This window comes from Corylus avellana, chromosome 3 (genome assembly GCF_965113065.1).
Source record: "Corylus avellana chromosome 3, dhCorAvel1.hap1.2, whole genome shotgun sequence".
Taxonomy (NCBI): Eukaryota; Viridiplantae; Streptophyta; class Magnoliopsida; order Fagales; family Betulaceae; genus Corylus; species Corylus avellana.
Window position 1 is genome coordinate 4,692,540 of NC_142492.1, and position 57,064 is coordinate 4,749,603.

At 33.8% G+C, this 57,064-nt stretch overlaps 6 protein-coding genes across 7 annotated transcripts; 2 read left to right on the forward strand and 4 right to left on the reverse strand.

Annotated features, from left to right (window-relative positions):
- The first annotated feature begins 17,152 nt into the window (after window positions 1-17,152).
- Window positions 17,153-19,836, forward strand: LOC132174727 (protein RICE SALT SENSITIVE 3). 2 transcript variants are annotated; one of them, XM_059586378.2, is made up of 7 exons: window positions 17,153-17,654; window positions 17,771-17,821; window positions 18,076-18,204; window positions 18,355-18,460; window positions 18,661-18,702; window positions 18,799-18,855; window positions 18,953-19,836. In XM_059586378.2, exons 1-7 carry the CDS (start codon window positions 17,524-17,526, stop codon window positions 19,685-19,687), a joined length of 1,251 nt encoding a protein of 416 aa, XP_059442361.2. In that variant the 5' UTR covers window positions 17,153-17,523; the 3' UTR covers window positions 19,688-19,836. The 2 variants fall into 2 exon arrangements, with proteins under 2 accessions (XP_059442361.2, XP_088370733.1); XM_088514607.1 differs by lacking the exons at window positions 17,153-17,654; window positions 17,771-17,821 and having other exon boundaries at window positions 18,117-18,215.
- Window positions 19,837-22,080: 2,244 nt separating this feature from the next.
- Window positions 22,081-23,533, reverse strand: LOC132176418 (uncharacterized). Its single transcript, XM_059588610.2, has 2 exons — window positions 23,095-23,533; window positions 22,081-22,597 (listed from the first exon to the last, which is right to left on the reverse strand). Exons 1-2 carry the CDS (start codon window positions 23,507-23,509, stop codon window positions 22,329-22,331), a joined length of 684 nt encoding a protein of 227 aa, XP_059444593.2. The 5' UTR covers window positions 23,510-23,533; the 3' UTR covers window positions 22,081-22,328.
- Window positions 23,534-30,577: 7,044 nt separating this feature from the next.
- On the forward strand, window positions 30,578-36,398 carry LOC132175965 (Protein phosphatase 2C family protein). The gene is made up of 5 exons (XM_059588067.2): window positions 30,578-30,836; window positions 34,064-34,312; window positions 34,408-34,684; window positions 35,052-35,206; window positions 36,037-36,398. Exons 1-5 carry the CDS (start codon window positions 30,804-30,806, stop codon window positions 36,172-36,174), a joined length of 852 nt encoding a protein of 283 aa, XP_059444050.1. The 5' UTR covers window positions 30,578-30,803; the 3' UTR covers window positions 36,175-36,398.
- An 849-nt stretch (window positions 36,399-37,247) lies between these two features.
- Window positions 37,248-39,516, reverse strand: LOC132174955 (squamosa promoter-binding-like protein 4). The gene is made up of 2 exons (XM_059586726.2): window positions 38,952-39,516; window positions 37,248-37,758 (listed from the first exon to the last, which is right to left on the reverse strand). The coding sequence occupies exons 1-2, from the start codon at window positions 39,431-39,433 to the stop codon at window positions 37,545-37,547; spliced, it is 696 nt and encodes a 231-aa protein (XP_059442709.2). The 5' UTR covers window positions 39,434-39,516; the 3' UTR covers window positions 37,248-37,544.
- A 9,071-nt stretch (window positions 39,517-48,587) lies between these two features.
- On the reverse strand, window positions 48,588-49,425 carry LOC132176679 (uncharacterized). The gene is made up of 2 exons (XM_059588953.2): window positions 49,304-49,425; window positions 48,588-49,049 (listed from the first exon to the last, which is right to left on the reverse strand). The coding sequence occupies exons 1-2, from the start codon at window positions 49,409-49,411 to the stop codon at window positions 48,705-48,707; spliced, it is 453 nt and encodes a 150-aa protein (XP_059444936.2). The 5' UTR covers window positions 49,412-49,425; the 3' UTR covers window positions 48,588-48,704.
- A 2,617-nt stretch (window positions 49,426-52,042) lies between these two features.
- PSKR2 (phytosylfokine-alpha receptor 2) lies at window positions 52,043-56,618 on the reverse strand. The gene has a single exon (XM_059586757.2). It carries the CDS (start codon window positions 55,469-55,471, stop codon window positions 52,310-52,312), a length of 3,162 nt encoding a protein of 1,053 aa, XP_059442740.1. The 5' UTR covers window positions 55,472-56,618; the 3' UTR covers window positions 52,043-52,309.
- Window positions 56,619-57,064: the final 446 nt, after the last annotated feature.

Sequence of the window (57,064 nt, forward strand, 5' to 3'; positions counted from 1 at the left end):
AATTATAAAACATATAAAATAAATGGAGGCCACCCCTTTTGCCAAAAAAGGGTTTCACCCTTGACCAACGATTGTGAGCAGTTCGGTCCCCTCTAAATCTACTAAGATGCCACCCCCCAATGATTATGAGGCAGTTTGGCAACCTTCAAATGGACAAGAGTAGTTTGTATCACACCGTAATCCCATAAAGGAACCAAGGCAGTGATTATGTGCTCTCAATTGAGCAGTATAAGATTTATAAACTCATTAGTAACTCCAATAAATGAAAATAAAATTCTTTTAATACTTCAAAAGAGTTTTAACTAAGCTATTAATCCATGACACTTTAAAAAAATAAAAATAAAAATAAAACTTAACCATTGTGAGTGAAAACTCTTTATTAATTACTTTGTGTCACCATACACTTATTTTAAAGGGTTAATAACTTTTTTGGTACCTAAGTTTTAATGTTTTTATTTTTTCCTCCCTAGGTTTTAAAAAAGACAAATCTAGTACCTCAGATTTTGAAAAAGACCGAATCACCACTTCCAATTTGAAAAATTCTATGGCGAGCCAGCCGCCTTCAGTTTGACCTTAGGGGTGGCTCAAGGCCAGGGGTGGCCGAACCACCCACTAGGGATGGTTCGGCCACCGTGGCCCTTAGCCACCCCCAGACCGGCCTTGGGGATGGCTGACTAAGGTCAAACTAAGGGTGGTCGGCCACTCCCATAGAATTTTTCAAACTATAAGTTGTGATTCGGTCTTTTCTAAAATGTGAAGTACTAGTTTTGTCATGTTTTAAAACTTAGGAGGAAATTAAAAAACCTCATGATCAAAACTCAGGTACTCAAAAAGTTATTAACCCTATTTTAAAATATTGTCAAGACTCGCTTTGGTTACTAATTACCTTGACTTTCTACATTATTATGATTTATATCAATTGAAAAATGGGGTGAGTTTGGAAAATTAATGAATACATAAAAATGAAATAAGATAACTCTAATTTTTTCAAAAGTTTATGAAATTCTTTCATAGTGTTAAATTGTCAGTTGTCCTAAAAGCTTAAACTAATAAGAAGAGGTAAATTTAATCACTTAATCATTACTTTAACACTCCCCCTCATGTGTGAGCTCAAACTCCCTTCTAATAACTGAGACCCAACAAGTGAAATATTTAATTTAAATGAAGAGTGAATTGACGAAGTTAAGATTCGATCCAAAGACCTTTGGCTTTGATACCAAGTTAAATTACCAGTTATCCCAAAAGGTTAAGCTAATCATTACTAGCACATAGCAAAAAATCTTACTTATTTTACTTTTTTTAGAATTTCAAAAGTTTTTCTTATTTGATCATAAACATAAAAATTTACTTTTCAAAATAATTATCATTAAGCTACGTCTTTTCACTTGCTATGTGGTCTTACATACTATTACACCCCATGTGTAAAGGTTGTGCGATCACCGGGGATCCTGACTCAAGTTGTTATATCTCAAAGATAGAACGAAAAATTTCCAAGAACGAGTATCATGAAAGCATAGCATAAGATAAAGCAAACATAGTATATACCACTTACACATACACGATCAATGGGGGGAGTGTCATTGTATAATTTGGTCAAACACTTGAGAGTAATCAGCTTGAGAATCGACTGGCTCCAAAGGCCTAGAACATTTGTCAACTCATTACTTGTTCTATGTTACTATTAATACATTTTATTCCACTCAATTTATAATTACGCTATAATATTTATTTTGATTAATCAAAACTCTCAATGACATCTTATAATTGTATTTGACCCCTTCACGAAATAATCCGTAATCAAATTAAAGTTATAAATCATTTGTTACTTTAATTTACTATTTGTTAATCATTAAGTACCCAATTTAATTTATTGATTATTCTTATACTACTCTAAAGCTCTGTAGATACTTGAGTCAAGATACATAAATCTTACTATAAACTCAAGCTCTAAATGTATAAAAGTAATAATTTAGCGCTTAAATATCTTTTTAAGAAAAATTACAATATATATATATATTGGAATATTAATATAGATGTGGATAATGAAAGTAGATTTCATAATTGGAGTAGGCCAGGGTACACATCACACGTACAAGCCCATCAAAATCTCCACACAAACTATCTTAGAAAGAGGCCCATAAGATCACCACCCATAACAAGAGGGGTTAATCAGAGAGTTACATATTAACTAATAAAAATTTCTTATAAACTATATTATTGTAGGAAACTTTCTTCAAATATTAGTCCCTAATGATTTTTGCATAAGGAATTTCCAATTATGGAATGCATTTGTATGTATATGTAGATGCTGCTGGCAACTTGTTCTCGAGCAGTGGTGGTTTGATTCATGGCCATGGGAAGATCTCTATAGACTATAGCATATATATATATATAGAGAGAGAGAGCTCTAGGTTATATTGGTGACAAAATGAGTTGAAAAAAGTGGATTTAAGGCCTTCAAAGCATCAAAGGAGCAGATTTAACTCCTCTTTTCTTTTCTTTTTTCACTTTTGCAATTTTTTTTTTTTTTAAAAAAAGAAAAATTTTAAAACTCTCAATTTAGTGTATTAAAATTTAAAAAATTTGCAACATTACTTATTCGTTGAAATTTTCTGTTAAATCCTAACAGAGGAGTGATAAATTTCCAAAATACCTATGTATTTCGAAAAGAAAAATAATTGTAATTTAAAGGTAATTGCCATTTTACCTTCTAATTTAACCCAAAATCTTAATGGGAAACGTGAGATTGCAAATTTTGTAAGTTTGATACACTAAATTATGAGTTTTTAAACTTTGAAAGAGAAATTGTAAAAGCAATAAAAATTTGCTTGAGATTATGCAAGAAGAAATAGATTCAAGTCACGTTTGTGTTGAGAGCACAACAAACAAGTGACAACGGGGATGTTTGGCAAACCATTTTGCCTTTGTTATTGTAGCTGACGTGGATTGATGTAGTATAAAGTTTTAAATTTTTTTGTATTGAAAAATGAAAAAGTTTTGTCTTGTATTCATTTTTTTTTATTTGAATAGTAATAAAAAAAGTAAATAATGTGATATAAAAAGTAAAAAAAGTAAAAATATTTTTATGTTAATTTTTTTTTGGGAAAAGAAAGCGTGAAGGGAGGGAAATGAATTGTCAAATGGTGCCAACATTGGAGCAACATGGAAAAATCGCTTATAGTGCTTTGACAAAATACAGAGATTGGGAAATGAAGGGTTTTTGTTGCTTATGATCCATCAACTAACGTTTTGTTTCTGTTTGGGCTTTGTTGTTGGGGTGTCCCTCCCTTTATTGTTGTTTGATTCTATGTAACCCATCAATGACTGGGCTTTTATTAGAACTTAAATCTTGTTGTGAATGTGTTTGCTTTCCTACCCATCTACGTAGTTTTTTAATTAATATTTATAATCAATTCCATGAAGGTTGTTATCAAGACAAATGTACATTTGAAATATACATACAGATGAGGATAGATGTGGCTTCTAATTAATTCACAAGTTAAGAAGATTTTTAAGAAATGAGAAAAAAAAAAGAAAAAATTATGGGTTTAGGTAACGATAATTGCCCTATCTATTTATTTGTTGTTAGAATATACATAAAATGATTAAATTTACACATTTTTATCAACTTATACCTTTTAAATAAGTAATAATTTAATATAGTCTCATTGTCATAAGTTCAAACCATTCCACAATTCATCCCTCATTTATTTTAAATATTTCATGTGTTTGGGCTTTACTTTTTGAGATGGAATTTGAGCCAATTCATAGAGGAAGTATAATGTAAATTAGGAAAAAATGCAAAATTAGTTCATGTGGTTTACCTAGTTTGCAATTAGCTCCATGTGGTATCAAACTGAACTCAGAAGTCCTCGAAGTATGTCAAAAAAAATAATTATTCTCTACAATCAAATTATGTCCATTGACTTGACATATTAATTATGATAGTGTGACATGCAAGTTAGAGCCAATAAAATTATAACACATGTCTTATTTAAATCAGTGTCATACTAAAAGAATTTGTTAAATCAGTAGACAAAATTTTACTGTGTAGAGTAAATTATTTTTTTAACATATCTCACGAATCTCTAGGTTCATTTTTATGTCACATGGAGTTCAAATTCTGACTCCACAATTCTCCATCATTTAAGTTAAATATTTTACATGTTTGACTTTACTTGTTCATTTTGATGTGATTTGATTAAGGGACAGGACTAGTACACGTACACATATTACCTAAAAAAAATAATACACTTCTATATATTTACGGTATTAGATCTGGCACACTGATTGGATACGAAAATTAGGTGGGAAAATCAAGTCTAACCCAGGCTTAAAGTAGCTTTTGGTATGCATTGCATGAAATAGTACTACGCCATTACCAAATTTTTTATTGAGAGATGGTACCTAATTGATGTAGAGTTTATTTACTGGCATTCATAATATTTTTATGTGGATTTTATTTATTGGTATACGTAATTTTTTTTTTTTAATTAATAGTTTTGATTATCTCCGATAAATGAATTTCACAACAATTTGGTACCCATCTCTTAATAAAAAAAATTGGTTTCTCATATGAATTAATGTATCTCAACCATGAGTGCAGAGAGAGCATAGCAAAGTGGGAGGGGGGGATGGAGTTACGACTCTCTCCTTCCTGCCCCCTTTCTCCTTCCCGCTCCTTTTTTCCACCTCCATCGTAGATCGATTAGAGCATGTGTGTCAATGGTCCTTGGAATGCATTCTAGCTGAGCGTGAAGGTGTGTTGGGTTTTTATTATTGTATTTTCATTGTTTTTAAATAATAATGTATTCTCTATAAATCTACTTTTAGTATCGATCTATGAGGTGAAGTTTTATTCGTTTTCTTAGGTTTTGTTTTAACGAATCCTTAAGAATAGCGGAATTAGTTTCCAGTCGGTCTTTTGTTTTCTTATTGTTCATTTTCTGAGAGCAAATCAGACACCGATGACGGAGGAATTATCAGGCATAAATAAGAATTGTCACTATAGCAGAGGCAACGAAGGGGATTGCGATTAATAAAGCACTAGTAGTAGAGATTAAAAAAAAACAAAAAAGCGAGTGAATCAATGACCTGGTTGTGGATATAGACGTGATTTGTCGGAATTTGCTGTATATCTGAAACTGATTGGGACAATAACTTTTCGTAGATATTGTTTTACAATAGCCCGAGAGTGTCATAGATAATGTTTGAGTTGTGAAGATTTCAAATTGTATCTTTATCAATATAAGGAATATTTTAACCCATTTAATTATTATATCAATCATGAAAAGATAATTTGTTTAAAAAAACAAAAAAAAAAAGTATCTCAACCATGACAAAAAGTATTATTGGTTATTTTGTTATGCATTTATTAGTTTTTTAATCATATTTTTCTCTATGACCTGATAGATTCAATTATTATTTTAATAGCAAGTACTGGTCTAAACTGGATATCTGTTCTGATTTCCATTTGTTAAGATCATTGTGGACTTATGAACACAACTAATGAATTAATTTAAGAGATAATTAGTTTTTGTTTAAGATCTGTCCACCTCTCGCTTTAATTTTTTATTAATATCCAATTTTAATATTCTCGGCTCGATTAAGTTGACATCTGTTTTAATATGTAATTTAAAGTATGTTTGGCCCCATGATTTTGCAAGCTTAGCGAGTGTTTTTAAATAAAATCACAAAAATTTCCCGTTTTCATGTATTAAAACCATTAAACCAAAACAAACCCTTAGGCCCCGTTTGGTTTGTGGAATAGACCCTTGGATTGGACTAGCTAACACTAAGTATAGCTAGTCATTTGTTTGGTAACACTCTATTATTGAGAATAGCCTATTCCCATGGGACTTATAATCTCATACATACAGGGTTAGCTAAGCCACTAAAAAATGAGTGGCTTAGCTAATCATTTCCTGTGGGATTAAATTAATTGTGTAAATTATCACAAAAAACCCCCACTTGTGGGATTAAATTTCGTTCTCTCTCTCTCTCTCTCTCTCTCTCTATATATATATATATCCGTTTCTTTTTTTCTTTTTCTTTTTTTCTGTCTTTATATTTCGTTCTCTCTCTTTTTCTATTTCTTTTTCTATTTCTTTTTCTATTTTATCTCTGATTCTTTTTGTACAGTTTTTCTGCAAGTGCAAACGAAATTTTTTTTTCTCTATGCCGTCTCCCTTCTCTGTACCGTTTCTCAGTTTTTTTTTTTTTTTTTTTAATTATGTTTTTGGATTTTTTTTTGATTCTTTGTACTGTTTCTCTCTGATTTTCTTTTCTTCGTTTCTCTGTTTTTTTATTTATGTACCTTTTTTTTTATCATTATGTTTCTCAGTTTTTTTTTTCTTTGACGGAGAAACATAATTTACAAGGTTTTTATAAAATACAAATATATAATCTGTTTTTTTTATTTCTTTTGATTCTCTGTACATTCTCTAACTATATTTTTTTGATTTCAAGATTGAGTTTGATTTTGTTTTCCCCAACTATATATATTTTTTTATATAAATAATTTTGTAGCATAATTGAAAAAAAAAAAAAAAAAAAAGGCTACATACCTGACATAATTAAAAACAAAAAATAAAAAGAAATTATAGTAAAGTTGTTTATGTTTTTTTTTTTTTAAAAAAAAAAGAATGAAAGTTCTTAATAATATAAATTGTATTTGTATTATAAGGTATTTTAGGAAATTTGATCACAATATGATTTCATTCACCAACATATTGCATTGTACCAAACGAAGGAATAGGATTATCAAGTCTATTCCAGCGTTACAATCAAACAAAAGAATAAGAATAACTAATCTATTACACATTCTTCTATTCTCAGTAGTAGCTAATCTTTTTCCAATGAACTAGACATTCCGCGAATCAAACGAGGCCTTAGTCTTAGGAACGGAGTAAATTAGTTGGGGGAGCCCAAGCTAACCAAAAGTCCTAATTATTCAATTTGTGTCTTGGAAAGGGGAAGGAAAAATGATAAAAGAGGGTTAAAGGAAAGAAAGGGGGAGATAAAAGAAAATTAATCATACTATCACCTCAGAATTATAAGACATTTATAAGATAAAAGTATGGTATATAACATTATTCTGGATATTATATTTGTTTGAATAGGAAAAATAAAGTGATAAAAAAAAACAAAAGTCAACAAAATTTTGTTGACCATAGTGGTATGATGGTGATGAAATAAAATAAAGAGAAAATTTCAATTTAGACTCTTGAACTACTACACATTTTGAGATAACTCTCAATTTAACCCTTTGAACTTTCAATTTGATTCAATTGACCCCACTCCGTCAGATTCAATGTTAATCTCTAATAAAAATGACTAAGAAGACCAAATTACCCTATAATTTTGTGTGTGTGTGTGTATTTTTTTAATTTTTAGGGTTTAGGTTTTTTTTTTTTTTAAAAAAAAAAAAATTGAAATTAAAGGTAAATTTAGAATTTTATAAAAAAGTCAAGAGTATAAATGTCATTTTATTACTTTTAATGTTTAAAATCTGACAGAGTTGATATATTACATCAAATTGAAAGTTTATGAAATAAAATTTTGAATTTTTAAAATTTGAAATAGTCTTTTCAAAATATATAGTAGTTCAACAGCCTTAAATAAAATTTTCTTAAAATAAAATAAAAAAGCTTAATATTGTAATATTGTAGGCATACAAGTGACTTTTTATATATTATCTGTTTGGAATATTACTTCAGTCCCGACAAACCAATCGCACGCAGCATGTTCAACTTCATCAATAATTCCCGGAATCTACTGCGCTTCATTTGACTATTTTATAAAGGCTGACGTTGGCTCAATAATTCCCACAATCCACTGCCTCTAATATGAGCTTCCCCCATCGTACCCTGAGCAGCTTCAAATCGTTTTTGGCCCTAGGATCCTCCACGGTGTTTTTCTTTTAAGCCAGAAAAAAGAAAAAAGAAAAAAGGGCAGTGGGGTGATTATAGTAACAATTTTATTGGAGCGTAATTAAAATAAGATTTGTCTGCCGTAACTAATAATAAGAGAGGTCTAGACAATAAAAATTGTAAACGCTCTATAAAATTTGATTGAATCATAGTTTTCTTAAAGTATTGATTAAGTGCTTAAATTTATCTATTTTTATCAGCTTAAACTTTTAAAATAACTGATAGTTTAACATGGTATGAGAGCCAAAGTTCTTGTGATCGAATCTCGACTACGCAATTTATCCAATTTAAATTAAATATTCAATATGTTATGTCTCACCTATTAAAAGAGAGTTTGAGTCCATACATAAAATAAAGCGTTAAAGTATTAATTAAATGATTAAATTTACTTCTTTTTATTAACTTAAACTTTTGAGATATCTTTATTATTGTTTTGCGTAAAAAAGAAAAAGAAAAACCAGTAATCAGCTCCATTTCACCCTTTTAAAGTCATTCACGGGAATTACTTTTATTCATATTCCTCACAAATGCTTTGGTAATCGGCAACAAAAAGTAATGAATAATTGACGGCATAACTGCCTCTATAATTTTTTTTTTTTTTAAAAAAAAAGGTTACAGGCTTGCTTAAGGTAAAAGTATTTTTAATCTTGTTCGAGATGTTAAATTATTATTTATTTTAAAAGATTAAGCCGATAAAAATGATAAAATTTTAACTATTATAGTATTTGAATTCTTTTTCTCACATGTTAATAAAAAATGATAAATTTAATTATTTAATTAGTACAGTACTTAAAAAGTGTATAAGTTTTAAACTATTCCTTAACAAATGTGAAATATTTAATTAAAATAAAAAATAAATTATAAAATTAGAGTTTGAATTGAAGATCTATCACTTATTTTCAAAATTTAAACAATAAAAAATAATAAATTTAATTAATACTTTGACAACCAAGACAATCATGCAGCACCAACCAAAACTACAATTTCTCACACAATCCAATCTATTGACATGACTTTTCTTGGAACCCACAAATTTCCAACGAGTTTCATGAGGATGAGAATTGTGTCTTGATTGAGACCATCAAACACCCAAATCTTCTAAGATTTCATACGATCCGAAGGAACTTTTTATTTTATTTTTTCAAATCCTTTCACCATCACCATTTAAAAAAAAAAAAAAAAAACTCTTAATTCGTCAAGCAAGCGAAAAAATCTCAAAGTTGAACTATGCAACATAGTGATGATCTTAAGGACCAAAACGACATATCCAATTCGTATTTCATACGTTGAAGTAATATTGAAAAGGATTTGGAAACAGTTAACTTCGATAGAAGCCAAAGTTTTTATATAAAATGTTTTGTGTATTTAATTAATTTGCATATAGATAAGACAAAACATTGCCTCATAATTAATGTTATAATATAAGGTAGCTTCCTTGGAGACCATGAACTTCCCCAATCTCAACCTTTGAAGGGTCATCGGACCTGACATAATGTTCATTTAACCACCGACAATATATAGACCACGGTGGTCTGCAGTGACAAGTTTATTTGAAAGCTACATTTGCTTGACTGAAGGTGTGTTTGAGATTGCGATTTTGTAAAAATAATTTATATTTTTAAAAGATATTGCAGAACGTAAGGCGTTTATGTCAAAAAAATAAAAATAAAAATATAAGGCGTTTGGTATTGCGATTTAAAAGACACTTAATATAAAATAGAAAAAGAATATTCTGTGATTTTTATAAGCAGGTTAGGGTATGCTTATTTGAAAAGGCACAAATTTAAACCAAAATCACAATTTCGCATAACAAATATTTAATAAAAATGTTTTTTTTTTACATATTTTACCAAACACCTTTACAATTTTAAAAACTCAATTTTTAAAATTGCACTCATTAAAACCGCAATTTCAAACAGACCCTGAAGTTGATCAACTTGCTTGATAAGCTTGGAATTTTGTTGTCGTTTTTGTTCACCCTATATAATACCCCCTTAATTCCTTAGTTCATGAGCTTCACTATGAACTTGTAATGCATGTGCTGATGTGCATGCTTTCATCTAGGGTTGGTTATTGACTGCTTCATGTCGAAATTGGATGGTTTTCGAGTTCCGACCTTAGGAGGGTCGATCGGAATCAGAAAATGGATTCGAGCCAAGCCAAATTTTGTCGAATTCTGCACATAGTTGAAAATCTTGGGTCGATTTAGCTTTTGAGTTTACCATTGGGGTGGCCCATGCCTCTTCTCCAACCCTAGATGAAAAACAGTAGTCCCACTTTTAACAAGAGTTAAAAGTTTACTCTTGTAAATGTTCATTAATTAAACCATGCATGATGTAACACGATGCCATAATAATCCTAATAATTATTGAATTTTTTATGTGAATTATATATATATATATATGTGTGTGTGTGTGTGTGTGTAATTTTCAATTATGAGTTATAAAAAGTTTTGGTTTAAGCTTAGGCCATCAAAAACTACTTTTGAGCTTTGAAATAATTACAGTAAGAGAAAGTTTATAAGCCGAAAGAATATTACTTCTTACAGGTATGATAATGTCAGTACTAAAACTGAGAATAAATTATGTTTTAATTACAACCTAGTGGGAGACTGTTACAGTGTAGGTAGTAATATATAAGAGATTTCTGTTAAATTAATTACAATTATTAATAAACATGTGTGACGTCGTTATTACTTTTCATACAATGCCTCTTCAATTCGGTGAAAATTTATTTCTTTCCAAGTACTGTGCCTTTCCTGTGAAAAGTTATTGCTTTTGATCAGACTGTGAGTCTTCAATTGAATTAAAACTTTAAAAAAGTTGTTATACTGATCTTCATAAGTGTCGAGTCACTTCAAAATTTATAAATAAATAAGGACTCTAAATTCCTACATATTTCTCACTCAATTTTTTCCCTAGCTCTTACTTTTGTTTTACAGGCCACAAGTGAAATCGTAGGAATTCTTATATTCTAAGTGATTCATGTTAATTAACTGCGTACCACTTTTCTAAAGGTTTAAACCAATAAGAAATAATAAATCTAATCATTTTTATAACGACGTTTCAGCATAGTCAAAGTTGTATCATGCCGTGTTTATGTATATATACATATAGAGAGAGAGAGATGTTGCTTTGTGTTTGGTTTTGGATTCTGGTTTCTCTCGATCAATATATGGTTGTGTATGGTGAGGGAGGGGGTCCACTTGTCTGTTTCAAATTGTGTCTCCCGCTGCTGAACCAGGGTGGATCCTTTGACAAACTCTTGGTAGCTATAGAGACAAGAGACATGCATGAATATATTGGCGATCAAAGTAGAAATATAGATAGGTGTTTGTTTGAATTTGTCGGCTGTCGACTGGTTTAGTCGGTGGAGCCCTGCATTTAAGGCCGTGATATATAGTGGTTCAACCAACCTTTATACATCTTTCATCTCTCCCACATAAACACCCTCATCCATCTATATGTATATGCATTGTCAAAAAGACAAGTATGTTTCCCACACGGCAATATTTGTTCTAAGTTGAAATATTTGTCTTATTCCTTAAAAAAAAACAAGTTAATATTGCAATAAGAATTGTTTTTTTGGTATAAAATATCACTCATGAATCCAATCTTACGCCATAAAAGTCGTTGCTAATATTAAAAAATTATTTACTATTAACGACAACAAAAAGGCGGTCACTAATAACCTGCAGAGATGAATCATAGGAAGGTATTAGCGACGTTGACAAACACTACTTAATTTGCGTCATCTCATATATTGTATAATTAATATAAAATTTAAAATTGACAACATACTTTTGCAACTTATAACATTCTCCGCAGTTACTGTAGCAATCCACGTGATTTATTATAATCATAAAATAACAATTTAGTACGTAGGTATTTCATTTTTCTTGCTATACATATGCACCGAAAAAGAAACACTGCAACCACTCTTTCAAGGAAAAATTCAAATGATGTCCCTCAAGTCATGCATGGATGTCTCCCACAGAAGCTGCTTAGTATTCATTGTATCGGAACTGCTCCGACGCACGCACGCATGGATTCTTCTTGGCAGCTGCTAAAAAGGACAAAGATCCAACGTCAAACTCAAATTTTTTAAAAAGGTGGCGTGTAAAAAGGGGCAGGAAAATTTTGCCAATTTTAACAATTTGTTGAATAGTCTGCCAGGACTTGATACTTCCAAGTGACTTCCTTAATTTGTTTGACACAAATAATGTCGGTATAATTGTTTTTTTTTTTTTTTTTTTTAGATGTCCGTATAATTGAGTAATACAATTCAAAGAGAATGAGAGTCTGGTGGAGTCTCATCGTCGGGAAGAAGAGAACGAGGAAGAGAAGAGTCACACGTCAAACAAAAGTTGTGTTATTATTGATCAATTTTGTCTTCATTGTTGTACAATATTTCACATAAATAGACTCGGTGACTACACCTAACCCTAATTTGACTGGTTTTGAACCAGGCCTATTTACTAAATTACAAAATAACACAGCTCTTAAAATTTAACTAAAATACAAAATTAAATACTAATAACCTAATTAATTAATAAAACCTATATAAAACTAAGGACCTAATTGAAGGATTGTTTCCCAAAATAAAAGAAGTTATGGGTAAGTCTTGAACCTTAAATTTGCATTAAGCATATATAACAAATTCTTCATATATAATGTACATGTCCATTATAAACTAGCTTCTATTTTTTTTTTGTTTTTTTTTTTTTCTAAAATAGAAAAAATATAATTTTTTAGCTAGAATTAATTAAGAGCAATTTGTTTAGAGCATTCCAAATGGAATAGCCAAATTGTATTTTTTTTAATCTAAAATGGCTAATTAGATTTGTAAAAAACCTCTCATATTGGATTAGCCAAACAAAATGCAAAATAGATATTTTATTAGATTAGCAAAAAAAAAATGCTACATGTAGCACATTTTTCTCAGAAGCCATTTCTTTTTTTTATTATTATTATTTCTCTCACATGTTTTCTCTTTCCCAAAATTTTCTCCTCTTATTTCTCTTCCACATCTCTCTTTTTCCAACATTTTTTCCTACTATTTCTCTCTCCATATCTCTTTTTTTTTTTTTTTTTTTTCCAAAAGTTGAAAAATATGATATTTAGAAAAAGTACAATCCTTATAAAAAAATAAAAAATAAAAATATTTAAATGATACATATAAAAATATAACTAATTAGATGTAGAGATATTTAAAAATTTATTAACTAAATTAGATAAAGTAAGTTTTAATGAGTCATTTTGCATAAAAATTTGCCTCCTTCATTAAGAATGCTCTTAGCGGGATGATCTAGAAAAAAAATGAAGACAATAAGAATATCTTCTGTTTTAGGTTGGCAATAGAAAAATCCAAGTATAAAAAAAAAAAATTGATATTTTTGATTTGCACTCTCTCCTTGGCACTTGATGCTGTGCACTAATTCCAAACCTACTTTATATATATTTTAGCATTCAATCTTCTAATTTATTTTATTTGTTTGTAAAATATTTAGTGACAATACTTATTGGACCTTAGTTTTAAATTAAATTCAAGTACAATTGTATCTGTCCTATAATTTAAAAATAAATTGCACCCACTTCAAAAAAAAAAAGACTCAGAAAAACAACTTAATCATGAAAAAAAAAAAAAAAGATTCTAAAAATAAATATAATTTAGTAAAAAGTAAAAATATAATTAATGTATCCCTCCTTTTCGTATTAAAATATTTTTTCTACTAAAATATTACTTGATTCCACGTGAAGATTTCTTTTAATGTCCAAAAGACCTCAAGTACAATTTAACTGGATTTTCGATTTTTTTTTCTTTTTTTCAGCAGGCACTCAACAAAAATTCAAATGGTTTTAGAGCTATAAATATATATTATTGTAATTAAAACTTTTAAAATTTAACTTAAAATCAAAACCAAACTCCCTACAAACCAATACCCAATTAAAAAGTTCAGTCTTTGAGGTTTTTTTTTTTTTTTTTTTTTGAATAAAATTGTAACTTATATTATTTAATGGATAGAGCAAGGTCTTCGACCAAAATTACATCACGGATATAGTAAAAAATGACATCTTTTCATGTATGATTTATGACTTGGTGGATAGCCACTTTCGCCAAATTGTGAGATGCATTATTAGCATCTCGTGACACATGGCAACATCTCTATTGCAGAATAAATTGTAGAAGCATCTTCATATCATCAATAAGATATCCATTACGGCTCCAATTATGCTCCTTCGAGTTCACCGTAGTCACTACTTGAAGCACATCTCCTTCAAAAATGATGATTTGTCCTTCCAACTCATAACACAAACTGACTGCAACACATGTTGTCATTATCTTCCCCGCTAGTAGCTCAATCAAACCATATTTAGTGAGACTTCGTGCCACAATTATAGCACCTCTTGAATCCCTGACTACCACACCAACAACAATCCTCCCATTACGTTTGTCAAGGGCTATGTTCCAATTAGCTTTTACACAACTAACCGGAGGTGCATACCATCTATTGAATTCAAATATATATATGTGTTAGTAATTTTTTTAACCGTTGAAATTTAATTTTTACATTTAATAATAATAATTTTTTTAAAAAAATTATTATTTTTACCACAATTATAAGGGCCGTTAGTTTTATTGCATAAAACGATGAGGGCGTTAGAGTTAGGTCGAGGATTTGAGAGTGGGCCCCACAAAGATACGGTCATGGGTTCGGAGCGAGGCCTGGGCCGGTCAATGCGGAGGAGAGGGAGCCCGATGCGTACGTTTGTAGACTTCAACACCGCCAGTACCACGCGCGTTACGATCCGCGCGTCGTCCTCGAACCAAAGATTCTGAATTTGGACCAACATTGACCGTACGATTTGGACGCGCGAATGAAGACGCGTGAATTGGGGGCGGAGGGTGTCGACGTAGTGCCCCGCAATTCGTGCCCTCAGCTTTCTTTATGAGAAACGATGCACCGACTCACTGCCATGGCACGTGCTCACGTGACGCCTTAATATCACTATTCTTTTAACTCTCTGTTTAAATACAATAACCACCTGCTTTGGTCTAAATGGGCAAATGATTAGAGCACTCTGTTTAGATTTGACTAAGACAGCAACCTTTGTTCGGTGAAAAGACCGTTCAGTACATGCATGGAGGATTCATAAGGTTGTTTGATGTTTTTCGTTTTAGCTGCAAAATGAATAAAATGATTTTTGAATCTAATAAAGTACTTGCATGTCATGACCATGCTATGTATTTGCTTTTCTACCACACTTTACACCCGTTGACGTGACATGTGACATGAACAGAAAGAAAATGGAAAGTTTTGCATTTTTTTACCAGACATTCAACTTATGTTAAGTTAGTCGGTGTAAAAAAAAACAGTTAATGACAATAATTGACATTGTCACTGATGATTTTCTAATCAAAGTTAAAAAATATTTTCGGTGTACACCAAACAGCTCTAATATTATTTTCAAGTTCTCAACTAAACAATGAAAAATTACCCTCTCTTTTTTTTTTTTTTTTTTTAAGTAATTTTTGATCGAAAACATTTTTTTCACCTAAGTCATTTTACGTCGAAATAAACATAACTTTAAAATTCATTACTTTCAAGTTTTATTTGAAGAGCTAAATATTCTATAGTTTTCCTTCTCTAAAACCCAAAATAATTAAGATATATTTTATTAGAGAAATATTATGGTTTCTCTTAGTGTTTTCTAGATCTTATGTAAATATATTTCTTAAAAAAAAAAAAATACAGCAAAAAACTTACCCTACTAGTACCTCGTATTTTTTTTAGAAAACAATATTAATGTAAGACCGGAAGAACCGTAACATTGCTCAATTTAAGTAATAATTATACTAAAATTAATTAGAAGGACAATTTTGGTTTTGGGGTTTCCTTAATATGCAAGACAGGTTAAGCAAATAAGAAAAGGAGGGAGGAAAGGGGAGTGCCCCCAAATGATTCGGATTTCCTCTTTTAATTAGAATAGTAGGAAATTTATGATGATTACTCAAAGTTCGTCCTTTCAAACTGACATAATAACAATATGATAATCCATTACAATATTAATCCAAATCTAACAATCAGAATCCCACCCTAAATCTTTTGACTGGGAAAGATTCTGTGACATGCCAATTGTCTTAGTTATCCTCCACCTTGTGCCATTACCAATATGAGGATCCAAGGGGTTGTTTGGCAAGTTTTTACAGTGACCCATGTTTGTTTAGCCGCCACAAACGACGAAATAGTCTTGAATCAATGCTTTACCTTCCATGATATTACATGGACATAACCCTCAAAAGCTATGAAAAAAAGTCATGCCTTTACTGGGTTTGGCAATTGAAATCAGTCACTATGCTTGTCCCCTTGCTGGAGGTTGCCAAATCTAATTTGATCTCTGCTTCACACACTTTTCACCCTAGTTTACTGTTATGGGTACATGTTCTTCTTTCAACTCTTACTCATCTCTTGTCAAATTCTTTTTTAAATTCACCTGCATGTAGATTTAATGGTAAATTTTTTTAAAAAATATGAATGAAGTTGGACGAGAGATGGACCGAAGAAGAAAAATTAGCATTTCTCGTGTTCTTATAAAGTGTTTTTTATTTTAAACTTTCGAGTTTAAGCTCGCACCAAATATAAGTAGCTCCATTTTGTTTTAAAAACAACCTTTTACTTGATTTCTTCTAGCAGAGTTCATGATACATTCCCCAGTGAAAAATGCAACAAAGATGCATTCCATACACTCACAAAGGCAATCAGCCAAACTTCATGGTACATACAACTTTTGCAGAGTGCTTTTGAAACTAAATCAATGCCTAGCCCAAGCTACCATTTGCAGAGTTCTGCAGAAAAGATTGAAATCTACAGTAATAAGTTGTTGAAATTACTAATAATTTAGACGGTTAATATGAACAAACCTCTCACATTATTTATCCAAATTATTCGCTCACAATTTCAGCAGATAATAAGGCTGCAGACCTTACCTTTCGGAACAACCAAACCTGACACTGCACCCAAGCATAAGTCAGACAGAGGGTAAAAATGTGATTTGGCTATTACAAACTACAGCCTTTTTTTTTTTTTTGTTTTTTTTTTTCTTCCTTGTCTTCCCACACTTTCACTGTTGACTGTTGTGCTTTGTAAGAGACACAGAAAGCAGATAAAAGCTGTCCCCACGGTTTTTCATGGTTTAATGCTTACAACATTCATCTCTCACACACTTTATCTCTCTCTAACTTTTTACCTCCCCCTCGTTCAAGGTCACCGAACCTGTTCACTTGGGACAAACAAAAGGGATTAGTAGAGAGAGAGAGAGACAGAGGAGAGCCAACCAAAAAAAAAAATAGCAGAGAGAGAGATGAAAGGGTATTCTCTGTGGTGGTTAAGCATCGTGGAGTTGCAAAAGAAGATAAAAATTGAGTTGAGTTAGAAGTTAGCAGTAGCAGTGTTTCAGAGGTTGAGAGGGGGTGGAAGAGAGGAAACTCAAAAGGGTTTAAGTGTGTGAACTGTGAAGTGAAACAAGAAAATAAAAGGAAAAGGCATATATATTAGAGAGAGAAAGAAAGAGAAAGAGAAAGAGAGTGAGAGATGGTGGGCTCAGGAGCATCAGATAGGAGCAAAGAAGCTGTTGGGATGATGGCCCTTCATGAGGCCCTCAGAAGCGTCTGTCTCAACACAGAATGGACTTACTCTGTCTTCTGGACCATCCGTCCTCGCCCGTATCTCTCTCTCTCTCTGTCTCTTTGATTCTCTCTGTCTCTCTCTCTTTCTAACTTTGTATTCTGCTTTGATTTGAGCTGCTTCCTTAAATGGGTCTCTATCCCTTTAATTGCAGAAGAGTCAGAGGTGGTAATGGTTGCAAGGTTGGAGACGACAACGGCAGCTTGTAAGTAACAGACAAAGTAGAAGTCTCAAACACTCTCTTCTTCTTTTCTGACCTTTGCTCTGCAGCGAGGCAGATCATTTCTTGTAAAAAACAGAGTGAATTCGGTTTCTGGGAGATGGGTTTTTTTTATTTTCTATTTTTATTTTCTGATTGATAATTGAAGATGGGTGTTCGCTAATTTGTCATTTGCGTGGTATGTGTTTTAGTAATTATCCAAATTGATGTGATTTTTTTGTCTGTCAAATTTTGTGAAGAATGTTGATGTGGGAAGATGGATTCTGTCGAGGAAGAGTTGGGGATTGTCTTGAAGAGATTGATGGTGAAGATCCTGTCAGAAGAGCCTTCAGCAAGATGTCAATTCAGTTATATAATTATGGAGAAGGGTGGGTACTGGGTAGGTGTTTTTGTTGTTGTTGTGGTTTCAATTCTCTCTCTCTCCCCCTCCCCTCTCTCTAATCTTCTGGTGACATAGAAAGTAGCTAGATTTTCAGAGGTGAATATGGGGTCTGATATGGGTAAAATGGTTTGAACAGGTTGATGGGGAAGGTGGCATCTGATAAGTGTCATAAATGGGTATTCAAAGAACCAACAGAATGTGAACCAAACATATCCAACTACTGGCAGAGTTCTTTTGATGCTGTATGCCATAAAACGCACATACATTTTTTTTTTTTTTTTTCTTTTTCTGTCTGCTTAGAAGTTTGTGACTCATATTTTACTTCAATCTAAAGTATCAGATTCCATCTATTATCAGTTATATTTTGGTCTTTCTATTCGTTAGATAGTACCATGTTAATGATTGATGGTAAGCTTGCTATATTTGGTGTTATTGAATGCAGCTTCCTTCTGAATGGACTGATCAGTTTGAGTCAGGAATCCAGGTCAGAATAGAAACAGTCATTTCACTGTTGCTAGTCTATTATGTTATTTCTTTTCCCCTGTTTTTTTTTGACTTTTTTTGCTCCTTATTTGACCAGACAATAGCTGTAATTCAAGCTGGCCATGGCCTTCTACAGTTGGGTTCTTGCAAGATTGTGAGTTTTTTTTGGTTTTTGAGGTTATGATTATTTACTTGGTTGATTTCCTAGCAGTAACTGTTTGATTGAACTGATAGATAATGTGTAATAACAGATACCTGAGGACTTGCATTTTGTGCTTAGAATGAGGCATACATTTGAATCTCTAGGCTACCAGTCTGGTTTCTACCTCTCCCAGCTCTTTTCTTCAACCAGAAACACTTCCTCTTCTTCTTCACTCCCTTCAAAGCAATCCCCGATTCCAATACGCCCGCCTGCTCCGGTCTTTAACTGGGGCCAAAGGCAACTTCCATCTGCAACGTCTATGCTTTCTTCACCCAATTTCCCAAACTCTGCCAGGCTTGGATTCCCACAAGCTAAAGATGAGACCCATATGTTCCTCCTACCTCATTCGTCCGAAACCCGACTCGAAGACATGGTGGCCGGAGAGCATGAAAACGACATCAAGTGGCCGAATGGGCTGTCATTCTTCAATGCTCTCACTGGACGTACTGATGACGCCAAGCTGTTGTTTAACGCGGAGAGCTTAGGAAACAAACCTGCAGACCAGAATCACCACCCTCTAAACCCTAATTCGGATGCGTCAAACATGCATAATGGTGGTGGAGCAAACCCTAATGACTTCTTGAGCTTGGACAGCTGCCATCCAGACAGTGCAAGAAAGCTTGAAAACAAATTTAAGAGGAGCTTTACTTTGCCTGCTAGAATGACTTCATCCTCTTCTTCAACATCTGTTGATCACCATCAGCACCAGCATCAGCCCGAGTATAGGAATTCGGAGGCGGCCGGTATGTACTCCTCCGATGTCATGGAGACATTCTTGGAGTGAATTGAAGAGGCAGGCAGGCTTGTGTTAGGATGTTGATCTAGGAAAAGCTTTGTGTTCCTTAATTTACTGCTCATGTTTCTTCTTGTGCTTGTTTTGATGCTCTTTGTATGTCGTGTTTCTTTCATCCATTACTATTGACTTCACCATCATTTGTTGTAGTTCATCAAAATCATAAGTTCTTCAAATTTCCTCTTAATACGGCTGTGACAAATCAATCAGCTTCGATTGAACACAAGCTTAGCACCTAATTGAATTGCATAGGCGGAAAGTTTGGCTATATTTGGTAACTGTTTAAGAAGTCTTTTTTTTTTTTTTTTTTCAAAACCAAAAACAAACTTTTCTTAAAACATTTAACAAACAATTCACTTTTCAAAATACAAAATAATTTTTAAAAAATAAAACACCACAAAATATTTTGAAAAAACAAATAATTTTTTTGGTGCAAGTGTCGACTTATTATTTATAAAATGAAACGATTAAAAAAAAAGAAAGATGTGCCTTACTGGAGGGGTGACTGCACCACAATTATTCTAATCAAATGGAGGTAGTTATGCAGCCACCCTAACAGGTCAAAGGTGGCCGCACAACCACTACAATAGGACATAGGTGGTTGTGCAGCTACCTCTCTCCTTCGTTGAGGGTGGGCCACATTTAAAGTAAGATGTGAGCTCAACATCTTCGTGTTTATTTCAAAATAAGCTTGTTTAGTATTTCTATTTTGAAAACACAAAACACTTTGCAAAATATTTGCTAAATAATTTTCTTTAATGGATTTCACATAAAACATTTTCTCAAAATCTGAATCTTATCAAAACCACTTTTCAACTTTAGATTCAAAAAAAAAAAAAAGAAAAAAAAAACAAATTAAAATACACAATAATTTCTTAAACTATTAATGAAAGAGTAATGTTATAAACTACATGTTAGTTATGTCTCAACATTGTGGGATAGTTATTAAATAAAAATATAATTTCTATCATTAATCTCATTTAAAACTAGTTAATTTTATTCCCGAGTTCATATAGTTTAGCAAGCACATGGATCAGCTTGATTCATCCCCAAAAATGCTCCCTGCCCCTGCCCTAGCTTGTTTGCCAAGTTGCTTGGCATTGAAATTATAACAGTTCAAGAAAAGTATTAGTTATATATGCATTGTCACTTCAAAATAATTAGTCAATTTGAAACTTTTTATGGCCATAATCATCTATAAAGTTCTATAATTTACTCAGTCTATATAAATTCATCTTTTCAACGTGAGACTGGAGTGTTATGGTCATTCTTACCGAGCATGCATATATATGCTGAAACGCTTTCAACAATAGCAAATAGTAGATAGCGGGACAATTAAAAACCGCCCACCTGAACACCATATTTGTATCATTCATAGTTATATTCATGTTTACTGTTTAGTTACGGCAATCAATGAGTATTGTTGGGGAGTTTTCATTTTTCACAATTTTCAATAATTGAGTAATTTTTAAATGGGGTTATGCAATCCTAGAATGAATTGAAGTATAAAAATATCACTTTCGGTGAAAAGGCCCATGGCAGCTGATAGCATGATTTGGATTGAAAAATTATTGTAAACTATGGGATTAATTACTCAATTATTGATCCAAACCTGCAATGACCCATGTGAGTTTATGGATTTCGTACACTATTACTACTCATAATTAAGTAGTCCGTCTCTGGGCACACTCACATGCACAACAAAATATGGATGTTTAGTTTCCACCTGAAACTAGAAACATTCTCTCAAGCTTGCCAAAACTTTTATTTATTTATTTTTTACTTATTTTGGGTAAGATACGATTACATTAAATTAAAAATATTAGGTAAAACTTCACTTACATAACTTGAATTATAATTAATTTTGCAATCATAGCCCCCCGAAGTTTAAAATTTGTAATGATGGCATTTCATATATATTGTTGATATTCATTTTTTTTTATATCTTCTAAGATTAGTAATGACTATTAACGACGACTAGAATTATGTCGACGCTAATAGTTGCTTATTAGCATAACGACTCTCAAATGTTTACGCTGATAAGCACTTATCAGTGACGACTTTTGAGTCGCCACTAATGACGATATTTCTTGTAGTGATTATGACACACATTGAACTTAGTACTTTATTCCTTTGTTTTTCTTGGGTGTTACAAAAATAGCTCTCCCTTTTTCATACATTCTCTTCTTAATTAAGTTATTTTATATATATATATTTGCTTAATTTCATGCTAGATCACTGATTAAGTACATTATTTAAAGCTCAAATGTTGATCATACTTTGCTTATACATGTGCCAAATCCTAATAAAATCTAGAGATATATAGAAAAGAAAAAGAATGGGGGGGACAAAAAGATAAACAACTAGGCACTTGCGTTTTTTTATAAAAAGAAAACTAGACATCTCTCACAATCATATACCATATAAGCCTCCACAGTTACCTCAATTACAATAGTTTACAAAACCCTTTACAAATGCTCTTTGCTACTTAGTGATCTCAATTGATCATCTAAAAAAGAAAAAAAAGAAAACAACATTAAAAACACACCAATGATGGAATCTCTCTTCTCGATCAGATTACAAAACCAAGTAATTAAACATGATGCTCAAAAATCAAATCAAAAGTAGAAAATTATTGTAACTTGAGGTTTCCTCGCAGGTACACATCATCTTTCCTCGATGGTTCCATGGCATGGCATTCTTTGCAGGCCGAGACAAACCACCAAAAGAATCTCCTCCCTGCCGGCCACGAGCCTGCCTCTTTCCTCTCCTTTTTTGCTTGTTTCTTTGATATTCCTTCTTTCCCCACCACCTCCATTTTCTTTCTTCTCGAAGGCTCACGGCTCAAAAATGGTACAGGCGTAATATATTGCCACCTTTGAGACGACCCGTATACTTGAGCTGAAAAAAAATATTAATTAAATGATTAAATTTGTACATATATATATTTTTTGAAAAATTTTACAAAAATTTTTTAAATTGCCACGCAATTTGAAAAGATTCCTCGAATTTCAAAACCTTTTAATTTCACCTTCCCAAACTTTCAATTTGACGCAATTTATCCAATTTTTCAGTTTTTGAATATTAAAAGTGATCAAATGCCATTTATACCCTTGAAACTTTTATAAAATTCCAAATTGAAAAGAAAAAAAAAACGAGTATTTTGGTATTTTTCTTCATTTCCCTTAGGGTTTAATGTCAAAAATTGACTAGAACGGTAGATTGATTGCATCAAATTGAAAGTTCATGGGGTGAAACTGTAAGATTTTAAAATTTGGAGGGTCTTTTTAAATTGAGTGATAATTAATGAATTCTTTGTGAAGTTTTCTGTAACTTTTTTAATAAGTGGAAATCAGAGTTTTTGTCTTTGTTATTCACCTCCCGTTTCAATTACGTACCTTGGTATCTGTCTCTAACCCCGGGTGTTGTGGATGAAAATTTGCTCTGATACAACAATTTTCTCTCAGAATTATCACTTGAGCTTGTTCTTCCGCTGCTGCAACTGCTGCTCCTACTGTTCGTGCTATTACTCCGTGACGATCTCAGGGAGTCCTTGCTGCTAATGCTGCTCGTTCGGCTAGTTGTACGGGAGTTATCGACGGAGATATTCGGCGGTTGAATAGGAAAAGAATGCGGCAAGAGCCGGCCATTGAAGAACAAACGGTCAGCCGGAGAGTTTTTGTAGGGGTCGGTGGAGGGAGAGTCCGGTGTAATAGAACCGAACTCGAAGTCGTCGGAGTCTTGGTCGGGAGTGGGTGTGCTCGGAAATGAGAAGATGTCACCGGAGCCACTCCTTTTCCGGCGACTCTCCATGGAGTTTTTGAGAGCGTTTTGGTTGGTTAATTAGTTTGCATGGGTGAGGTGGTTTGTGTAATTGTGTTATATAAGGATTGGTTTTGTAACTAGGGGGGACAACGAACACGTGGAGTGATCTGGACCCTTTGTTGGGATGAGCCTGGTGGTGTAAATCATGAAGACATATTTGCCAACTCAACCTTAATTTGAACACGTGGATGATGGTGTTGTAATCATATGCTTTGGTGTGAGAAATTGCAAGCAAGGTGTTTGTTCAATGATGCAGCTGATCATCTCTATCTTTCATTCCCAGTCAAAGTCTTGACAAAATGGGGCCACCATGCACTTCCAACATGGCCACACTCTTTAACCTTTTTGTACTCCGAAAACCTAATATAATATAATCAGAATAAACAATTCTTGCTAACACTACTTGTTTATAGGGTTCTTAATTTTAAACACAACCCACAAACTTAGCATGAAATTAGTCGATTGGAGCTGAAAGGTCTAGATCGTTAATTAATTGGATTGGGTTATAGTTGATCTATACAATTTTATATACTCATATCTCGATATGAAGTGAACCCGAAACGAATTCAATACAAAATTAAGAGATTAGAGTTGAGGGGTTTGAACTGTTTAATTAAATGGGTTTGATTATAGTTTGGTTTGTGCAATTTTATACTCATATCTCGATATGAAGTGAACCCGAAACAAACTTAACACGAAATTAGTGGATTAGGGTTTAAGGGTCCGTTTGGAATTTTCGATTTTAAAAAATGCGATTTAAAAATATCGATTTTAAAATGTGCGATTTGATAACGCAATTAAGCTTTTGATAAAATCACGATTTGACCTTTAAAATTGCAGTTTAGCCTTTAAAATTGCGCTGTTTCAAAAAAGTACATCTTTTCCTACGAAAATTGCACTTTTTATCTATAAAATCGCATTTAAACATTTAACCTATTTAATTAAATAAATCAAATTAGAATTGACATATATAATCTAAGGATCTCTCGCACTCACAAATGCAATTAACTACATCTTTACTTGTTATATTCCTAATTCAAAGGATTGCACTTTGGTCTTTGTCCACTTGCTTTTGTTTTGTTGAAGGGCACAGGCTCCAAAAAATACTCATCCATATAAAGCAAATAAGGGGCTTTTTAATAGCATATTGAGCCGTTTGGCTTTCAGAAAATCAAGTAATGATGGGATCAGCTTAGCTTTCTTTTTGATGTGGTGGAAGCAAAGAGAAAAAAAGGGTGTGGAGTGTAGAGGGAGTAATTATATAATTGACCACATTTTTATATTTAATTGGATAAACTGCCCCAACACGAGACAAAGCAGCTCTTGGAAAATTCGGTGGTCTCCCATCTGGGTTTTTGTGGAGGACCCACTGCCCCCTTTCAGCTGTTCATTGCCTTGGGGACCACCGCCGGTCAGCCGGCCGACTTGCTTCTCTTTTTCTCCCCCACCAACCAATTCACTTCCTCATATCTTCCTTAGCTACCACTCCATTTCTGCAACTTGCTAGCTTCCATAATGAGAGATCAACTTATTATAATCCTAGTTTTTATAGATTTATTATTATTATTATTATTATTATTATTTTTTTATAACAAATACCTCTCTTCATTTTTAGAAATTGAGAAAGAATGAATAGGAATTAAAGAGACGGAAGGATTTGTCCCGTCAGGGTGAAAATTTAGAAAGATAAAGAGAAATAAACATGTCGGATAAAATAAAGAAATCAATGCAACTTTTTACCAAGAGTTACATTTTTTCTCATTTCATAACCTTCATGAAAATTATTATTTTGTATAAGGATGATTAATTTGGTGCGAAAATAACTACACTTGTTATGGTGTTTTCATCCCTTATATCATCAATCTCATTGCACAATGTGCAATGAGATTGACTTCACAAGAAGGAAGAATGGGTTACTACAAAACACTTGTATTCTTGTGATAATAAAACTGTATAAAGTTTAGTTTATTTATAGAGAAATGCGGCTTAACATTCTCAAGTGTTATCTCCCAACATTTTTGTCTACGTGACACATTCATATCTACTTGTTTTTTTTCCTAAAAAAGAAAAAGGAAAAAACAAAGAAAATATCGAGAGGTGAACATTTGAAAATGCTGAGCAACAAGAAATAATATGAAATCTGATACTAAACAAGACATCAAACAGAACTATATTCCAACAATCTAGACTCACAAGTTCCGTTAAAACATTATATGGGTGACAAAATTCTAAAGTCCCACAATGTTATGAAGTATCCAAAACAATGTGCAATGAACTTCCTAAGATATAATATCCTTTTCATCTCCATTATTATGGGTAAAGAGGAAGGTCATGATTTCAAAAAGAAAAAGAATAAAAAAAGGGGAGTTCATAATTTCAAGGTCTGTAAATGGTAAATACAAGGATATCAGTTGGAGTCTCGTAATGATAATCGTCATGCTTAATTAGTGTAAATCACTTTAAGTCTCACTAATATCATGATGTGATTGAATCAGATTTTGGTTCAATCGGGTCTAAAAAACATAATTTACATCGTCATTGATTTCCAATAAACAAGTACTACTATAATCACGTCTAGGTAAAAATAATCAATATAATGGCCCGCTTTGGCCTCTCCCGAATAAAAGATTGGTCCATCCTTTAACTTTTTTATTTTACGAAGTCAAATGTCAATTGTCGTACAGTAGATAAGACCTTTTTCAAAGGCCACATCTTTGTAGGATTCTCTTCAACAGTTGAAGTGGCCATCGAAAATCTGCCCCAAAAAAAAAAAATAAAAAAAAAATTGAAGGTCTCTCTGTTGGACCCTATATATTTTATTCTCTTGAAAATGAATTGGCCAAAAACTACATAAACCCACATTTTAAATAGAGATATAATCGGTCTAAATTGATTATTATCAGCTAAAACATGATTAATTTGGTCCCGGGGTCGTGGACAATCTTACCTTAAGCCAACCATTTGTTTGGTCTCATCGGCCCTTACAAATTTGCAAAGAGACCAAAACTAATGAAATCTTTTCGGCCCAATTAAAATCTTTAGCCTATTACTTCATTATATCACTTGGGCCTACACACAGCGTAGTTAAATTATAATTATGGGCTTACATTATAAGCCCACATATTAGTTTTGAAATTTGGGCCTATGTTGGTCTTAGGATTTTTTTTTTTTGTTGGGCACCCCTGTTACATATTCTCTTGGTACAACATTTTTTTATGGTGCAATAAAAATGTTCCTGTCTTTTTCCTACACTAGATTTAGTTCTCTAAAGTTGTTGTCTTTAGAGGTAATAGACACGTGATGATTCCACGTTGTGAAACCTACATGAGTGGATTGGCTTGAAAAGAGGTTACACCACTTCTTGAAGAAAATATTATTTTAACATACATTTCAAAGATGATATGTTAATTGATTATGAAAGAACATATAAAGAATTATTTTTTAATTATGACTATTGTTTGATTTAAAAGTGGATTGAAATATAAAGTTCAAAAAAGAGACATCTCATGTTTAACAGCCCAAAAAAAAAATGCTAGCATTATATGCAATATCACTCAAAAATGACTTGAAGTTTGTTTAGGTGTGCGTTTGAAGGGTCTAAGAGTGCGTTTAATACTCAAAAAGTCCGTTGAAGAAAAAAGTATCAGTTTGGTAAAACAAATTGAAAGCATTTTTAAGGGCAAAAAAACCTAAAAATAGCAAAAACGTACTTTTGGCAAAAACTTCATTACCAAAAAATGTTTTTTGACTTAAAAACTCTATTTCTTAAATATAATATCAAACATACTCTTAGTAAGTTGTACTTGAAGCTTCATAAAGCTCAAGTTTCACCTAGCAAAGAATCAATGTGTGACTCAACACCTATGAGCTCTACAGTACCACGTGATGTTATTAAATTGCTTTGATATTATTTATAACATTCACACATATCACATATGCCTTATAGTCAAGTTGCAATTGAAGCTTACTAAAATCCCTAGTAAAGTTTGGTCTCATATAGTAAAGAACCAGTGTAAGACTTGTGGCTAGTTTAACAATTTCCTAACTGGTGATTTAACATGGTATCAGAGTCAAAGGGTCATAGGATCGAACCTTAACTCTGTCAAATTACCCCCTATTTAATTAAATATTCCACGTGTTGGACCTCACCTATTAAAAGGGAGTTTGAGTCCACACGTGAAGGGGAGTGTTAAAGTAATGATTAAGTAATTAAATTTATCTCTTCCTATCAGCTTAACCTTTTAGGATAACTGGTTATTTAACAATTTTCACTTCTCCAAAAAAAAAATCAACATATTTTCAAAACTAATTTTCCCACTTTTCTCTCACAAAAATCAACATTTGTTTTTATATTTATATCACATCAATCATTTCTTATTATTATTCAAACAAAAAATTCTAAATTCAAAAAAAAAAAAAAAAAAAAAGGATTTACCAAACACATCCTTACTATTCTATATGGCGTAATCGTCTTCCCTTTGCATCAAGTGGATTAAAAAAAATCTTGAACATGCCTTTTTCTTTTAACAAAAGTTATCTTGTTTGAGATGTTCCTATTATTTATGATTTTTTTTTTTTTAATTACAAAAAGTGATAATAATGATATGGGCAAAAAACTTATTTTAGTCCTTTATAAAATATATAAAGTTTGAATTTAGTTTATTTGCGATTACAAAGTTAGAAACAAGTTCTTATATTATTTACAAAACCATAATTAAATAAGTTCTTCATTCCAATAAACAAGAATTAATAATATATTATGTTTTCGAATCCCCCTCCCCCTATTGTGCGGACATGTTAAAAAGAAAAAGAAAAAGATAATATATTATGTTAATTTATTTGTGACAGTTAATGTGGCCAAGGAACCTCCAGTACTTAAATATTTAGAGGCCTATTTGACCTAAGAAAAGATAATGATGGGTCATATTAACTACCTTTTTATCATATTCTTTGTTGTATTTAGTTAAAAATACAATGCCACATTTAATAGGTTTTTACTGGCATAATTATGGCATAGCTATGTAACAGGAATAACTTTACCCAAAATATATATACATTAGTTGTATTTAGCAGATTGTTATATTACTGTTATTCAATTAGAATGACATCAGGGCGAAAGCACATACATGCACGAGTGTCCTCCAAAATTTCAAAAATCTTTAAAAAACACTAGTAAATCCAATTTTTATCCCTAATATTTAACTTTTCTCTCCCAAATTACTTTTTCGCCCCTCAAATGAGACTTTGAAGTCTACTCTCAAGTCAAATTCTTTCTTAGTTTATGATTAATGTGGCTTTTCACATTGCACAAAGGAGTGAAAATATTAATATATATATATATATAACAATAAAATTACATTTCTTTTTCACACTGCACAAGCATGACTTGTTTGCGATTTTTTTTTATTCTACTTAACTAAATTCAAAATTATGAATATCTTGGAGAAAAAATAGTTAAGATTACATTTGGGTTGTTTGAAGAATATAAATTTTTTATTAAAGTTTAAATTTTTTAAATTGAGTTGAATGTTAGTAGTGTCAAATCAACTAAAAAAAAGGAAAAAAGTTGAGAAGATTTGGGAAGAATTGTCTTTCCAAACATGCCATGCTTTTTATTTTGTGTTGTTTTGTTTTTATTTTATTTTTTTCCTACTCATAGTAATAAAATGGCTAATTAAGAGAGAAAAACTTATTTTTGGCACTCCACAAGTTTTATAGTAAAAAAAGAGGGTAACTTCACTGAAGACCCTTGAACTTCCATTCGATTTGACAAATTTCTCAAACTTCAAAACCTCTCAATTTAATCATCTGAACTTTCAATTGCAATCAATTTGGACCACTCCGTCAGATTTTAAATGTTAAATTATGTTTATACCCTTGTCTTTTTTTATAAAGTTCTAACTTTACTTTTAATTTCAAAACATTTTTTTTATTTAAAAAAAGAAAAACATAGATATTTTGGTCTTTTTTGGTATTTCTAACGGCTAAATTTGATGGATGAGTTCAAATTGAGAGCAATTGAAAGTTCAAAGGATTAAATTGAGAGATTTTAAAGTTTGGGGAGTTTGTCAAATCGAGTAGAAGTTCAGGGGTCTTCAGTGAAGTTACTCTTAAAAAAAAAACCTTTTCTCTCTCACCGTTACTTTGTATGAAACAAGTTTTTCTCGGCAGAACTAGCGCAAGGATTGGGGCCTTGAGTTCCCCAAAAATTTACAACCCCCATAAAAAAAAAAAAAAAAAAAAAAATTTATGAGATAGACTCTCAAAAATTAATTTCGTCACCCTCAATTTTTTTTTGGAAAAATTATAGTTTACCCCCCAAAGTTGACAGCGTTTTTCAATTCGAATACCAAAGTTTCAATTTTTGCAATCCACCCCCCTCCCCCTCCAAAGTTTCAAATTTTTGCAATTTGACCAATTGTATCTAAAACTTCTCATATTGCCCATAATTTTTATTATTATTATTTTTTTATAAAAAATTAAAAAAAAATCCAGGGTGGCCATAGTTACCCCTTTGGCCATCTGGCTTTTTTTGCACCCCAATTTTTTCTTTTCATAAAAAAAAAAAAAAAAAAATCAGGGGCAATATGAGAATTTTGGAATAATATTGGTCGAATTGAAAAAAATTAGAACTTTGTGGGGGTGGATTGTAAAAATTAAAACTTTGATTTTCGAATTGAAAAACGCTATCAACTTTGGGGGGTAAACTGTAATTTTCCTTTTTTTTTTTTTTTTTTTTTTTTTTAATTTTTATTTTATAAAAAAAAAATGTTGTCCCTCTCACTCAAAAATTAATCTATAGCTGACTGAATTTTCCCGTTATGATATCAGTAGTCCTACAACATTTTGCTAAATAACATTCTTCATATATATAAAAGATATTTGAAGATATAAAAAAAAAAAAGAAAAAAAAAAAGCTCTTTGATGAAGATGTTGACTTTGTAAAATTTGAAGACCCCATGTTTGCTAAAAGAGAACCCAAAAGGCCTGCTAGCAAAAGAAAAAAAAAAAGAAAAAAGAAAAAGAGAGCAATAAAGTAGAAAAAAAGAAGAAGAAGGCAAGTGGGGGCGGGAACGCGTCTTGGTACAGCGAAGAACGCGGCATTAGGACTGGAGAAACAGTGGGCGTGTCAACAGGACTTGGATCCTCATCTATAACACTTCACACCTGTCCTCCTCTGTTCCTCTCTGTCTCTCTCTCTCTGCCACTCTTTCCTCCCGTTTCCGATTCATTTGTGATTTGTCCCATACAGCTATATAAGCTGTTCCGTGGGAGAGACGCCATGGCCGGCAAAGAAATCCTCCACAAGATGAAGGTACGCCTACTAAACTCTTCTTCCCATCTACTTTCATCACCTGGGTGTCGATCACTTTTCACGATCTGCTTGATTTCCCATATGTTCTCACTTTTTTTTTGTTTTTTTGGTAAAATTGTATATTTACAAGGTTTAATCACGACCCGTTTCTCTAAATTTTGTGGTGGGTCATTTTGTGGTGTTGTTGTTTTTCTTGAGTGTACAAATATAAAGATTTAGATCCCCATAATTCACATTTGTAAGGTCCAATGCTGTTCTGTTGGGTTACACTGACATTAGATATCATGAAGATAATTTTTCTTACTAGGTTACTCTACATTCTTAGGCATCCTATTTGTCCCTGCCTCTTGTATGATTATGTAAAATTATAAAGGTTAGACAAATGATGTTACATGTTGTTTTGCTGTGTAATTTGAAGGAGGAGAGGAATGGGTAAAGTAATGCGGCTAATGCCCATCAAGCATAATCCCAAAATGATGCCAAATAAACCAAACATTAGGTTGGGTGCTCATGTTTGATACAGCTTACAAGAGTTGACTGGGTCCACCTAATTTTATTTAGGTCCTATTAGTAGTTATTAGTATTTAATTTTTAAGAGTCCATGGTGTTTTTTTTTAAAAAAAATATAGTTCAAGAAATGGGTGCTACTCTATACTCTATACTCTATAGTATTTAATTTAATTTATAAATGAGCCTTCTCCTAGAGTTTAGTGCTCTAGTGCTTAGTCTAATGGGTGTTGTCCTATAGTATATTTGTCAATTCAATAAATGGGCGTTGCCCTGGGGTTTAGTGCTTGGTCTATTCATTTTATACTTCAATGGAATTGGAGACAGACATGATGGAATAATAATAAATAAATAAAAAGAATTGATTATTCTCGCTCTCTCTTCCCCATAGCTTCTTCTCTCTTTCTCTTCCTTAGCTTCTTCTTTCTCTTCTTTCACTTTGCGGTTCCTGTGATCATTGTTTGTCCCGCATCAAATTGCTATCAGAGCCTGGATATTGCTAAATGGACATTTATTTCTGGTTAACAACATGAATGGAATCTTTAACCGCTGAATTATGCCCCCGCCTCTACATGGGATTGGGTGGCTCCATTTAGTTTTGCAACAGTTTGAAATGTAGTTTCATAATCTTTTGTAGAAATATATGTGGCTCCTAATATGGCTGTTATGTCATTTCTTTATAGAGAAGATAAATACTTGGGAAGTCTCCAAGTAAGACCTTGATATAACATGATAGGATATTATTTAATCAAAAAGGCTTAAGCTTATGAGTTTGGTACTAACAGTATTATCTTAATCACTCACTTTTGTTGTTATTACTTGATGTGGGATTCTCTCTCACGCAGAAATCAAACAATGTCTCCCGTGTGACTTTTATCATAACAACCATATTCCCTTTTGAGTGGAAGTCTTTCCCAAGCTCTTTACTAAGTGACATGCATCACCACCAAGCTAAGAGCTCACAATTCTAGAAGTATACTCTTTCGTACATGTCACATACTTTTAATGACGCTTTAAAATGAGTAAGGATGTCAGGAATCTCATGGGTCCACCACACTCATCCAATGGAACTATCGGCTCTAATGCCATTTGTCGAGGAAATAAATATGTGGTTGTTGGGGAAATAAATATGTGGCGACTCTCTAACTGAGACCTTGATATTAGTCTTTAAGTTTGGGCTAAACAATGTCACTTTTGTTGTTATTACTCGATGTGGGACTTTTGTTGTTATTACTCTAACTGAGACCTTGATATTAGTCTATAAATTTGGGCTCAACAATGTCACTTTTGTTGTTATTACTCGATGTGGTATTTCATCATAGGCGAAACTCTAATTTCATCTTCACTCCAATTTCATCATACGTGAAACTCTAATTTCTGCTGGATGAATTTTCTTCCCTAGTGAACGTCCTGGGGCACTATTAGGCGGTTTAACTTATCAAACCAAATCCAAAAGATGTAGCTTTTAGAGCAATGGCTAATGTTAGCCATAGCATTTTCATCTTATGTTTTGCTACAGGAATATGATAGTTGGACTTGTGAAAACTGCAGAGCATGTATGCCTATTATTTTGCCTCTTTTTTCGCTTGCAATCTAATACAAGGTAAAGCGCTAGCCATATCTGCGCTATTACTTTAAAATGACTAGTCAATTTAGAGCTCCCTATAATTCATTATAAAGTCAAGTTTTACCTAGTAATTAGGCAATGTGGGACTTAGCACCTATGGCTATCTTTATAAACCACCCACTCTATGTGGGCTTCTTGGGATCGGGGTGTTACAAACTCCCCCTCTTAAATTTTAGACGTCCTCGTCAGGGATACATTATGCAGTGCTCCAGTACCACATGACCTGGCGTTACTAGGTGGCTCTGATACCATTTGTAACGGCCCAGGGAAAAGCGCTAGCCATATCTGCGATATTACCCCAAAATGACTAGTTAATTTAGAGATTCCCTAGAATTCATTATGAAGCCCAATTTCACCTAGTAACTAGGCAATGTGGGACTTAGCACCCATGACTATCTTTATAAATCACCCACTCTATGTGGGCTTTTTCTCAACTTCCCAATATGGGACAGGTGTTACACTCTCTCTCTCTTTTATTGGGATTTTTTTAATGGCTTGTAACTTAATAACTAGGAATTGTCACTACTGTGATACACTGAGTTTATTGCAATGTTAATTTTGTCTGCTTTTAACTACTTAGGAAGAGTGTACCTCTTTCTGGTAAGTTGATGTCAACTATGTTTACCAGAAAGAGAGCTGATATTAACAGTGATGGGTTTAGAAGTGCTTGTCAGCTTCAAGTTAAGGAAACTCGATGCCATGGAGGAACAAACCTTAGCCTGCTCAAGCACTTTAATAGTAACAAGTAATGGTGACTAAGAGTTACATTGGGTTAAGGTCTTAGCTTCATCGTGTAGACACAAAATGCTTAAAATTGTTTTAGAAAGGCAGATTGCTGAGGTATATTTTTTGGACCTAGTTAAATTTCTGGTTCAAAGAATTTTGCAAAAAACTCTATATACAATCTCTCTCGCGTGCACGCACACACAACACACTATTAGATTCTTTTATTATGAAGTACTTGTAAAGAGAATTGCAATTAGACTTCTATAAATGATGGTTAGAGTTTAATGTGGTTGTGCTGGTTTCTTCAACCTCTGAAATATTCTACTATCATGTCCTTCACTAAAGCATTCTTCTTTGGAATCACCAGGAAAAAGTTGGGTTAGGTTCATCAGATACCGACTCTGGAAAAGGCAAGAGCAAGATGTCAAAGCACGTAACACATGGCTTTCACTTGGTAAAGGGAAAATCACATCACGCCATGGAAGATTATGTCTTTGCACAGTTTAAGCAAGTTGATGACAAGGAGCTTGGTCTTTTTGCAATCTTTGATGGTCATTTGAGCCATGATGTTCCTGATTACTTGAAGTCTCATTTATTTGATAATATTTTGAAGGAGGTAATGGCGCAGTTGAAACCCTTTTTTCTATATTATGATAAAATTTTGTGATAGATATCAATATTTAATTTTCTTTCTCTCTTTCTTCCTAGTAGCCTGACTTCTGGACTGAAACAGAGAAAGCAATCAGAAGTGCTTATCAAATAACCGACACTAACATTTTGGAGAAAGCAGTTGATTTTGGAAAAGGAGGTTCAACTGCAGTTACAGCAATATTGATTAATTGTCATAAGCTGGTAGTAGCTAATGTTGGGGATTCTCGAGCTGTTATCTGTAAGAATGGGGTGGCCAAACAACTATCAGTTGATCATGAGCCAAGCATGGAAAGGGAGAGGATTGAGGAGAGAGGTGGTTTTGTATCAAATTTTCCTGGTAACCAGATTTCTAAAAGCTAGTATTGATCTGGATGGAATTTGTTTGGATACCCAATTGAAAATGATACCAGTCCACTATTATAAATGGGCTTATTTTGTTTTATAATTATGTTAAACTCTACACATGCTGTCTAATAGCCCCATTTGGTAAATGGAACTGAGATTCATTTGGTAGATACAATGGTTTGGGTGCACGTGCAACCTTGTTCTTTGTTTTAGTTATATTAAAGATCATAAAAATTTGATGGTTCTCACTGTTCTGGCCTTTGCTGCATGCACCATTAGCTAACATTATTGAGATTAATTAGCAGTCGCAATGATGTTAGTATCTTTAGCAGCCACTCATTTCCATGTTTTCTTCTCAGGGGATGTTCCACGAGTTGATGGGCAATTGGCAGTGGCAAGGGCATTTGGTGACAAGAGCTTGAAGAAACACCTTAGTTCAGAACCCCATGTAGTGGTGGATTTTATAGATGAAAAAACTGAGTTCGTTATCCTGGCAAGTGATGGATTATGGAAGGTAATTTTTGGTCATGCTACCTTGACTTATCAAAAAAAAAAAAAAATTTTGGTCATGCTACCTCATTTATGTTGGGCTTGGTAATTTTTTACATGACTTGTAAACTTGATACAAATCTAACACAAAATTAATAGGTTAGGGTTGAGGGAGCTGATTAGGGTTAGAGTTGACCTGTATAGTTTTATGCACATCCTCAAGCCAACCCGAATGCAACACACGACATAAATGATTACAACTTTTTACTTGACTCGCAAACTTGTCAAAGCTTAACCTAACACTACCATCTAAGTATTGTTATAAACAATTTAAATCAAATACTGTATTTTTCATTTTTGTTGGAATGTTTTTATTTTCTAATAACCATTCAAAAGGAAGTTCTATTTCAGACCAAACTATTGATTTAGGTACTCTAACGTTTGCTTCACAAAAATGTGTCTGTATCAGTAAAGTTCTATCTTTAGGACTTTTGACAAGAGCATGAACATTTAGGTTTCTTTTCATTGACTTATAATAAAATCTGTAAATTAATGCTAAAGGTTGGCTTCCTTCTAATATATCATAACCTTCTGTTTTAATGTTCAATGTTAAAGCTTTTAAGATCTGTAGATCACTTATATATATATATATATGCTTCGACATGACTCAAATTTGACACGCGAACACAAATTGCCAACCCTAGTTCATATGCCTCCATATAGCATGCATGTATCAGAAATGGAAACCATAAGAAGCAAATATATTACACCAGATTCTTTTATTTCCGTTTTCTTCTTTAGATATGTTTTGTAGTAGTTTGAATGAACTAAATTGGTGGTTCAATCTTGTGCTAGGTAATGACGAACCAAGAAGCAGCAGATTGTATCAAGCACTTAAAGGATGCCCGGGCAGCAGCAAAGCACCTTACTGAAGAAGCACTTAATAGGAACAGCACGGATGATATTTCCTGCATAGTTGTAAGATTTCAGTGATCTAAGGATTGCTCTCCACACTTTTGTCTGGTAAAAAAACTCTTTTGTTTCAAGTGATGTATAAACACCCTAGGAATAGAAATAAAACTGATGCTCTATCTTGTGCCCTATTAGAGGTTTTTTATTGTTTTCTCTGTTTTAAGTGTCAGATATGCCAGCAAATTGCTACAGAACTGCCTATTTTACTAGTTCTGAAATGTATTATTCCTTTTTTCTGGAGTTTACCAGGCTTAATAATTGTGCTCACAAAATAAAATTGGAGTAAGGAGAAAAATTAAAAAATCTCAGGAAAATTGTCAGACGAAAAAAAAAAAAGGTAGAGAGCAATGTAAAACAATGTTAGTTCTGTTGTATTTCATTGTCACTAGTTCTTTTGAAGTGTAAAATGAATCACTCACGATGGGAGTGCAAAGAAAATTCTATATAAAACAAGCTGGGATATTCAAGTTATAGTTACATGTCCCAATGCCTTATGCAAACCAAACGAGACCTTATTTTCTGTGTTTTAGAACACAAAATACTTTTAAAACTTAGAAGTACAAAAGCATCCCCCAAAGACAATTGTATTAAAATTGATTAGAAAGACTCAAATGGAAGTTGCTAGGGTGACGAACAGAACTTTAAGCTTTTATTTATTTTTTTTATTATTTTATATTTTTCTAACAATCTCTGCTTGGGAGTTTCTGATTTTTTTTATTTTTTATTTATTTTTTATTTTTTATTTTTTTTATTTAGCATCAAGCAATTTCATTGTTTAAGTAAAATAATTTAATACTTATCCTAAGTTGATAAAAAATAAATAAATTTAATAATTTAATCAATAATTTAATACTTATTCACGTGTGGGTTCAAATCCGCTCTTAATAAGTTAGGTTCAACACACAAGAAATATTTAATTAAAATAGGAGGTAAACCATAAACTGTAAAGTCAAGTTCGGATTCAGGACATTTGTTTCCGATAAAATATTAAAATACCATTTATCGCAAAAGTTTAAACTTTTTTAAAAAAGTTAATTTAATTATTTAATCAACAATAAGGCATCATCCACCATAGACTTCCTTTGGCAGGGAACTCAAAGCATCAAATAGTAAATTCTCTCACTCATCAAATAGAAAGGTGGTCTGTGTAGAGACCATGTCCTTGAAAACAAATACAAAGGTTTAAAGGCATATTCTGCATAGCATATATAGTTTGCAGAAAACCAGTTCGTAAACAACAACAACATAGGCAGACAACTAAAGCAAATGGCCAAGGAGGTGGTTATTGATGGTCTTCTAGGCAGACACAAGGAAACTATCTATATCATTAGCAGGGCATATAAGGATGACAGAAGAGAGGGAGCGCGCCAGAGAGCAGATAGCCATTGATCTTATCTGATCTGGAGATGCTTATTGTAACCAGAATTCCCTGGGATTGTTACATGAATTCTGCCTCTTTGATCATCAGCTTGCCTAACCCCTCTGCGGCCTGAAACTTCTCCACTAGATTCTGCTGACCCGACCTTTCGGCGCCGCTCATTATGTCCAGCCAAGCGTCTGCGGCAGCTTCGTTTCGCTTCGTCAAACTCGGATAGCTCATGGAACCTACACAGTCCAATTATGAGAAGTTCTACATGTTTAACCAGAATGATGAAGCGTTAGACACTAAAAGAGCATACAACATAAACAAAAAAGTTGTAGGCAAGATGAGGAGTTTATTCATATTGTAGAAGATTTGCAACTCAAATTGGATAACGAATAATTTGAATCAAGGGCGATTGTGGTAAGAATTCTTCGGTTCAAGAGGAGTTCTTTTGTTCATGGGAGGAATTTTAGCCTTCCTGCTCGACTAGTCAAAAAATCATTAGAATTGTTTAATGACTTCAAGAAGAGGAATGTTAGGCTTACAAACAAATTTTACAAAAAAAATTTTACAACATGAGGTTGCACAACATGATTGAAAAGAAGATAAATTTAACTTTTGAGAAACTTCATCATATTATAAAATTTATTTGTAAGTCTAGTATTTTTCCTTTAAGAATGCTTCTCTGAGGTTGAAAGAAAGACAAAAAGGTGGTAACCCTACAATATATATATGGAAAGCTCCTATACAAGGGTTTGTGAAGGTAAATTGGGATGGATGCAGTTGTGGATAAGAACAAAAAGAAGATGGGTAATTGTGTAAATATTGCTAGAAATCCTAAGGGAGAGGTGTTGGTGACTATGATGACCCCATATAGAGAAAGCTCCTCCTAGTATTCATGAATGTGTGTTCAAGTTCATCTGTACTAACAGAAGATTTGTTCGCCTCTTTTCAAAAAAAAGGAAAAAGAAACCAAAAGGGTAATGGAAGTAATATGCTAGGAATCACATTACAAGTGATCTGCAAACATATTCAAAAGTTTACCACTTAAGCTTAGCTATATATCTGGGCATCTACAGAAATGAATACCGTTTTTGCTATATTCTACTTCTTTGGGATCTTGAATTTTATTTTGTCACAACAAATACCTACAAGGAGAATATTTCTTTTAAAGCATCATATGTCCCAATAAAAGTAGTTCTTGAAGTATTTTCTGGAATGGAAAAATATTAGTCGAACCTCCATTTATCTCCATGGATAGATATGTTAATGTATTACCCAAAAAAGAATAAAATTCTGAGGAAACTTATCACACACACATATATATCTTTGGAGCTTGGAAAAAATTTTCTAGCAGATTCCATGCTATCACTGTAACACTAAACAAACACATATCAGAAACAATGCTAAAGAAAGTTAGGGATACAAGATGAACCTGCTGCATTGCTGACAAAACCGTTGCCGCTGCCCTGCAACGACCACGGCGGCCGCCTTTGAATGAAATTCACACACCTTATGACGGCGGTGGTACCGCTTTGCATCAGTCAAATCAGCTGCACACTTCTCCGCCTGGCAACGCGGCGGCGACACCCCGCCGCCGGAACCTGCAATAGACCCTCTTTTCCCTGTGAGAGGAGCACCTGCTGCTCTCTTTTTCTCATTCTCTGCAAAGCTTATCATTTCACCACCTCCCTCTTCGTCATCTAAGTACTCATCGTCGATATCGTCTTCAATGAAAGTTCGCTTCCCATCGACGAAGCTCTTAGTCTCCATTGTGAAAGGGTGGAAGGTTACAAGGAGGAGAAGGTGGTGGTGGTGGTGCAGAATGGTGAAACAAAGGGGTGGAACATGGGGTAATGAAGGTGAAGAAAGTGTACGGACAAGGTGAAAAAGGTGAAGGAGGACCACAAGCTCCATTTTCTTGAATGTGTCAGTTCGTTCTTGTAAACGAGTTTGGAGCAGGATTTGCTATGATTTGCTATTAGTGGAAAGATTTGAGCCTAATATGTTCTCCGGTGGTTGGAGTTAAAAAAAAAAAAATAGTGTGTTGGCCGGAGTTACTGCCATGCTTGAGTTTTATAGAAATAGGTAAATTTATTCACTTAATTATTAGTTTAACACTTTCCTCCACGTGTGATCTCAAACTTCATTTTAATAGATGAGGCTCAACACGTGGAATATTTAATTTAAATGAGAGGTAAATTTAATTAGTCAAGGTTTGATCTCAAGACCTTTGGCTCTGATACCCATGTTAAACTACTAATTATCCCAAATGTTTAAACTGATAGGAAGAAGTAAATTTAATCGATCATTTAATTATTAGTTTAAGACAAATTATGTGCTTAATATGGAAACATTTTTCCTTATAAGGTTATGTTTCTTTCAACATAAAATAATGTTTTCTTAAGAAATTTTAAGTTGTCAAAGCCACATCTTCCATAAATCAAATACATGAAACACAAAATTACATCTTAAAACACATTACAAATATGAAAAACCATAACTTTTCTAAAAACAAATATTGTACTATCAAATTATTAAAAATAAATTAGATTTAAACTAAGGAAAAGTTGTTCCTACCGCTATAGTTGATTTGCACTCCCCGGGGTTTTCATCACATATCTGCCTACAAAAAATAATAATATCTTTAAAAAAAAAAAAAACCACATCGTATAATTAACAAAAAAAAAAAAAAAAAGTCTTATATATATATATATATAAGAAATGATAGGAGTCAATAAGTTCCTTATATTTGACCTATATTCCTTTACAATCAACCATTGAATTTGTAGATTTATGTAGATCCTTCATAAGTCAATGGTCGACTCCACAAATCCAATGATTGATTGTAAGAGAATATGGGCAAAATATGAAAAACTTATTGACCCCTAACATCTATATATATATATATATATATATATATATATAAAAGGTGTTTTCTTAATTAGTGGCATATTATCGATCGAAAGCAGCTTATTTTCGTGTTCACATGATGATGATGCACCTTATGACTCATGTTGTGGAATTTTGGAAAACAGAAACTGATCAAAAAGTCAAAAGAATGAGTCAATTTTGGAAATAGTTAGAATTGAAATTTGAGGCAGCTCGGTGGATGTCTCTGTCAACATATAGGACCTTAATTTTATATATTTTGTTTTGTTGTGAGCGCACGTGTGAGTGTACGTCTTAGTCTTTGAAGCGTTTGATTTGACTCTTGTAATTAAGAATGTAAATGGCTCTCATAAACGGACACACGAGAGGAAAAGTTTGATCAACGTAAAAAAGAATCGATCACACGTGAGAAAGAGATTTGTTGTAAGCGCACCTCCACTGTTCCATTAACTTGTCTTTTAACGTCCAAAACTCTCTCTCTTTCTGTGTCATAATCCATTATCAAATGTTAGATGAGCCAAAAAAAATTCAATAAGTGGGGAGAGATGAATGAATTGCACTGAATATGTGAAGCCTGGAAAAGTTGTTCAAAATGATGGGAGAGGGTTGAGAGGGACATATCATTTTATGGGTGACCCCTTTATTCTCATCCATCCATTCCTTTCGATTTATATGTATACATGCAACTAAAATTGTACAGCCCAGTACTACCCTCTACCTTTGCCTTTTATTTGCCTATAAATCTTTAGCCTTTCTTTAGTGCATGCTTTGTCTGCCTCCTCAACTTTATCTTCTACTTTTATTATTCCATCAATATCGCATAATTTTGATCTTTTATATATATATATATATATATATATATATATACCTCTTTCTTTCTTTTTTTTCTTTTTTTTTTTTTTTTGGGGGGGGAGCCTATATTGATAAAGGGTCTTGATATTTTGTTAGTGAAATTTTAAATAAACTAGACTAATGTGACGGTGCCTACAAAGAAATGTAACAACGGTATCACGGCCACCTTCTCAATTTTTCGTGCCTCTTCCTCATAGATGAAAGAGAACTTCACTTAAATGCAAATTTTTGTGCTCATCATGCGGCAAAATAAACCACTTCCCGACGCTATTTTGAATGCATTCCCACCTCTCCATGGGCGGATCTATGTGTTGGGTTGGGGGGACCCCCCAAAATGTTTAAAATTAGTCATAAAATATCCATATTTTAAGAATTTGTCCCTCAAAATTATATATTTGTCCCCTCAAATTTAACATATTATGATTTTTTTGTTTGTAATTTTTTTTTTTCATAGCCATCTTCCCCACATCTCGTTTTCTCTTGCATTTTTTTTTAAAAAAAATTTTTCGATTGATTATTCTGCAGTCATTTGGGTTCACAATATTTATTTTTGGTATCATTTTTCTTGAACCATAAAGATTGTATTTAGTTTATTTTGCTAGTTGTAAACACAGACACATAGAGAAATTATATATATATATATATATATATATATATATATATATATGCTTGTGTATTTATATAAGTATGTGTCCCCAATTTATTTAAAAAAAAAAATCCATCCCCCATACCAAAATTCCTGGTTCCGCCCCAGCATCTCTCAAAGATCCCCTTAATGTGTTTAGTTTCTTGTTTTTCGTATATATTTGTTGCTTTGTTCCTCCTTACTTTAAAAAAAGAAAGAATAGAAACAAAAAAAAACAGTACCACGGATATATTCATCAGCTTAAAAGATAAAATCAGTTATATTATATGACATGGGGACATAAATTCACGTGGGCATGGTACTAAGTTGTCGATGGAAGCATTTAACTGAACACGAGTCAATTCAGTTAATTGATTAATTCTCTATATTTTATTATCTTCGGAAAAATTCACAAAAAAATTCAGTTTTTCTAAAGCCACATGTTGCAAATACCTTATTTATTTTATAAGAGTAATGTTCGGAACCATCTTTTTATCTTCCTAAAGCTGATGTGGCTTTCAAAATTACCATTAAGTTTTAGATGATGAATCATACTTGAATTTTGATCCAATGATGATTTTGAAAGACACATCAAGTTTAAGAGGATAAAAAGATGGTCATTAACATTACTCATTTTCTTAACGTTAGGTGCATTTGGGTAGCACTTTAGCTTCCTCATCTATTATTTTAACACAAAATATTTCTCCCTTCTCCCTCCTCTCTCTACCTTTCATTTGAGAATGTGGTGAGATTTTGTAAAAAAAAAATGTGAGAGTACGTAAGGAACTTGAATTTTGTAAAAATTTAATGGTATAAAGAAAGATAAGAAAATTTATTATATACTGTATTTAGATAATAAAGAATAAAAAGAAAAAAAAGTAGTTTTGTTTCCTAAATTTAAGAAAAATAAAAGAGAATGTTCTAAACCAAGGGAAAATTAAAGGAAGCTAAAATACTACTATCTAATATCTTGGATAGCACTTTAACTTCCCTTATTCTTGTTTTATTAAAAAAAAAAAAAAAAAAAAAAAACAAAGTTTTATCTTTCTTGTATCATTAATTTGAAAGAATATTTAAATGGTATAGAAAAGTAATAAAAGAAACCATTCTTAGGATCTTTAAACTAACATGTGTTTTGAAAAGACTCACTCAAATTTAAAAAACTCTCAATTTCACCATTTGAACTTTCAATTGGATGCAATATTTGACCCTCCCTCCAAGTCAATTTTTGCTGTTAAATCCTAACGGAAACCACTAAAAAGTCCAAATTACCCTTCAAATTTTTTAAGTTTTAATTTGAAATTGAGGGTAAATTTAAAAGTTTATAAAGAAGTCAGGTGGCTGGTATATATAAAAGTTATTTTATCACCTTTAACGTTAAAAAATTAAGGGATATGGTACATTGCATCAAATTAAAAGTTTAGGAAGTGAAATTGAGTGTTTTTTAAATTTATGAAAGTCTTTTCTCAACTAGGGTTAGCTAAAGGGCCTTAAGTACTGAAGTTTTTCTCCAAATTTAAAAGAAGCTTCTGCCAGTGCTATAAGGAGAAACTTAATGCTATAGATCACTAGCCAAAAGATAAGGAAGTTTGGGATATTTCTTGAAACTTCCATAGTGACAAAAAGTCAAAAACCATAAACAATGTATTTTGGAGGATAGATAAAGCAAGGCAGCTGGCGTATGAAGAATTGACAGATAAAAGTATTTGTTCTTGAGATAAAATGTCATGATTCCGCCACAGGACCACCCCTTGCTCACCGGCTTCCGCGTCTCCCCCCTCCCTTTCAACTGAGAATCAGCATGCAATATATCTAAGTTCATTTTCATCACACAATAACGTGCCCATCAACCTCACCATTGAGCTGGATTTTTGTCCCACTCTCCCTTTTGGATTCTTCCCTTTCTATCCTTTAATCATAAAGCCCTTAAGCCCCCTCAATGATCACCACGCATAAAGACTTGGGTTTCAAAAGTAGGCACCAAACTTCACATCTGCTAGAGAGCTTTTCCCCACAACATATACAAGTACTAGGCAGTAGGCAGAAGGGAGGTCCATTTCACTTGCAAAAATCTAACTTGGAAAGCTGCTTTTTTTCTATAGCGTTTTCTTTTTTATCTTTCCTCCTAGACTTTAATCCATCAATATATGCTCAGAAAAATGGACTGCGTATCAGATTCCAGATCACCCAAGAATTTTGACTCAACCGAATCCGACAAGAAATGAGGCATTTTTGTATGAGGACTGAGGACACAGCACCTAATAGTGCAGCATCCATGCAGATGCAGTCTATAAAGCCATTCAAATCCCTCGACGACAGTCCAAATTTAGGTGTCACGATCATGTGTGACAGCAATGCCAACAACTTCATGTGTCCCATCGCAAACAAGACAGCTTAATCCCAGTTTCTGCTCTATTACCATGTCCCAGGCTGTAAATAAATCAATCTGTTTGATAATCCGTTCGATACTGTAAAAATTCGCTCGATTAGTAAATGATACATACCCGACTCATTCGAGAAAACTTGATAGGAGCTCACAAGCTCAGCTCATTTAAAGTTCGACGAGTTTGCTTGTCCAACTCGTTAGCTCGTTCATATATATATATATATATATATATATATAAACTTATTACTAAAAAATAGTTATATAAATTGAAGTAGGTATATTAGTAATTAAGTACTAATATATGTAATATAAATGACTTAATATTTATATTTATACTATAGATAAATGTCTAGAGGTTGTTTTAAAATTCGGGTATAAACTCTACTTGGATTATACATTAAAGAATTTAATAGCTTACTTCGAGCTCGAATTGAGCCGGGCTCTGCTCGAATAGCATTCTCAACGAACTCTTAAATAAGTCGACCTTGAACACACATTTTATAATTCAGCTCGAATTGAGCCCGGCTCTGTTCGAATAGCATTCTCAACGAACTCTTAAATAAGTCAACCTTGAACACACATTTTATAATTCGGCTCGAATAAGCATCTTCGTAAACGAGCAAGTCTCTTGAAATCTTAAAGCTCGACTCGGCTCAACTCGATTATAGTCATAAGTCCATGTTAAATCATCACTTATTTTAAAAACTTAAATTAACACGTAACACCAAACTCCATAACATGAAATTTATCTATCTATTGTTTGCTCTTTTTTTGTCCTGTGTCAACATCTTGACTATGAGCCCAAGTGTACACCGGCCACTACCCTTGAGGATTATGACAGAGAGGCAAAGGTACGTACACTAACCCATCAACACTAAAGTGGTTAGGGTCATCTTGCATCAATTTCTGCTTTTTTGTCTGTAAGGAGAGAAGGTGTAAAATAAATTGATGCATTGAACTGAAAGAGACATGTCTGAGAGGCTAGGAGGCCAAACAATGTAGTACCCTACAATGCCCATGTCTTGCCAAACAATTTGCAGCTGGCTTCTTGTTCTTGACATAACAGCTTTGGACTTGTAGTGAGTGTTATGAGTTGGTTGAATTCCCTTAATCCAACACCATTAATTTGTTGATAAGTTCCTTGTGAGTTGTGATTGAAGGGCTTGATCTTGGGACAAAATTGTACCATCTTCTTCTTTTCGTTTGTTGTTGTCCTACATTAACTGTTGATGTTGATTTTTGGGTTTATCATCATCAAAAGCTCCAATATGCAAGATGAAGATATTAGGCCCACTCAACATCTACAAACGCCTAGAGAGGAGTCCTGCTATCAGGCTGTCAAGAGTCAGATAAATGTCTGCCAAAGTATAATGTTACTTTATTTTAAAAGAAAAAAAAAAAAAAAAAAAATTGTAGAAAAATCTCTCTCTTCCTAGTCTTGCTAGATTTTGTTTTTGTTTTTGTTTTTTTTGATTAAATTTTTATAAGTTAATATTTAATTTCTAATGCCTCAAAATTTATTTTTTGATTTAAAACTAAAACTTATGGGTGGAAGATTAACCCTTTAGGGATAGTATCACTTAAAATGAATTTTATCATCCTAAATTTAGTGCTAATACCTAAAATTTGAATTTTCTTTTAATATCTCTCTTCTCCAATTAAAAATAAAAAAATAAAAAAGCTTATGGCAGCCGAAAATCTCAACTCCTTACAGAAAGCTTGAGATACTGTTAAATACGTATAACTGCTTGTCGAACTGTGTACCCATTTATTGAGAGCCCATTGGGCTTTCCGTTAGGGAAGGCCTGATTGACTGAGAAGGACCAGAGCCAATAACTCACCAAGGACCATGATTGAGCCCATTGACCATTTGCTTACGGCAGGTACAACGTAGAGAATTCCTACCCCCATCACGTTGTTGTAACTTTATGCTAAAGGAAAAAATGAACAAGACCACCGGGATAAGAGAATATTTGTTGCTCTCTCTTTCGGATTAAAACCCCTTCAATTACTCAAAATTGAAAAATCTCATATTACGAATCATAGCCTTTCATTTTAAATTTAATGATCTATAAATTGTTAATTGTTTTTGTATAACGGAGGCATTAAATTTTGATTTTAAGCTGATTTTTGTTTTACCGAGATTTAAATAATTTTATAGACTGTTGAATTTAAAATGAAGGGCTACGATTTTGTAACATGAAAATTTCTAATTTTGAGTAATTAGAGGAGATCTCAATCCCATGGTTAGTAAGGAGTATACTAAGGGACCGCACTACAAGACAATGACAAAGTGCTCAGTACATCTAGGCATGCTCAATTAAAAGGCGCCGGTTGCGCCACGTGTTTGGACAATAACCCAATAGACGATCTATGATCAATATTAGGAGGAGGAAATCATTATTGAAAGTATGAGCCAATCTTTCCAAATCACCGTTCGTTAGAATGGTATTGAATAAAGCATTGAGACATCCCTCGTTGGCACATTCAACGAATATTTTACAATATAAAAACAAAAATATACATCCATTATAATTAACTAGATACTATATAATATATTTAAACTAGAAACGGTCATATTCCTATTCTAACACTATTATTTCTTCCAAACAATTGTGTTGAATAAAGCATCGGAGACATTCCCATCGACACACTCAGCGAATCTCTTAATTTTCTTTGCTCACCTTTTGTTTATTTTATCGACAAACTATATATCTTGTGTAAAGTCAACTGTAGCAACGATTTGATGTTGTCTGTATGACCACATGGCTAAAAGATTTTGTAAATTCGTTGGAAAAAAAGACCCCATGCCGAACACTAGAAAGAGGAATGTCTGGATGGAAAACATTGCCCGCCCTGGCCAGCCGAACCCCCTAGGACAACGGCTCGCAATACTTCAAACGTAGTAGCAGCATCTTTCCAAAAACATGCCAAATTGCCCAACCAGAGGAGGTTACAAGTGAAAGGACCATTCAAATGGTGGTGGGTTTTATAACTGGACCGTAGATTTCCTTAAAATCTAAACGGGCTTGTTAATGAAATCCTTTTGCAACCAACCTGGAACAAATCCATCGACCTTTCGTTTTATACAAAATACCCATTCGCACCAGAAGCTGGAACAAGAGTCCAAGTTCCATTCCTGAGCATTCTTGCCCATTTCTTGGTGTTGATGTTGGTTATATGTAGGGGTGTCAAAAATAACCGGGACCGGAAAACCGGGAAACCAGAAACCGGGGACTAGTTCCGGTTTCGGTTGCCAAAAAAAAAAAAAACCGGGACCCCGGTTCCGGTCCCGGTTTTTGGCACCCAGTAAAAACCGGGAAAACCGGAACCGGGTCTTATTTTATTAAATAATATATATATATATATTTTTTAATTCTTTTAGTCTTTTACGCAGAGTTTAAGACCTTAGGCAATTAGGTTTCTCACTTTTCCGTTTTTGAAGGTTTTAAAATGATTTTTAGGGTATTTTAAAAAATTTGAATTTTTATTTCTAAGACTCATATAGGCAAAAGCATTGATTTTTTTAGGATTTTTAGACTTTTCTAGGTTTATTTTTTAATTATTTGGAACAATCACAATAAAGCCTATTTAATTTAGACAAAAAGATTAATAGCTTTTTTTTTAAATGAGCTAACTTATGAAAAAAATAATGGGCATATTTTAGGCCCAATACCTAAAATAAGCCCCAAACACTAATTTTTTTTCAAAAACCGGTTACCAGACCGGGTAAAACCGGAACCGGGACTCCGGTTTTCGGTTCCAGTTTCCCAAAACCGAAAACCGGGGTACCCTGGTTCCGGTTCCGGTTTTAGCCAAAAACTGGGAAACCGGATCGGGTTGACACCCCTAGTTATATGGCAGTCGCAGATGATCCGTACTAAAGGTCTTGGGCTTGTGAATGTTGTGCTTGGGTGAGTGTAGACCTGTCGAGGAAAGCACATTGATTGGTTGGTGTTCGTCAAAATGCGGCATTGAACTAACTATTTGGTGAGGACTGAGGAAAGATAGATGGCAGAACAGGGGAGTGATCCAGGTTGGATGTGGTGTTTGATGAAGTTATTGGGTTGATGGAAAAACAAAATTTTGAGATGGGCTTTGTATAGGCTTGTGTAATGGGTGCTCAGCTATAAAGGGCAACAACAACAAAAAAAAAAACAAAAAAAAAAAAGGAACTCATGGGACATGAGAGGAGACATTAATGTGACCCTAAGGAACATGTAGTGAAATGAAATCCAACATTTTCTTGACAATAAGGAAACTTGTTTGCCATAAGCACTCAAATCTGAAAATCAACTATTCTAATATGTCTGTCGATTGGCCCGGTAACGTTGAAATGAAACATTTTACTTCTAGAACTGAAAAATATACACAGATTCATGAGGTTTCAGTTTCAACTTTCAATGACTACCAAAAAAGCCACATATTCAGTGCTAGCTGGTTTCAGTTTGCTTGGCAATGGCAGCATCTTGAATACTTCTATACTCGGCAGTATCAACGACATGATTATCAGCCTCCACAACGGTTGTGTCTCTGACATCTTCTTCTTGGGTAGTCTTGGCTGTAACATCATAAGCACTGTCCATTGCCTCCAAAACAGTCTCCCCAACAGCCTCCGCCGTCTCCATTGCTTTTATAGCACCTTGTCTCGCTGTATCATCATCATCATCGTTGATATCTCCAGCTTGGTCTTTGGCTTCATAACTCCTTGCACTCTTTGTAGTTTCAGGCAGTACTGATGATGTCAAATTTCTCCCTTCCGCTACCGCATTGGTATCCTGAAATTTTTTTTAAAAAAAAAAAAAGGGAAAAAGTTCTTGTGGGTATTTTAAAAAAATATGTGAAATTAAAAGGATAAAATTAAAAGTTGGAAGTTATTATTGCAAAAGCGTCAATTCTTCAAAGGTGTAGTAATACTTGAGGTGAGGGTGTAAGTGAATTTGTTTTCCAAATTCTTATTATAAGCAATATAGAAATGTTATTGATGGATGGATACCCAGTACCCACAAAAAGAAAAACCAAAAATACACACTTGAGCAGCAGTGGAGAAGGGAGCCCTCCAGAATGCGGCAGGAGGATGATGATGATGATGGGTAGGCATGCGGTAGAGAGCTTTTTTCGCCAAATGTTTTGCCGCCATCTTTCACCGGCTGTGTTGATTGCTTTCTCTTGCTTCTTTATCATCCATTGATCCTTCTATATATTGTGAAGCGGCGCATTTGATGTTCGCCACGTGGAAGTGTTGGGACACGTGGTGGACATGCTGATAGACTCTTGTTTTGGTGATAAAATATTATAGCTACTCAACACATGTCCATTGTCCGATATGTTCACAGATGGTCGTTTTGTGCGCTAAATGCGAATGAAATGAGATAACCACAACCAGCTTTTTCCTCTTTTTAAAAAAATTTAAAAAAATCAAGAGATTAGAGGAACGTGAGCAATTTTCCGTCCAATAAAGGAATGGTTAAATTGATATTGGAGGCAAAATTAAAAAAGATGAGAAACTTGAAAAGTAAAATGTATTTTTTCCAAAAAAAACTACCATGAAGGTTTTTAAAAAAAGTTTTTTTTTTTCAACTTTATTTCTCCAACTTTTGATTTTATTTTTGAAAAAGATTTAGGGTCCGTTTGGGAGTGCGATTTCAATAAGTGCAATTTTAAAAATTGAGTTTTTAAAAATTGCGTTTTTAAAATCGCACAGGCATTTGGTAAAACATACTAAAAAGTATTTTTTTTATCAATTGAATGTTTGGATAACATTAGCATATAATTGCAGTTTCATGACCAAATTACTAATAAGGATGAACAAGACAGAGAGGATGAAGAAAAAAAAAAAAAAGGGTTTTAATATATTTTAAGTGGGTATTCTTGGTATTTTTTTCATTCCCGTTCTAAAAAATGTAATTATTGCTCCAAATATATTTTTAATAGAAATCGTGGTTTTGTTTTAAATTCGCACTTTTTCAAATAAACACCCTCTAATCAGCTTATGGAAATCGCAGATTTTTTTGAGATTTTAAAATTTGCGTTTTTAAAATCGCAATCTCAAACACCCTAAAGTTGCGATTTGGTTTAAAATCGCAGATTATTTTTTTAAAAACGCACTCACAAACGCACCCTTAGTAACACTATTTTTATGAATTTGGATATCTCCCGTCCATTTAGGTTCAAATTCGGTTTGGACATTGTTGGATCGGGTCATTGACTATTTCATCTAAAAGTTAATTGGTGTCCAGTGAAAAAAGATAAAATCTTTTATGGGGTTTGAAATCGCACCCTACAAGGCTCGTTTTAAGAGCCGTTTAAGTGAGCAAAATAAGATTGTTGCATCTCGGCAGACATGTTAAATCCTGTTTACTTTTCTGCTAATTTCTCACTAGTTGCAGTTTTCATTTATAGGCTGCTTTGTGCTTCATGGGGAACAAGAAAAAGGAAATGAAAATTGCTGGAGCTGAACTTTAAGAACAGGCAAATTACTTCATTCTTTTCATTGAAATATTGTGGGTCGTGGGTGAGCTAATCACTTACGTTCAAGATTGAATTGAAGCTTGGGCCCAAAGATGTGACTTTGATAACGACATTGTTTGATCTGATCACAAGATTGTGGTCATGATGTAATAGGAATTGTCAAATGATGTGATTCAATCATCTCTCTCTTTCAAATATGAAATTTTTTCATTTAAAAGACTGCCCCTCTTTCTCTTCTCTCTAGCTCATCATCTAGAATTACATATGGGCACCTTCTCAATTACCACTCAACTAGTTGTTATATCATTTTAATTCAAAAGTTTAAATATTTGGATTTAGAAATAACTTTAACTCTGTTTGTTTTGACGTAAAATGTTTTTAGTTAGAAAATGCTTTCCGTCAGAAAATATTTTTCGTTAAAACATTTTTCTGAAAAATATTTTTCAGTGTTTGGTGTGTACGAAAAATCACAATTTTTTTTTATATATATTTTTATTTAATCATATTAAACATTAAATTGCGAAAATGTCCTGACTAGGTTCCTACTAAGTTCCGATGGTGTCCTAACCGAGTCTTGGCAAGTCCCAACCAGGTCCCAATCGAGTCTCGGCGTGGTCCAAGTCAGGTCCCAGTCAAGTCTCGGCCAGGTCTCGGGGTCTTGGCAGGGTCCTAACCAGGTCCCGACAATGTCTCAATCGGATCCCCGTAATGTCATAGTTGAGTCTATTGATTTGAGAACAACATGCTGTCATGCTCAAAGTTGAAAACCATTTTCCAAAAATTAAAGAGGTTTTTCGGTCAAACCGAAAACTATTTTCTGTTGAATATTATTTTTCGTCGCGCCAAACACTCGAAAATACAAAAAACATTTTTTAGAAATTATTTTACAGTGAAACAAACGGAACCTTAGATATATCAGTTCTTCTATTTTAGTAATGTTTAACCATTACATTACCTTAAACTAAAAAAACAAAAGGGAAGGGGTGTGGACAACCCAAGAGGTCCAGAAAAGAGGGTTGTCAACTGGCCCGTCTACAAGGCGTCTTGACACTTCAGCATTTTGGCTGAAGATATTGAAGAAACTCTAGAGGCAGAAGTTGGGGGTTTTTCATTCTTTCTCAGGAAAGGATGTTCTTAGTTAATTAGAGACTTTATACAACATAGTGCCAAATATATACCCCAACCTTAGACTTTATAAGGAACAGCTTGAATTCCCATAATTTTAGAATAAATGACAAATCATCCTACTATATATATACATATAAAGTAGACATACATGTGATAAAGTCACTTCAAATCCTGAGACAAAAAATATGAAGTAATTTTCATTTGCTGAGCATAGCAAAATCTATATTTGCATATTTGCAACACAATTGGAAACCCCTGGACTTGAAAAAATTAACAAAAGAAGAACTCGTTCTATCTATAAATTGCTTATTGCTGGAAAAAGAAATGGCCAAATAGCCTATGTATACAAAGTTCATCTGTCAGAATACAGCACCATAGGACTGTATTTGATAGAAAACCAGTCACTCCAACCTTGTACAAACTGGGACAACGTGGATTTTCACTGTTGTGCATCTTTAAATCCAACACCATCAAGCCACGAAACAACTTGCTCAATAGAGGGTCTCTGTCTTGGATCTTTGTCTAAGCATTTACAGGCAATAACAAGCATCTCTAAGAGCTGCTTTTCATGATTCTTATCCCATATTGCTGCATCTATAATTTCCTCCTCCCTCTTCTCAGATTTCATCTGAAACACCCAAGAGACCAAATCCCTGCAGTTTTTGCCTTTGCAAACTTCCACAGGCCTTTTACCTGTAAGAAGCTCGAGAAGAACGACACCAAAACTATAGACGTCGCCCCTAACAGTTGCTGTTAAAGTCTGGCTATATTCAGGAGGGATATAACCCAAAGTTCCAACCAAATCCGTCGTGACATGAGTATCGTAAGGTTGCAGTAACCTTGAGAGACCAAAATCAGCCAAATGAGCTTCGAAATTTTCATCCAAAAGTATGTTGCTAGATTTTATGTCTCGATGAACTATGTTTGGCTCACAACCCTTATGCAAGTAAGCTAATCCATGAGCAGCACCTTGAGCTATCTTGAATCTTGCATCCCATTTTAGAAGTGAGCCCCCATCCAAATTCTCATGCAGCCAATAATCCAAGCTTCCATTCTCCATGTAGGAGTAAATTAACAACCTGTCGCTACCGTATCGGCAATAACCTTGAAGAGCAACAAGGTTCTTATGCTGAGCTCTTGAGAGGGCTTCCACTTCAGCTTGGAATTCCCGCTCCATCTGACCACAATCCCCAGAAAGTCTCTTGATAGCAGCTTTTGTCCCATTTGGAAGGTTGGCCTTGTAAACCAGACCAAATCCACCACAACCAATAATGTTTGCTTGGTTGAAGTTGTTTGTAGATTTTAATAATTCTACAACTGTGAGATCTTTACAATCTGAATTCTGAAAGAGTACAAGCTTTGAAGATCCAAGTGCTTCAGATAACCTGCGCGGTCTGCTGAGTTCCTCATCAAAGTTATCAATTGGATTCCCCACATCCCTCCTGGACATTTTAAGCAGAGCAATTGCAAGAAGCACTGCAATTCCGACACCAATACTGATCGTTATGCCAAAGATGCTGCTTCGACCAAATTTATTGTTTGAACCAGATGGAATATCAGGTCTTAGCCCTTTACCCGTACCATCATCACAAGGAATATCAATTTGCCCACAAAGTTCCAGGTTGCCCTCGAAGCTTGATCTCGGAAAGCTCGAGAACTGTCCCCCACTTGGAATCACCCCACGCAAGCGGTTATATGCCACACTAAACTTTGACAAAAAAGTGAGCTTACTGAATGACAGGGGGATTGATCCATATAGATTATTATATGACAAATCCAATGATTCCAAGTTCCCCATCTCCGAAATGGAGCTAGGGATGGTCCCAGATATGTTGTTCCTGCTCAAATCTAAGACATGTAGCTCTTTTAATCGCCCGATTTCAGGCGATATTATCCCACTTATTCTGTTATTGCTCATGAGTATTGAGGGGGGAAAGCTTGAGACCTGGTTGTATTGCAGGCCATTAGCACTCTTGTTTCGCTTTACATATAGCGGAATGCCAGCAGAAGCAGAAAGATCTGATGAACTGCAATTTAAAGAAATGAGGCTCTTCAGCTCTGTCAAACTTTTTGGGATCTCACCTGTGAGAGAGTTATTTGACAAGTCCAAGTAAAACAAATTCTCCATCTGACCAATCCAAGGAGGGATACTGCCATTAAAGTGATTCCAAGACAAATCCAGGACTTGCAATGTCCGGCAACTATATAACCAACCTGGGATTTGGCCTTTCAGAGCACAATTCCCAAGCCCCAAAACCCTCAGGCTTTCAAACCCACTCACATTTTCAGGAATCTCCTCACCATGAAAATTCTTTGTAAGGATAAGAGTGGTGAGATTTTTGCATTGCGGCAGCACAGATAGTGCCCCAGATAAGTTTCCAATGCTGTTGTTCGACAATGAAAGAAACGACAGCGATGCGAGGTTTGCAAAATCTTCAGGGATTGGGCCAGTCAATTCGTTCTTAGCAAGGTTCAAATTTTTCAACTCACGGCAATTAGATAAGGAATTTGGAAGGAGCCCAGAAAAACGATTAGAGGCAAGATCAACCGTGAGGAGATTTGGCAACCCAGTGAAATTAACATCAATATCACCATTAAACGAATTGTTACGAAGATCAAGCACTTGAAGCTTTGAGCAGTGTGCAAGGGTAGTTGGCAATGGCCCAGAAAATGAATTTGAGTGTGCAACAAGTAGTTCTAGTTTTGAAAGGTTCCCAAACACATTTGGCAGTTCACCAGAAAATTGGTTTCCATAAATGACTAAGGTTTTCAGGAAAGAGAGCTTACTCAATTTCTCGCTTAGCGGGCCTGAGAAATTGTTCCCAGAGACTGACATTTGCTCCAAAGCTGACAGAGAATACAAAGCATCAGGAAGAGGCCCTGAAAGTGAATTGCTGTCCACATGTAATTGTTGCAGAGATGTGCTGCAATTTCCCAAGCCTTCAAGACCGCCCACCAGACGGTTCAAGGACAAATCAAGAATCTGAATCCCATTTGAGGAACTGCAAATGTTAGAATTAAAATGGCCGGAGAATGAATTGTTGCTAATGTTGAACACAAAAAGATTCAGCAATCCCCTGAGCTCGGGAAAGTTCCCAGCAAATGAGTTGCTAGAGATATTCAATACTTGAATGGATTCAAGCGCCGCCAGTGAAACCGGTCCTGATAGATTGTTATGGCTCAAATCAAGAACTTCCAGCCGCTTCAAGTTTGAAAGCTCTGAGGGCAACTCACCATTGAGATGATTGCTTGAAAGATCAAGCAATTTCAGCTGCACCAATCGACCCAAAGAGTGTGAAATCGTCCCTTTGAGACCCATTTTGGAGAGACGCAACTTGATCACTCTACCAGCAACTGAGCCATTATCCTTCATATTCTCACAGACAACACCATCCCATTTGCAGCAATTGGATTCAGGGGACCAGGCTGTGACGATGGACCCATTTGTGAGGTTTCCTGCAAACTCCTTCAGCGCCAACAGATCATGAGGATTGCAGGATGGGGCTGGGGCTGGGTTTTTCAGCCCCATAGATGAACAAAGAAAGCAAGCCAAGAATACCCATTGGAGGAAAGTCATTGGAACAGACCGCAGCACCACCATTGCTGATACCACAGGAAATTTCCCAGCTCAAATCAAGGCCAACACTCCCATGCACTGCTTTTCAGAAGCAAGAAGAAATTCAACAGAAGAAACTCGTATACCCACGTGCCTAAAGAAGTGCAGCTTGCAAATGAAGCAAGAATTACAAGTAAAAGACAATTGAGATCACAAATTCCCACCAGAAATCGAAAGTGTTTAACAAACACTGCCCTTTATGGAAGGAGGAAAGGACGCCCAAATGAAGAAAACCACCTCAGAAACCACAAAAGGAGAAACTAATAACAGCTTGCAAGTGAAGCAATTAACAGTGACCCTCGAAAAAAGGTGAAGCAATAATAAATACGAGTAGAAGCACTGAGATCCCCAGTCCCCACCAGAACTTCAAAACCCTTGACCACAAATCAAGAACCCCATTAACCCTATTTTGCTGAAGAAGCAATGCTGCAATATACCCCTTTCAGGAAGAATGAAAAGGAGCGAATTGAAGGAACCCTAAACCCATCTCCCAAATCACCTAAGGAGCCGCAAAAACACCAAAAAAGAAAAGTAAAGAAACAATGACCAGTAAAACCAGACGACTAACTAATTATCAGATCCCAAGATCAAAGATTTCAGTCAACCAACTAGAAGAGCTGAAGAATCATAACAAAAGAAAGGAACTTTAACTAAGCAAGTAGGCAGTACACCCTTTTCTTTTCTTTTTTTCTTTTTTCTATTTTGGTAATAGCTAAAGAAAGCCCCACAGTGAAAGCATTACCATCCCTTGTAAGTGAAGCAACAGTCATCTGGGAAACCAACGCTGTAGCCACTTTGTGCGCAAATGGATCTTCTCCAATTTCAAAACCAGGCGTATCTCTCCCTCTCTCTCTAATATTCAAAGCAAGAAAAGTTGACAGAATCTAGAGGAGAAAAAGAGGGCCAGATATTTCAAATCAAAGAACAGTGGAAGAAAATAGTGTGATGGGTGAGTGCATTTTCCTGAAACAGAAAAAGGAAAGTTCGCTGTCTCGTTAGAAACATATTATTTTATTGGACGCACACTTGGGGGAAGGGCAATTGATTTGAAAGAGAGACGCAAAGAGCTGACTTTTTGACAATTTTCTTTTGGTTTTCTTCACAGATTACAAGTCGCACACTGTCTCTCCTCATATTTTCAACAATCAATACCTACATTTGTCTGTTTGTTTCTCTACTTCGCACTAATATTGTACTATATTCAATAAAATAACCAGTGTGGGGTGTGGTGGGGGATGGGGTTTTGATGAGGTTGGACATGCTTTGGTGCGGTCTAACGAGGAAAAAGACATCATCCTACTCCCATGTTTTCGTTTGCGCGTGCACCTACTGCCCAATAACTAAGCATACAGTATACTGGCGATTTTAATTAATAAGTGTGATTTTAAAAATTACGTTTTTAAAATTATAAAGACATTTGATAAAATATATTAAATATTTGTTATGCTAAATCATAATTTTGGTTTAAATTCGTACTTTTTAAAATAAGCACTTATAACTTGCTTATAACAATTGTAGATTTTTTTTTTTTTAATTTTTTAAAAAATACTTTTTAAATTGCAATGTCAAACGCTTGTG

Coding starts and splice junctions, on each gene's coding strand:
- PSKR2 (XM_059586757.2), bottom strand. CDS start 55,471: ATGGTGGTGCTGCGGTCTGTTCCAATGACTTTCCTCCAATGGGTATTC.
- LOC132174955 (XM_059586726.2), bottom strand. CDS start 39,433: ATGGAGCTTGTGGTCCTCCTTCACCTTTTTCACCTTGTCCGTACACTT. Junction 37,759..38,951: donor TTTTGTCAGCAATGCAGCAG/GTTCATCTTGTA, acceptor TGGACTGTGTAG/GTTCCATGAGCTATCCGAGT.
- LOC132174727 (XM_059586378.2), top strand. CDS start 17,524: ATGGTGGGCTCAGGAGCATCAGATAGGAGCAAAGAAGCTGTTGGGATG. Junction 18,461..18,660: donor GGCAGAGTTCTTTTGATGCT/GTATGCCATAAA, acceptor TATTGAATGCAG/CTTCCTTCTGAATGGACTGA. Junction 18,856..18,952: donor AGTTGGGTTCTTGCAAGATT/GTGAGTTTTTTT, acceptor GTGTAATAACAG/ATACCTGAGGACTTGCATTT.
- LOC132175965 (XM_059588067.2), top strand. CDS start 30,804: ATGGCCGGCAAAGAAATCCTCCACAAGATGAAG. Junction 34,313..34,407: donor TTGATAATATTTTGAAGGAG/GTAATGGCGCAG, acceptor TCTTCCTAGTAG/CCTGACTTCTGGACTGAAAC. Junction 34,685..35,051: donor TTTTGTATCAAATTTTCCTG/GTAACCAGATTT, acceptor TTTTCTTCTCAG/GGGATGTTCCACGAGTTGAT.
- LOC132176679 (XM_059588953.2), bottom strand. CDS start 49,411: ATGGCGGCAAAACATTTGGCGAAAAAAGCTCTCTACCGCATGCCTACC. Junction 49,050..49,303: donor CCTTCTCCACTGCTGCTCAA/GTGTGTATTTTT, acceptor AAAAAATTTCAG/GATACCAATGCGGTAGCGGA.
- LOC132176418 (XM_059588610.2), bottom strand. CDS start 23,509: ATGGAGAGTCGCCGGAAAAGGAGTGGCTCCGGTGACATCTTCTCATTT. Junction 22,598..23,094: donor GGTTAGAGACAGATACCAAG/GTACGTAATTGA, acceptor ATTTTTTTTCAG/CTCAAGTATACGGGTCGTCT.